Source organism: Opisthocomus hoazin, chromosome 14 (assembly GCF_030867145.1).
Source record: "Opisthocomus hoazin isolate bOpiHoa1 chromosome 14, bOpiHoa1.hap1, whole genome shotgun sequence".
In the NCBI taxonomy this organism is placed as follows: domain Eukaryota; kingdom Metazoa; phylum Chordata; class Aves; order Opisthocomiformes; family Opisthocomidae; genus Opisthocomus; species Opisthocomus hoazin.
Genome location: NC_134427.1, coordinates 10,310,893 through 10,381,106, shown reverse-complemented (window position 1 = coordinate 10,381,106; position 70,214 = coordinate 10,310,893). Strand labels below are relative to the sequence as shown.

The 70,214-nt window shown below is 47.5% G+C and overlaps 1 protein-coding gene across 4 annotated transcripts; it reads left to right on the top strand.

Annotated features, from left to right (window-relative positions):
• Positions 1–10,921: 10,921 nt before the first annotated feature.
• Positions 10,922–67,793, top strand: PLS3 (plastin 3). 4 transcript variants are annotated; one of them, XM_075435580.1, is made up of 17 exons: positions 10,922–10,975; positions 45,623–45,709; positions 53,176–53,339; positions 55,699–55,828; positions 56,286–56,418; positions 57,736–57,817; positions 58,459–58,624; positions 59,777–59,919; positions 61,268–61,294; positions 61,407–61,502; positions 61,995–62,190; positions 62,849–62,927; positions 63,583–63,697; positions 63,814–63,947; positions 64,836–64,959; positions 65,549–65,673; positions 66,473–67,793. In XM_075435580.1, exons 2-17 carry the CDS (start codon positions 45,643–45,645, stop codon positions 66,603–66,605), a joined length of 1,914 nt encoding a protein of 637 aa, XP_075291695.1. In that variant the 5' UTR covers positions 10,922–10,975; positions 45,623–45,642; the 3' UTR covers positions 66,606–67,793. The 4 variants fall into 4 exon arrangements, with proteins under 4 accessions (XP_075291695.1, XP_075291698.1, XP_075291697.1 ...); XM_075435582.1 differs by lacking the exon at positions 10,922–10,975 and adding an exon at positions 17,581–17,731; XM_075435581.1 differs by lacking the exon at positions 10,922–10,975 and adding an exon at positions 30,921–31,002.
• Positions 67,794–70,214: the final 2,421 nt, after the last annotated feature.

The window sequence follows — 70,214 nt, the reverse complement described above, 5'->3', positions numbered from 1 at the left end:
GTGACCCTGGGGGGAGCCCACAATGGAGCAGGCTCCTGCCAGGACCTGTAGACCCGTGGAGAGAGAAGCCCACAACAGAGCAGGTTTGCTGGCAGAGCTTGTGACCCCATGGGGGACCCACGATGGAGCAGTCTGTTCCTGAAGGACTGCACCCCTTGGGAAGGGACCCAGGCTGGGGTAGTTCATAAAGAGCTGCAGCACGTGGGAAGGGTTCGTGCTGGAGAGGCTCATTGGGGACTGCCTCCCGTGGGATGGACCCCATGCTGGAGCAGGGGCAGAGGGTGAGGAGTCCTTCTCCTGAGGAGCAAGGAGTGGCAGAGACAACATGGGATGAACTGACTGCAACCCCCATTCCCCTGTGCCTCCTGGGGGGAAGAGGGAGAGAATTCAGGAGTGAAGTTGAGCCCGGGAAGAGGGAAGGGGTGGGGGGAAGGTGTTCTAAGATTTAGTATTTATATCTCATTATCCTACTTTGATTTGATAACAAATTAGATTGATTTTCCCCAAGTACAGTCTGTTTCACCTGTGATTTTAACTGGTGAATGATCTCTCCCTGTCCTTATCTCAACCCATGAGCCTTTTGTTGTATTTTCTCTCCCCTGTGCAGCTGAGGTGGGGAGCGACAGAAGGGCTCTGGTGGGCATGTGGTGTCCAGCCAGGGCCAACCCACCACCCCTCAGCTCAGGGAGTCAGCATCCCTTTTTGCAGCAACTCAGTAAGTATGAGCAGGACCTCTGGGCTAGCAGCAGCCACCCTCAGCGTGGGACCTCAGTGGTGAAAAAAGAAATCAGGAAGGTATAGCTGCAGCCCCGGGGAAGGAGAGCGGGGGTGCATCTGCCAGCACTGGGTGTCACGTCCCTGTTGACAGAGCGTATCTGGATCAGCGGGATGGTGGGGAGCCAACCTCACCAGCGAGCTCATCAGGAACTTTCACACTGTGTGATTTCCAACTCTTTGTAAAACAGCTCTTTCAATATAATCTTAAAATAATTTCATTAATAAAGAAATGAAACCCACAGTCAACATAGACCTTTAAAATCATCTGTAAACAAGGCTAGATTTTCCAAGCTACTTTCATGGCTAGCTGGCCTGGCAAATCCATCAAACAATATTATGGTTCTCACCACTGCAGAAAGTGTGTGTCAAAAGATAAAGCAAGTATTAGCTACTTAGCAGCTACAGAGAAAGCTATCTCAGATTTTCTTCCAGTACCAATTAGATGGACCACAAACGTATAATGTTTGGAAAAGCCTCTTTTCACAGATGAGATGGGGATATTTAGTGGCTGAAAAATATTTTTATGTGTTAATGCCTTTGGCAGTGCTTCATTCACAAATCTCTTATGAGATATATGTGTGAACACAAAACTAAGTCAATTGTAAAAATATTTGGGGCAAAATCAAATCTAAGGCCATATGTTGCTCACCCTGCTTTTAGAAGAAGTGCCTTTTATTCACGGCTTTCACACCAGTTGATGCTGGTCTGGATAGGGACACTAAAAATATGAAAAGTGAGGACAGATAATGCTAAAACAGCAACAAAAAGTGTAGGAAGAGATCAAAACTCTTCACACTGCCGAGTTCAAAAGTGAGATTAGATCTCTGTGGGCCAGATATGTGTTACTCTGTCCATCACAGGAGCTTCTTGTTCCATCTGGGGCACTTGATGCTGGTAGCTCTTAACACTGTGTTTTGTCTCCATCTGGAGCACAGGAGATGCTGAAGTCAGGCGAGCTGTAATTGCAGACACCACCCACCCCAGCCCACTCCAGTGCCTGGAGGCAGGCAGTTGGGTGCACGCTGGTGAGCACATGGCTACTTCTCCTGCAAGTGTCACACTTGGAAATGTCTCAGACCATCCACCCCTTGTCAAAAAAAATGGATCTCTGAAAAAATGCAGTTTTGGGCTCATCCATTGGAGTGGCTGCTGGGACAGGGACTCCAAAGAGGTGCAGAGACCCAGACCTTGGAGTAATAAAACAACAGGGGTAGCTGCTTTGGGAAATATCTTTGACTTGGCAAGGCTGGGAGCAGGAGCCCATAGCACCCTTCTGAGAACCAGTTTGCCCTTTCTGTACAGGTCAGTATAGCCAGGGCCTGGTTATCTCAGGTATCCTCCACATGTGGGAGCTGAGGACCTCTCACTGGTGTAATCTGCCATCCTTAAAAGACCTTCAGCGCCTGCTGCAGAAGCAGGAGGACATGGAGTGCCCTTGCCTGAGGACAACACAGCCTGTTTTCTAATTCTGCCTGTGCCCAGCCCATGAGAGAACCTTTTTTTTTTTTCCACAAGAGTATTATTTTCTTCTGTTTTTAAGCCACGGTGCAGCTATGAATACCCTTCCATCCTGCATGTCCCTATCAGCTCTAAAAAAGAGCAAGATGGGCTTCTGGGAGGAATTCCTTTCTGGAGCTGATGCTGAGAAACACTTTTTATGAGCTGTTTACTGTTCTTTTCCAGTAAATGATGTTTTTTATAGAGCATGTTGGTCAAAACCTGTAGACTGTTGTCAGGCTGGAATGTGAAATGCCAGGACAGCAGCCAGTTAAAAGTTGCTGTGACAGAAGTTACGTGAGTGCAGAAGATGAGGTTTCTGCTCACCCATCTTAATTGGCACAAATGCTCTTCAGTGTCGGTGAAAGCAAATATCCATGCAAACCAAGTTTTGTTATGAATTCATAAAGAATAGCCTGAGCAAATGAATTTTTAAGTTTATGCATTTTCTTCATTACAGAGCACCCTCCCCTCTGCCAGGACAAGGTACAATCCTGCTCTGGTTGAAGATGGTTTTTTGAGACATAGGAGCTTCCCGTGAAGTCCTCGCACAGACTGTCCCAAGGCTGCACACTCCTCGGAGGCATTGTTGAAGTACTGACTGCAGGACTGGGTTTGCTCCCAAACCTGGCAACTGCTGTTAGAGAAAGGTTTTATGTTTTCTAAGGTGGTAGTCATCACAGCAGTGCTGTTGGTTTGTCCTCATCTCCTTCTGCCTAGGAAACATTAAGTATGAGCTACAGACTGCTGGCTGAAGAGGAGGCATGTGGAAAAGTCTTTCTGCACTGCTGGAAATAAGTATGGTAACGATTCCAGAATGCAGACCAGAGGGGAAATGAGCTGGGCTCTTGCCACATGAAGGCCAATCATTTTACAACACGGAAATGCAGCTTTCTTGTTCTTCTTGAAGAAAACATTCCTTGTTTTTAAAATGAAGCTTGCTGGAGTTTTGATGCTGATTAGTCATCCTTCCAAACGCAGTCTTTAGTGGGTTACCAACCCACAGCCCGATGCAAATTATTTCAGCAGCTGACAGTCACATACTGCAATGACCCAGCTACCTAATAACCTTGCCTAGAGTCAGGCACCAAGAGAAAAATTAATTTTAACATGTCTAGATCAGCAAAAACTAGAACAGCAAGAGCTAAGCACAGGGAGTACAGTGGTGGGGTCAGGAAGGAGAAAGCATTGCTGCCAGCTGGATCCAGCACTCCGCATGCTGCTGCCCTGAGGACTGATCCATGCCCTTGTGCCAGGGGGATGGAGCTGAGCACCACTTATGACACTGGGGATGAGGCTAACCCCATCGCACCTACACCCTGCTGCTGCTCCGTGCGCTGTAGCTGCACCCTGTGTGCTGCTGGGGGTCCTGCACAGATGGGAAAGGAGAGAAATCCCAGCATGAATGGCACTAAGAGGTGCTTTCCTGCAACAGACAGGAACTGCAATAGCAGCAGATAAGGCTGGAAGGGCCTTGGAGAGGGTAGCTTGTCTGTCCCATGCCCCACAGCAGGATGACCTGAACCTGAACCACCCTAGAATGATTTTTGTTTGCCCTGTCTCTCCAGTTCCTCATGTTCTTCTCGTCTATCACAAGCAGTTGCTCTGCCCTTTGCCCCATCCTGCACACCAATTACCACAAAAGTCACATTATTTTCAGCCAGCTATCTCTTTCTTGCTGTTATCATAGCAATAAAGCTTAGGGAATACAAAGCACTGATATGTAAATGTTGGCTAATATGTCAGCACCAGTCGATGCACCCCACCTGTGCTGGGGAGGCTGGCACCCACCAGAGCATCCCCGTTTTGACGTAGCAGGATCAGCCCTACCCCAGCAGCACTCAGCTACCTGCAGATGCAATTCATGCCAGGAGGGTGAAGGAGCTTCCTCGGATCTGCAGATCTGCCTTGCTGCAATGCAAGCCTGTAAGATCAGGGCACCCGGCCTGATCTCTGCTCTGCAGGACACAGGAGGAGTCAATGAAACCTTGTGGTTACTAGACCTGTAAGCAAAACTGCTCCTCTCGGTTTGTCCCAGCCACTGCACTGGATTTTGTGCATGCTGGGCCCGGTTGGAGCTAGACTGGGTGTTTAGTTTGGCAGGCATGGTGCAGCCTGGCCTCAGAGCTGGGAACGGTCCCCCACAACCGTAGCCTGGCTGCAAAACTGCAAAGCAACTTCTGGACTGGGCAGGGTGCAAAGGAGTTGAGCGTGTGTCACAGATACACTTCAACACATGATCCTGCTGCCTTTTATACACAGCGTAGTGCCTGTGCAAACGTGCATATGGCTGGATAGAGAGATATGCACTTAAGGATAACCTATTTTTTTCCCCTTGGTAAATATCCTTATCCAAAATCAGCTTATAGGAATTCTGTGAGTCTTATCTTGTTCTGCAATTTTCCTGCTTTACACAGTCACTAATAGTTCCCTATTTATTAGCACTGGCACATATCCATGCAGTCTCCCAAGCCCTGGGCTTCCAGGAATGTAGACAGCCCTGCTTTGCTTCCGCTCACCATGGATTTTGGAGGCTGTGGGATGGCTGAGTTTTGCAGGATCTGGGGGAACTTTGTGCCAGTATGGGTAAAATCGAGGGGGAGGCAAAAGGTGGAGAGGCAAAAAATAAGAAAAGCAAGAAGAAGGTTCAGAGAAAATGAGAACAAAATATTCACAAATTCATTATGGACTAGAAAGATTAAAAAGTCCAAATTAGTTACTAGCAAATGGGAAAATATTAGGAACACTAGAAATAGTGTCCTTCAGCAGCAAGAACACTTCCTCAGTTACCGAGCACAGCCTCCCACTCTCATGCTGTAGCAGATGAATGTTATTCATTACAGAATCACAGAATCACAGAATGGTCAGGGTTGGAAGGGACCTCTGTGGGTCATCTAGTCCAACCCCCCTGCTGAAGCAGGGCCACCTAGAGCAGGCTGCACAGGACCTTGTCCAGGCGGGTCTTGAATATCTCCAGAGAAGGAGCTAGCTGCCATACAGTCTCTGCGTACCTCATTTTGACTTGAGTTGAGCCAAAGGAAGGCAGTGTAGAGAGAAAGAGGAAAGCAAGGCCATCGCTCCCAAGCCTGACTGGCATGAAGGCAAGCACTGTGCTGACCAGAGTCCTCCTTGGAGGCCCTGTACGCTGTCCAGTTCATCCCATCCCATCCCAAGCTCTCTATACCATGCAGCATCGCCTGCGTCAGCAGCTTGTTTTGTTTCCTGTCTCCAGTCTTGTCCCAACGCAGAACGAACTCCATGAAATATTGACCCGGTCCTAGCTTGCCAAACCACCAGGCTTTTCCCCCTTCAAACCCTTCCTAAAAACTCATTCCAGGGTGACGTTGTCCAGCTCTGAGCGGATTGCCAGGATTTAATAATAAGAAGCTGCATGCAGAACTTCAAGCCGCAGTAATAACCAGGTTACTTCATGCCAAATTGTCAACCTAGATAAATGACCAAAATGACCGACTGTCAGCTGCATGGGCAGTGACTGTATTTCCCACAGTTTGCAGCTGACTCTGCTTGGTTCTTCTCTCTGAAACCACCTATGTCCGACCTTCTGCATCTCATGTTCTCTGGAAACATGATTTTCTTTGGAGACAGTTGTTTGTACCTTAGCTAGGAGAAAGGGCGTGTGGATTCAGTAGCTTTTGAAAGTCTGGTCTTGATGGGTTGATAAATTAAGTAAAGAGAAGAGACAAAACACCTAAACACCTTCTACACCTTCTCATTGCCATGCTGCTTTTTTTTTTTTTTTTTGGTCCACAACGATGAAGGAGGGAAGTTCATCCTGTTGATATGAACTGCAAATAAGGTCTCAAGTCACCCACTCTCCTGCATGCTTCAAAGGTCAAGGAGTCCTCTGGACGCTTGGCCCATACAAAACCCTGCAGTTAAGGGTTGTACAAAGGCGTAACGTGAATAACTCTGGCTTGCCACTGCTGGGTTGGAAGTGCAGAGCTCTGCTTATGTTGCATGGACAATCACTGAAAAACCCCACTTGACAGGATTGAGCACGATTTTGAACAAATAAAACCTATACTGCAGAATAGAGGCAGCACGAAAACTCTGAGCAACCCCTTTGCCAAAGCATGAGCTTGTCTTACAGCAGGATAAACAGGAGGCACTAGTGGTTTCACAACACAGTCCAGAGTCCCACAACGTGATCTGTTATCTGGCAGTCAGGACAGTGAGAGGGAAGGCAGCTGGCAGGGAGCTTGCCTCCAGCCTGCCAGGCTGATAACTTTGGTGGGTAATCTACATTCACGTGAGGAGTCTCACGGGTTCTTTAGACTTTGAATATAGATTCCTTGCATGGGCCAGCCTTGCTGGATAAACTTTACTGATACTTATTTGCCAAAAGTTGTCGTTAAGTAAAGAAGTACCCAGAATTGTTTGAGTAAATATTACTAGCAGGAGGTAAATTCAATTTACTGTAGTTCAAAATACTGTGCAGATTTCCATCTGCTTTCTTGCAATGGTAAAAAAAATAGTTCCAGCTTATTAATCTATTTGCAGCACCACTCAGTTGTTCTCCTTGGTTGACGACAAGTGGTTTTGACGTTGATATCCTGGTTCTTAGATTCCGTTAATGTTGTGGGTAACTATTTGCAGAAAACAAAACAAAAGTCTAGTTGAGAACAGATGCCCTAATTCTAATGGAAGAACTTCACACTAGCTCCTTTAAAGCTCCTTTTTTTAAAGGTCGTTACTGAACCCGGATGCTTACCACTCCTCAAGTCCGTTTTGTAGTTTCTCTGTCTCTTTGGCGTACTGCGCATCAGAGACACAAGTTTTTAATTACCCCGTCAGGCTTCCTCCCCTTCTTCCTGACTGGCACCACGCCTCACTTATGGTCTACGATGATCTGGATCTTAAAGCAGCTAGCTTATACGTGGGAAATCAGGCATACCTTGCAAAGGTGCACGCCACATGATGTGTCACGGCTTCTCTTAGGACCATATGATTTCTTGCGTACCCTTTCCAAAAGGCACCACCTCCTCTTTAACAGACAACCGGCCTTTTTCCTGTTAGTGATGATGGCAGGAGCTCTCAATCAGAAATTATTTAGATTTGCCACTAAGAAGACAAACATTATTTATCCTCCTAGCCCCTCTAGGTTTATTGCTTCAGTAAGAGACTCCCACAGGTAAGTGATCAGAATTATGTGCTAACAACACATAGTATTCAATAACCCATTCAAGACCAATGATGTAATTTATATACAATGGAAAAGCAGTGCGGGAAATGTATTGCTAAACTGGCAGATAAGAAGCTTACATTTAAACAGACACAACTAAAATTCATTTTACTTCTGTAGGCACAGAGTTACACTAACATCAGTCTGGCAGTGGCAAAGTCTGTTAAGGGCTGATCTAGCTTCCACAGAGGTGAAGTCGTACTGGAGGCAGGGTCAGCCCTTCATCAGCCTGGTGATGATTATTACAATAAACCTCATTTATGGAAATTCATAACCTTACAGTTAAACATGTTCAACACAGAAATCCAGCAGGCAGTCCTTCCATTGTGGCTCTATAGCCAGGGCATTTTCTGATGCCTATTAAATTCACCGTACTCTGCTGAAGGAGAGAATTAATGAAGTACTGTTTAAACTCATCTTCAAAAAAATATGGCCTATATTCTTCCTCCTAAGTTCCTACATGCTAGTACTTCATGAAGTCAGCATTTTACAAGTACATATTTTCTACAAAATATGTATTTCATTACAACTTTATTGAAAAGACATATTAAATAAACTACCTGTGGTATAAATCAGGTTGGAAATACCTGTTACCTTTCTGGTGCTAACCTCTCTGTTCATGCGTGCCATTATGCGGAAAGTCCCTCTGTGCAAACAGTGCTCTTCATCATTTTCTTAATAGCACTCTTTTTGAAAGGGCTTTAAAAATGCCCCAAACATAATTTCAAAGCTGGCCAACACTGATATTCCAGATCCACCCTGTGCTTCAGTCTCTGTTTAAAATCTCCACGGGGCTTTCTATAAGGGCACTGGTTTTCCCCTGTGACCTTTGCCAAAATTTCACCTTTCCTCCCCCAGCTACATCACCTGGGGATGCAGTGAAATAAGAGTTCAACTGCGTGCTGTCCGGTGCTCTGGAACAAGTTTGTTCACTGTTTCACAAAGCAGTAATTGCTGAGCCTTGTGTCTATTTTTCGCGAGAAAGGGAAGCTAGTATCTCGGTTAATGAGTGTTTTTAATCATAAATAATCACCCAAGAATGTGCAGTTTTGGTGTTTTTACCAGAAAGGCATTTGCTAGTTATGTGTAAATGAATCTCCACATTAGACATCTCACTCATAATAAAGTAATTACACTGAGTAGGCAATAAAAATCTTAAATTGAGCTTGATGACTACATCAGGATACAAAGCAGTGGTTGTAGCTGAATTAATGGATTTGTCTACTATAGCTTGACTTTCTTTGTGCACGAAGACAGGGGGAAATCCTAATAAAAAGGCAACTGGTAAATGTTCAATATATTTAATACTTCGCTCCCTCATTTGGAGAACAAAGAATTGCCTGTTTCATACCAGTGGTTTGGACACAAGCAGGGCACGGAAACGTGTAATCTGCATTTTCTGAATAATCAAGATCTACAAAGATGATTTCATGTCTCTGGCTCTTTTATGTTTGTACGCTAGCAATATCTAACAAAAAATTTTTGCTAAAATTTGCAACCAGAACCAGAAATATTCATGGTTCTATTGTGTTTGTAATGCAGCGTGGAGCGTTGGCCTAACCTGAACACAGGCTACCACCACAGAGCGTAAAATTCAACTAATCCTTTAAATCAGTATAAAATTACTACCCCTATTTCCTGAGACCTGATCTAATAAACTGATGAATATGTAGGAGTTTCTGATGTCCAATGGGAAATCCAACTGTACAAAAAGACCAGAAGGACGAAGGGAAGACAGTCTAATTCTTCTCAGGAAGCTGCTCCTGCTAATGTGATGAGGAAACTCCCACGGTGACCCGTGTCGCTGCCATCATACGGGACCACTCTGTGAGTCCCTGTCAGTTTGTAGCTTCGGAAAATTAACCGCAAAATTATTTTTCCTGACGGTTTTGACAATGAAATGTATTTTGTTTTATTCTGTAATGATCAGACTGACAGTCTTTCTGTAAATAATTCATACAAAGACTCATAATGTGTGACTATGCAATTCAGATCCAGAAATGTTCACCTGTAATGATAGTAACATAGAGAAATAAATACTCATTATACTGGATTTTACTGGGCAGTTCTAGCCAAATATGCTGTACATTTATTTAATTTTTAAAGAGAAGAGAGGGAATGATCTAATGTTGGTGTGCACCTTATCTATTAGGAGTTTGTCAGGTTACCACCACCTTTCTGCGAGTTTAATTTTTCTAACAGTGGTGGAAAATATTTAAACACAAAAAAAAAGGACATGTGCTGTTACTTTATACAAGAGCTAGCACCTTGCATTAATGTTCCTGTTTTATGTCTGAATTTATTACTTCGTGCTATTCTCACCTCCAGGCATGGGAACAGCTCATCTTTCTGACCTGGAAAGGGTCTTGTGTGCCTGAAAATACATCTCCTTTTCTCCTAAAACCAGAAGAAGCTATTAATACCTGAGTCGATGTTTTCTCCTGGGTCTGGTGGAGATTGCAGTGTCGGGCTGCTGGGTAGTGTAAGGTCCCTCATTTGAGGGGTCCCCCTCTTCTGGCCCAGCTCCGCCATGCAGCTCTGGCCCCTGGCTGCTTCTCTTCATTCACCTCCTGCTTGCCAGAGCAGGTTTTTGCTTTTTCATTCTCAGTTCGAGGTCTCTTTTAAATTAACTTCTGTTCACAGAATCGTAGAATCATAGACTGCTTTGGACTGTAAGAGACCTTTAGACGTCATTTATCCCAATGGCCCTGCAGTGAGCAGGGACATCTTTAGACCACGTTGCTCAGAGCCCCGTCCAGCCTGGCCTCGAATGTTTCCAGGGATGGGGCCTCCACTGCCTCTCTGGGCAACCTCTAGTGTTTCACCACCCTTATGGTAAAAAATTTCTTTGTTATATCTGGTCTAAATCTATCCTCCCTTAGTTTAAAGCCATTACTCCTTGTCCCTTGCCCTGCGTGCCCACCAGCAGCAGCTCCAACCTGGGCATCCTGGGCACCACCCAGCGGGGTTGCTCCTGGGGACACAAAGGGGTATTGCGAGGGGAGCCCAGAGCTCCTCTGTCTGCTTGACAGGGCTGAGGCGGCCAGGGCTGCCCACGAGTGGGAGAAAGGATGCAGTGAGGAGGGATGCAGGCACAAGAGGGGGCAGGGATGCTCGTAGGGAAGAAGGGACGCCTGCTTGGAGGAGAGTTGCTTGCGGGGGAAGAAGAAGGGGTGCTTGCAGGACAGGAGGAGTGCGTGCACGGGCGGCGGGATGCACACCGGGCGGGAGGTGCGGGACGTGCCGCCCGCGGGGGATGCGGGCAGGGGAAGGCAGGGCAGAGCAGCGCGGCGGCGGCGGGGACGGGGGCGCGCCCCGGCTGGGCCCGCCCCTCCTCCCCGCCCTGAGTGACTCCGGGTCCGCCGAATCGCCGCGCCGGGACGCCCTGATGAGCAGGCGTACGGCCCAATCCGGCCGGGGCAGCGGGGCTGGGGCGCGCCGAGCGCGGGCAGCGGGGCTGGGGCAGGGCTCGGCAGGACGGCGCGGCACGGCACGGCGGTGAGTGCTACCGGGAGCCCTTCCAGCGCGGCTCCAACTCGGGGGAAGTTGCCAGCGCTCGCTCCGCCGCCCAGAGTCGTGCCGGCCCGGGCGGAGCATCCCGCGGGCGGCGGCGGGGCGGGGGGCGCCGACCGGCTCCGCGGGGCCCGGCACGGCCCTCGCTGCCTCCCGGCTCCGCTCCCGGCCGGGCGGGGGGGTGGTGGTGTCCCGGGACAGTGGGGCGGCGGGCGGGCGCGGAGCGGGGCAGCGGGCGCGGAGCCCAGCGCGCACCAGCGCCCGCCAGACCGCGGGGTGCGCGGCCGCGCTCCCGCCGCCCCCTCCAGCCTCCCCGCCGCGATGGCAGGGCGCCTGTCCGCTCGTTCCCCTGGAGAGTTTCACCCCCCGGGGCCGGGGGTCCGCTCGTTCCCCTGGAAAACTTCACCCCTCCCCTCCCCCCCTACCCCGGCGCGGGGATGGAGCGGGGCGCGCAGCCACGGCCCCGGCCGCGGAGAAACTTCGGGCTTTGTGCGGGCGGCGGGAGCGGATCCCGGCTGCAGGGGAGGGGGTGCCGCCTCCCGGTGAGCGTTCTCGGAGAGCGGCGCGGAGAAGGGGGTTCGGTTTGCCGTTGACTTTTACCTTTGGCGCAGGATAGCGCTCCCAAAAGCAGAAAAGTGAGGAAATTGGAGCCGACTGCTCATCGGACTGAAGCGGGGTGGAATAAAGGGACGTAGTGGGACAGCTGTGCGGGTTTATTTTTATACATCTCTAATTTGGACTGGGAGAGGAAGTGTCACCCCGCTCCCCCGAACAATGGCTTCTTGTTGGAAGCCTGCGAAGGGAAGGGGAAGAGCAGGGAACTTTTCAGGAGGTGAAGCTTTCGACTTTCCTTTGCATAGGAAAGGCTGGGGCAGCCTGGCTGGAAGTATTCTAGCGGAGAAGTATCCTAATGGATAGCGTCAAGTCCCGATGCTCGCAGAGGTAACGAACTCTGCAGGCGTGACTCTGCTCCAGTTGCGAGTTTTTATCTGAGTGGAAATAGCGGCGAGGCATGTGGATGGGAATCTGACCTCCAGTTAATGCTTCCTGGGGACAGGCTGCATGTGTCTGCTCTGTAATAGCATCCATAGCTTCAAGCGGGGCATCACTTGAACTCATTTATTACTTTTCAGGAGAGCTGTCGGTATAGCTCCGAGCAAATGCCATTGAACCAGCCTCGGAGGTTGTTATTGCTGTTACACAATCCCGGTGGAATGTGTGTGCACACGAGAGCTAGGCTTCCTGTTTTTGGTCAGTCTGTAGAAGAGACTGTAAAAGATAATAGGTATCTCAGATAAATTGCTTTTGCATGAGAACTTGGAGCCATTGTTCAACCAGTAACACTTGCGACTTCTCCAGTGAGCCTGGTAACCTGAGAAGAAAAACTTCTTAGTGCTGGCAGACTTGCTCAGAGTAACTTTAAAGACAACAGCTGGAACCTGGGTATGAAGAGGGAATAGTTACAGAGATCAACATGTGTTAGTGCTGTGCATAACGATGTACAGAAATTCGATCTGTTTTGAAAAGAAATCTTGTGCAAAGAGGAGCTGCTGGTAGTTTGTCAGTGGAGAGCAGTGTTTCGGGGGGGGGGGGGGGGGGGGGGGGGGGATTAGTGGCCACAAGGCGAGTCCCCTGGGTGCAATATTCCACAACTGATTTCTGCCCTGGGGGTGTTTAATGGCCTTCTGTGGGGTATGTGCACGCACAGAACTGAAATTCCAGATCTGCTGGTTGGCATCTGAATAACTCACATTTTTTTTTAAGAAAAAAAAGTTATGAAATAATTTGCTAAGAGAAATCTTTTCGAAACACTGCTGTTATCACAGCCAGTTAATCTTGCCAGAAGTTTAACAATTTGAGGATGTTGCTTGGTTGTAACCAAGCTCCTTTGAAGGAATTCTCTGCTTGTGAAAGACGAATTACTCATTCTTTGTCTGGGCTAAAGAGATCATAATGTGATTATTAAACTCGGTTATCCAGTGATAGATATAAAGAATTGTGCTTAACCAGGGTCTTTGTTCTTTTAGCAAAACTAATCTGACCAAGTTTCGCCTCCTCAAACATCACCCCAGATTAAAGAACGCCCCAAACTCCAGAAACCTGTTTACTAGTTTTGGCTAGATTAGCTTCTCAGTGGGGAGGGCCCTGGGGCCTGACGACTTCGTTAGGTATTCGGCTGATGGGTGCTCGGATTTGGGATAAATGCAGAGGAACTCCTTCCCCTGGGGCTCCCGTACTGACTGCTCTGCTCCGGGTTTCAGCTGTTGTGAGATTAAGACGGTGAGTGAAGGAATTGCAGCCTTGTTAAATGGGTTTGCTGCTGACCCCACTCATGCGGGATCTTCTAGTAACTCTTTCCTGTGTTTACATGGCTGTCTAGTGCAGCAACTTTACTGGCTTTGGAGAAGTGGAAATACAACAGTTCTGGCTTGAAGGACACAAATGAGAGTGCTACTCAATGATTGACTGAAAAGGAAGTTAGGGACAGTATTTCAGTAATTTTGCTTAAGCAGCTGCCAGCGCTCTTAGTGATCCAAGTGTCTTGTGAATAGCATTCTATGTAAACTTCGTTATGGAAGTACTGTCTCTCTTTTGTGTAGTAAAACTGCAAGGTCTCCGCTTCTTGCAGCATCAGTGCAGGAGTTGCGTTTCTGCTAGTGTCTGTAGTGTAGCGCATCGGGAGAAGAGAAATGCTCTTCTGTTTGTGACTGGCAGTGGGTTTAGGGAGGGTGTGCCCATTATCTTTCTATATAGATATTTTAATCCACTTCCTTATCAAAGTGGTTGGTAATGATCAGTGGTAAGTACACTTAATCACTCAAGAGAACCTCATTTAGCACTTGAGGTTGTCTTGGTGGTGATGTTTCAGGTGGTAGTAGTTTATTCGGTGACGTTGCCCAAATACACCCTGTGTTCTTAGTAACCTATTTTACATATCATTAAATGATAGGTGGTGAAACACAAGGCACCTGTGTTTTCAGCGAAACCAAAGACCGAGAGAGTTCTGCTTTATAGCAAATTTTTCAGGCTTGGGTTTGATTTGGGTTTTGTTTATTTTTTTAATTACAATTTTTTGCATCTCGTTCTTAAAACGCTGAGTGCTGTGGACCAGAACCCTCCAGGGATATTTGTCCCTCTTTAGATACCAGCCTGTTAGCTTGATTTTCTTGCAGGTGAACTGCCTGTGGCAGAGGAGGTGATGGTAAAGCAGCATCTGGCCTGTTTGCATTGTTCCAGCACGTGTTTCGTGTCGCTCCCGTGGTGCCCTGCGCAGTCCCAGCTCGCTAACGGTGTTCCAGGGCGGCTCTTGACCTGCTGTGTTGGGAGGCCGGTTGACCCCGTGCAGGGACGTGGTCATGCTTCTGACCAAGAAGAGTGTTAGAAAGCACGTGTGGAGAAGGAAGGACAGAGATGTCAACCGCTACAGTGTTGCTTTGCAATCGGCAGAGAGTTGGACAGGTGAAATTCATATGGCTACAAATTGGTTTTTATTTGTCTGCCACAGAATAGCCATAAACAGCGAAAGAAGCATGGTTTAAGTTGGTGTTTTGTTCAGGCTTTGAGTATTACTTTTGCCTCCATGTATCTTACAGCGGTAATTCAGCATAGAAAAGCAGATTCTCCCCTCTCAGTGCCAGCTGTTTAAACATGTGACTGACAAGCTATCAACCTGCATGGTGCAATAACGGAGATTAATTTTTAACTTATTATTTACTAGTGAGAAGTTCCGTGTCATATTAGGAATAGCCACAATACGATGTGTTAATATTTATTATCTAATTACTGGCCTTTGCATACTCAGCACTTTTTGAACTAAGTACTATTGTGTATTAAGTATTTTTTGGACATTGAGCTCATGGAATAATTAAAGTTGCTAATTACATCAAAAAAGCCAAACATGAATCCAGAAACTTCTACCACCAGATCTGTGTGAAAGATAGAGTTAAATACTAAGTTTAAAAAGTTTACCAAATGACCTTAATGCAACTGCAGAGCAAAACATTCCTGAGTATCTTTTCAAGTATGTTGCAAAATGTGAGACCAACTCTTGTAACGAGATTGATGCAAGGTTGTATTAAATCAGTCTTTGTTGGATTACTCTAATGACTGTCACAGTATCACCTTGCTCTTTCCCGTCCCTGGTCTCTGAATCCTTCAGGGGGCATCTGTTGACATCTTTGCAGATACATTCCTGTTGGCACTTTGGGAATTGGATCATCGCACAAGCAGCAGTGGCCGTGTTTGTGGTGAGCAGGTCTTGGCTGAGCTCTACCTGCAGCGCTGCTGGTGGGGGAGTGTGTGGAAGGACTGTTTCCCCTCTGACCATCCTGAGAGTCACCGGGGCTCTAACACAGAACCAGCTTTCCCTGCCCTTTTCCAGCCAGGAGGTACCTACTACCCTTGCTGCTGGTAGAGGAGTGGGTGGGAAGGGCAAGAGGTGTGATTTTATGACTGAAGGCAGTCGGGTGATGGTGTAACATCTGGGCTCTGGGTGGTGTGGCTGGGAGAAGTGATGCTAACCAGCCATCCTGGAGGTCCTCTGAGCAGTGGCAGCTCAGCTGACAGTGACTGGGCAGCTGGAATCGCTTTCAGCCATGTGACTGCTGGCCATGAATGCACTACTGTTGTGTCCTCTGCTCCACATGCTTGGGTTTGGGTGTTCATATGGGTGTACTCTCGGACTTATTGGATGGCAGGGAATTAAAATTAGGTATCCCTGGCATGGTCTGCGCTGGGAGCGGGTATGGGGTGGGTGGTTCTTAGACACAGCAGCACTTAGTACAGCTTCAGCCTTAGCAGCTGCCTACTTCATGCTCTTCAGTGCTGAAGTTGTAGGTGATGGGTCAGGCTTGTCCTGTCTATCCTCCCTAGTGTTTCCTGTCCTGATGTTCTTCCTGCCTCTAGGTCAGGTTTTTCTGAAGTGGAGACTTTGATAATGCCTCTCTGTCATGTTCTGTGCAGTGAGATTCACTTGGAGCGCTGCAGCGTGGCCTGTGAGAAGTCTTCTGGTTTGTGTAGATCCCTTCTCCAAATGAAGGGCTGTTAGGTGCAGATTTCCTCCACTTTACCAGCAAGCAGCATGAGCCTGGCTGGGTGGCATTGCCACACTGTGCCATCAGCATGGGGTCAGGGAATCCCAGCCCCGCCTCGCTGTGCTGCAGCCCCCAGCCCACCCAGTCCCCCTTTGCACGTTGCACCAGCATGCCTCGTGGGCTGGGTGTGCTGCGGCACTGGGTACGTGCTGCCTGTGGAGGGTGATGGATGCCCAGCCTTTTAATTGGTGATCAAAGAGATGATTTGATTACAGCCAAAAGATGAGACTTGGGAGTGTTTGTGGCTGCAGAGCCCAACCCTGGGCAGCAGGCATGTCTCTGAGACTTCAGGTATTTGGTGTGACCCCATATAATATGATGCTGATGTACCCTGTGTGATCTGCCAGCCACGTGAAGAGCAACCTGTCGTCTTGTACCGGCTGAGCAAGAAAACGTAATGAATTGGTGGAGCTGGAAGACAGAATTCTCCACTTAAAAGGGCTGGAGAGTGAGGTGGGAGGAGAGGACATGCCCATCTGTCCTCTGCTAATACCACACTGTTTGATCTGGAGGTGGTGGCATTGGAAATAATTGAGCTCTTCCCTGCGGTGGGCACGTCTGATGTCAGTGTTACTGACGGGCAGCTGCCCTGACAGCAGGACTGCCTGCTTGGCCCGGTCTTCCTTCTCCTAGCAGGTCTGTTCCCATCAGAGGGGTGTGGACCTCCCCGCACAGGGTGCTGAGCTGTGGTGGCCAGCGCTGTTCATGGCCAGTGCACTCAGTCGCTGTGGCATCCGCCAGTCTCCTGGGAATCTGTAATGTGTTGGCTTCTTTGGTAATAGATTACAAATGCCAAGAATGACAAGCAAGTCCTGTCTGGCCCACTTGGAAGAATTGTATCGCGTGTGCTCCTCTAACAGCTAGTGTTTCATGTGTGGGTTTTGTGGGTTAATGCTTGGGCTACTCAAAGCTAGTTGTGTCACTGGCTTTGTGAGTGGCCTGATGATGAAGTAGCAGCCTGCATGTCCCCAGGAGAGTTGCTATTAGCAAAGACGGAGTGATCGAGAGCCATCCTTTCCCTTTTGCTTGTTTTGCTGGTTGATTTCTGTTTATTTCCACCTTTTGGCAGCCATGAGGGTGACCGCTGCTTGTGGAGATGCAGCAACCCTGGCAGGTGGGCTGCTTGCCTTGGGTCCCTTTCCTTGTGTTCCCTTGCGCTGGCTCGTCCGTGCTCTCCAGCGCCCTGGGCTGCAGGGTGATGTGCACGTTCCTGGGGACAAATTGGCTCCTCCTGCAACATCCAGACTGTCCCTGCCAGGCATGGCAGCCTGTGCACTACTGACACTTGGGAATCAGTATGGAAGAAATAAAATAATTATTGGTTTGACAAGCATCTGAGGATGTGGGGAGGAGGACAACTGTCTGAGATGGGAAGCTCTGGTTAAAACTGCTGTCGATTTGCTCATGTCAATCCATATGGGCCATATGCTTCTAACCAGTCTCCTTGTCTCATTTCCTTCTCTGAAATGCTTACAGCTGTTTTTCCTGCCTCTTCAGTAGGTTTTTTGTTCCTGTAAAAAGAGTGACAGCTCACAGATGCTGCTGGGACTCCCCACTGCATAGCTGGGAAGAGAGACTGTTACTGTGGTCTTCAAGAGAAGATACGGTGTTATGTCTCTGCAGGAGGCCTAATTTCTGATATTTTGAAGTAAGCTTTTTCTGTTTGTTTATTTTAAAAGCTGAAAATAGAGTTTGTGCTCTCATTCACTGTTTCCCCATCACATACTGTCCTCAGTGATGGAAGTGAGAGAGTAGGTCATTGGTGCTGTCACAGGTGGAAGAAGGAAGGAGAAAGTGATGTTGGCCAGGAGTATATCATCTAGTTTTGCGAGGCGTTCAGCATCCAGTCTTGCTGCTGTGCTTATAAAATCTGGGTTGAACTTCACAATGTTGCTTAGCTGTTGGCTTTTCTTCTTTGAAGTCCATGACTGAAATGATAGCAGTGCTTGAGGTTCATCGTTACTGGTCCTCCACTTAGCCCAATGTACCGTCTCTTCTGTTCTGCCCTTTTTGCATTCTGCCAAGAGAATTAAGTGCAGACTGCTGTAGCAGGGTTAATAACCCAGCCCTGGTCAGGTGAAGAAGGAGCTCTAGAGATGCTGATGCCTGTGTGAGTGTTTCACAGTTTATGGATGGATGGATAGATGTTAAAGGGGCATCTGAAGACGGTGAGAGAAGCTATATGTACCCTCTTTTAGACCAGTGACCTGTGTACTGCAAGGAAGGTGGGGTTAATATGGCAAAGTAAATGGCTGTGTTGAGTTGGCTTGAATGCCAAGTTGAGGCAGTGCCTGTAACAAATAAAACATAATGGTATGTTTATGTAGGAAGTCTGTGTTGTCTTGGGTTCATTTGGGTGCTGAGAGCATACAAAATATTTCTACTCTTAGTGGAGTGCTTGTCTGTTGGCCATAAAAAAGCAAAACTTCTCTTATTTTCCAATTCTCAGGTCACTTTGGTGGCTCTGCTTTGCCTTTTTTGCAGTCCCAACATCACAAAAGAACGAGGTGTCCCAACAGCTGTTGTACTGGTGTCTGAGATAGGAAACCCTCTTGTATCGGATCCTGGTGGTACGTCCATGGCTGGTGACCATTTTCCTGCCTTGTCCTCCCAAGGGCCTCACTGCTGTGCAAGGAGCCACAGGTTGGCCCTTCCTCCTATACAAAATACACTGGGGCTGTACTCTCCTCAGCCCATATTATAAATCATACTTTATGAGCTGCTGTAGAAAATGGAAAATAAAGTAATTCTGATTTGTGTTCTTTTAGAGCCTTGTTCTTTAGACCAAAATACACAGGATAAGTCTGGCCCTTCCCTCTATTCACTTTTCATAGCCTCCTTTGTTTTTAATTTATATATCTTTTTATTCTAAATTCCTCCCATCCCCAAAATAGAACAGACATCAGCCTGCAAGCAAAGTTTGCCAGACGTTGGTCTTGTGGATTATAGTGGCTTTTTGGCCTGGTTGGAGACTGAGCCCCACCCTACGTAGGCTTGGATTAAAAATAGCCTTTCTTTTCGGCAGGCTGAAAACTGTACACAACACATTCATGTCTTGGTTTCTGGGGCACTGGCAGCCATGGGGAGCCCTTCAGCTGTAAAATATCTCAGAAAGTCTGTTTGCTGCTAATTCATCCAGAAGTGCTAAGGTGACTGGTGTCGTGGAGGTCTACAGCCAAGTGTCTGACTGCCAGCCATGTAGTTATTGTAGATATTGAGTAAAGTTTTAGCTGTACTTCTTGCAGGACCTGAAAGAGTTGAAAACTGCGGACCACATGCTCTGTAGACCAGCGGCCTGGAAAGAGCCCCTGGTCCCTCCTTGTTAGTGGAGAGAGTTGGGTGGATGAAGAGATGAATGGATGCCATGTCACTCGGCCTCGGGGCAGGAAGCAGTCGAGGCTTTTTTTGATTCCTGAAATGCCTATCTTGGCTTAGGCAGTTGTTAAGAAAATATTGGCAGAAGCTCTTATGCTTCACTACCCGTGATGGAAACATCTTGGAGCGCCAACAAGGTGTCTCAAGGGTGGCAGGGGGACCCCCAGGCTCCACACTCTGAGGGGAGTGTCTGGGGATAGAAACGGTTCCTGGATGGGGAAGTGCTTGCACAGAGGAAGGTCCAGCACACTCGCAGGTCACTAGCTCTCTGAAGGAAGGACAGAGCTCTGGCCAGCTGAAAATGAAGGCGAGTGCTTCCCACAACTGCTTTGCTATCTGGTTGTATGTGCTTGGCAGGGAGTTGGTGAGAAGGGGCATGTGTGCTGCTCCGATGGCTGGATGCTGTGCATTCAAGGAGAGATAGCACTCTTGGCCTAAGCCCACAGCCTTTTATCTTCTTGCCTTCATCTTGGCCAGTGTTTTGATGCCTGGCAAAAAGAACAGCAACGTTTTGGGGCTGCACTAGGCATTAGGCTGCCAGTTAAAGTATGTCCCAGCTCAGATGCTGTGGGGAGAAGTACAAGAGTCAGGAGACTGCTCCTGCCCTGCAGCCTCCGGCTTGGTCCTGTCTGTCCAGACCTTAGCTGCACACTCTTCCCTCTTCCTATAAAACAGGAAAAACATTAAGGGCAAGAGGTTGACCGGTGTCTGGTGTCGTGATCTCATTACCCCACTGCCTCTTGGAAAACCCAAGCCTCAATACCAAGACTTCTCAGGCAAGTTGGAGTGGTTGGCCATGGGATGGCAGAAGGGAAGAGTCGAGCATCCCCTTGCTCTGGGCATCTGTTCTCTGCCTCGTGAACCTCAACTGCTGACTTCTTGCATTGTTTGATTTGTTTTCAGCTCTCTGTGGCCATGCTCGTGTGAGGCAGCAAGTTGTTTGACAGGGTGGTAGCAAATGCCGGCTCCGAGCAGGCTCCTGCCTGCTCCGGAGGGGAAGGCAGCGTGCGGCTCGGCTGGGACGCGGGAGCAGGCAGTGCTGCCTATCCATTGCAGCCTCCAGCTTAGCCGTAAGCCTCTGTGGCTGCTTAGAGCTGGGCTGGGAATAACTGAGCAGGGGAGTGCGATGGGAGGAGGGCAGGGAGGCTCTGCCAGTTGCCTGTTCCGTGACTGTTTATCACTAGCATGCTCTCTGGGCCTGGAATGGTTTAGGTGAGCTTGTTGATCTAATGTCTCTCTGAAATGCCTTTTTCTCTTCAATTTTGTAGACTCCACCTTGACCTGTTCTGTTTCTTCTATTCTAGACTAGACAGTAAAAAAACTTAAAAATGTGAAATATTGTCTCTTTTAGAAAACCTTTGTAAACAGTCATGACGCTGGCTGTAGAAGGACCCTAGAAGGATTTTGTTTCTCCCAAAGCTGAGGGACAGAGCCTTCAGCCTTTGTCTAACTCAGATGCATGTTTTTACTTCAGCAGCGAGTCAAGGGGCTATTTGTTCATCTCAAATTCTTAAAGTGGAAAAACTGACTCCTGCAGTTATGTCTTTATTACAGACATTTTTTTTGCTAGAGGAAACGGATTTTTTTTTTTTTTTAATGCTAGCTAGGCTGCTTTTTAAAATTGTACGAATACAGAAACTTAAACCAGGCAATATGAACTGTTGCCCACTGCAGGGTCAGGTCAAGCCAAGGAAAAACCTGCAAAACACCAATTTAGGAAAAAGCATAAAGAAGAAAATCTGATGCTCTGGGAGATGAGACAGACTGAACACCATCAGAAGTGCCACCGTCCTGTATCAGTGTTTCCAGTATCAGGTGCTGAACGAGGCCGTGGTTTGGGGAGATGCTGTGTCTTGCAGGAGGGGTCAGGGACCGCTGGTGCAGTAGCCAGAGAGGGCTCGCCTCTGGCGTGCGGTAGGTAATCCTGCCCCTGACCTGGCTCCTGTTAGTGCAGCTTCTGCCAGAGTTTTGTCTGCTAAAACTGCTTCTGTTGCCTTGGCTCCAGATGATGGGGAGACTGTCTTGCTAGGGGAAAAAAAAAATGGATTAATTGCAGACCTCTAGGGACATCCTCTTGGATTCCTACTGAAATTGAGTACCACTGAGGTGGTGGGATGTGAAGCTTAAGAAAAATCCCCTTTGTTCTTCCTTGCTTTTTTAAAAGATCGACATACGAGAAGTATTTTGATACCAGAAGGAAAATAGGAAGGCATGCAATTCTGCAGTCAGTGTATATACATGGGACTGACTTCTGGCAGTATGTTAGGGATTAAATCAGGGCTCTCCAGAGCTGAATGCGCAAGATGTTTAAAATGCAGGTTGAAGACCTTGGATAACAGAGGCTTGTACCCTCTCTGGATTAGATGGAAGGTGATGTGCAGTGGGTTGTTACTAAAGCAAGGTTGCATGGTCACCTGTGTGCCACTTACATGTTCTTCCCTTCCTGTTGCGTTGGAATCTGAAAACTATAGCTCAAGTTCTGCTTTTCTATATGCTCTTTCCCTCAAAGTATTTCTGCAGCTTGGCATCACAGGAGCTGACTGGGCAAGCGAGGATCACTCCTGCTTCTGCATGCTGGAAGTGCCACATAACACTCTGCATTGTTAGTGCCAGAAATCGTGGCTATGAGTGATGCAGTTTGTGTCAACATAGAGTGCTGAGATGAGTGTTTTTGCTTCACAAGAGCATCCCACCTCTGATGTACTCATTAGTTTCCAGTGGGAACTGGAGACTGGAGCACTTTGGGTTACCATATGCATAGCAATATGTCTGTCTCTTCCTAAATTTCATCAGGTTTGGGATTTTTTTAATGTTTATATTGGTCTTTGCCCCAGAGATGTTGTTAGTGTACATGGTACTGTACCAGCCCCAGCTGCAGAAGCCCGCAGAGCAAGAACTTCTGCTGGATGGGCTGCGCTTAAAACAACAGCGGAGGGAGACTGCTGCTCTGCTGCTCACGCTGTCTCTCCAGTGCTACAAGGTAGAAGAGTGCCTTGCTCTAATTTCACAAACAGTAGGACTGAACTCTCTGCCTTTGGCTCTGTTCTGCTGAGAAGGACGGGGATGGTGGATGAGGTCCCATTTCACAGTTGCTGTCCCCATTTTGCTGGGAGAGCTCAGCGCAGCCCCTCCCGGCAGGCGAAACTCCTGGGTGAGCACCAAAGTTCTCAGTGTGCCCAGAAGAGTGCTAACCAAGTGGAAACTTGAACTCAAGCTACCCATCCCTGTAATTGGCGTTCATATTTTGTGAAGCAGTGCTTCAGCTGGGTCACGTGCTAAACGTCTGAAAGATCATAAATCCTAGGTCCTTGTTTACGCTGCCATTGCAATCTTGTGCTCCTTCCTGCTAATCAGCCAGGAAGGGACTGTGGAGCGTTGTTTGGGTTTGGAGCAAGGCTGTGGTTTTGAGATTCCAGGTTTCTGAGTCTTGTCCCAGGGACAGGCTTGGGTGCTCTCCTGCCTTGGAGCCTCTGCAGCAGGACGCTAACGAGCAGGCTGATGCTCCAGCCTGCCGCTGTTTTCCTTTGCCTTCTGCTGTAAGTGCTGAGCAGCTGCAGTGCTGCTGTGGCGTATACATATATATATTCCTCTATAAATCCTGTAGTTAAACGTTTCCTTGACCCAGCATAGAATAAGTTGCTTGTCTCCAGCTGGTCACAGAAATAAAGGAAGTGAGTTCCAAAGCAATGTTGCAATTAAGCTTTTTTCTTCCTGAATTCTGCACACAAAATGTTTTGCCTCCAAGAATGGATTGTGAGGACTTTATTTTAGGGAGTACATAGGGTGTTTGTAGGTGTATGTACAGCTATCCTGTTATGATTGGCATTGTGCAGACAAGCAGGGAGAAGGTTGGCCCCTGCTTTTGAGAACTGTTTCTGAGATAGCAACACTCTGAAGGAGGTTAATAGAGAATAAATGGAAAGATGTTTACAAATGCGTTCATGTTTCTCAGTGCTCCTGGAGGTAATAAGCATGTTCTGAATCCTCACTTGGGTAGAATTCACCTTTCCGTAAGGAGAGAGGGAAAACTGGGCCTTCCAAAAACTGAAAAAATTTTGAAGAAGTGGCCCTAATGTCTGACCTAAACTTTAGCCTGTTCCTTTCTGCACTGTTTGGCCGAGGTTGGGACTGAGCTCTCCTTGGGGACACAGATGGGAGGTTCCAGTGCAATCCTGCCCTTCTGCTGCCCACCCCTTTGAAATGTTCTTGTTGATCTGATTTCCAGCTGGGCTCTTGCCGCTGTTTTATATAAACCAAATGCTCAAGCAAAGGCAGCATAGTCAAACTTCTCGTTGAAAACTTGGAAAACTTACATTGCTTCTGCCCAGCTAAGAAGCTCCTGGAGGCTACCATAGCTCTCCTGGACAGATGGGTATGGCAGCGCCCAGCCTATTTCAGTTAGATCCATTGCTAATGGCAAGACCATTTACGCCTCCCTCCCTGCCTCTCCCTTCTTTAAGGGGCAGATATACTTTTTGTGGGTTATGTAGGGTTGTTCTGGTCCCCTTTGCTCCCTGTCTTCTGATGGTCTATATAAAGAGGTCTTAGAAAGTTATGGAGTAAGATTGTGCCCTGTACTAATGGCCTTGAAACCCTCTGTTATGCAAGAGCCTTTACAACTAGTAGCAGTCAATAATTCACTTTAGCAATTAAGGCTTTGTGCATTGGGTTGATATCGGCTTGGCACATAGCAGAAGTATTGCATTTTCTTTTAGTGCGTTGCCCTTTCACGTGTAACAGTCACAGCTAATATTCTCGATCAGCATGTGGACCTCTGGCATAATCCATGTTGTACCTTGTGGTGTTACTGCTCCCAGCTATAGATCTTCCCTTCCTACCTGAGCTGCAAAGTTGCTTTGTGCCTTCTATCAAATAGCATGCGCTGCTTAGTCCTGGCCTTATGTAGGATCTGTAGACGTATTATCATTATTTTTTTTAATTTGGAAGGATGAGGGGTGTTTTCTTTACTATTCATAAAGCATTAAACTCGGCAGCAGCAACAGACTAGAGAGTACGAGAAATCTGCAGTCAAAGCAGAGACTGGCTTCACAGCATAAAGATCAGTGTGCTACTGGTAGCTGGTTTTTATGGACCTGAAAATGTGACAGCTTACTAATTAACAGTGTAATAAGCTGTATGGTAAAGATGGTGCTCTAGGGACCTGAAGGCTATGGGTGACAACTTGCAGTTTCTGTGTAAGTGGTAATCCAGCTCTACCTGACCTTTCTACATGTCTGAATAAGTGCAGTAGTCGTGGGAGCCCCTGAAGTTAACCTCTCCAGCAAGTCCGTCCTGCAGAAGATTTTCTGCTGGGGTCTGAGACAAAAGTTAGCGGGGAAGCTGACAAATGCAGGCATGAGCTAAATACCAGGAAAAGCTTCAAGGTCCCTTGAGATGAGATTCTGGACTAGTTAGACACAGCTGAATTTGTAGGCCACTCTCACACTGTGTTGAGCTGCATGTTAAAATCTTCTACCTCCAGCATCTGTCAGGACATCCAGATGAGATACCAGTGACTTCTAAAGATCCTCTTAGGCTGGGCTGGGTGCATGGGCTGCTGCCCAGGTTGGTCTGTGATTGTACCAGCTTTGCCTTGAATCCCCAGCACCAAGACCTTTCTGATAGTGGGAGGTGACCCACGGATGAGTTGTGTGGGACTGAAGAGCCACCCAGTGGCAGTGTCCCACAGCCTCCCCACTCGTGGTTTGCAGCAGACTGGTTTGGACAGTGGTCAACAGTTTGCTAAAAGTCTATTTGCTGGTTGGAGCATGCTGTGACTGCAGTGGTGTAACCTCTTCTTGTGTATAGGTGGAAGATATTAGCAGTTCCTGACCTCTGGTTCTGCATAATTGCCAGTCTTGCTACAGTCCATGGATTTATTTTTCCAGCCACATCCTTTTTGCTGCTGTAATCTCATTTTGAAAATCACACCAATTTTGTTAATAATCTAATAGGCTGCTTCTGTAGGCAAGTCACTGGTGGTGCTTGGCATTAGATATAGCTCGTTTGCTGTTGACTTTTTAAATCAAAATGAGGTGCAGTGGTTGTCTTTAAAGATTATTTATGTTTTAGTATTTGGAAAATGAGTCTTCTCAGGGGAAAAGTCTGGTTCAAGTAGCTGAAAACTTTGCAGAGCTGTTGTTGCTGCTCAGGCTGCAGAATTTTTATCATTGACAAAGTGAAAAGGCTTATGATGGACTTGTATGAAAATACGAACCTCTTGTGAACAAGTCTGTACTCCTGTCATTTGTACTGTGGTACAATCTGCAGTGACGACTGTTTTTCGGTCTCTCTTAAAACTTTCTTTTTTCTGCAAGTCAGAAGATCTTAGTACAAAGAACTATATTCCTATTAAGTTACAGCTTTTGCTAATTAATCTGAAGTTTATTCCATGAGGATGCAGTCTGTGTGAATGCTTTATACTTCTCAACTGTAAATGTGCCCAAGCTGGTTGTTGTCAGAAGATGGATCAGAAAAGCTTCCCTGTTCAGAAATCTTGGGCAGTCACTTGTGTTCCACAATAGTGCAATTCTAGTATAAAGCACTGTTTCCTTGAGTAGTGACTTAAGGTGGATAGTCATCTAGAGTATCTTCTCCAGTTGAGCAGAGGATTGCCTAAGCTGTGTCAATGACTAGCTTGGGTGATGGACAGAAGTGACAGCTGAGGTGAAAGATGGAAAAGTACGTTTGTGCCTGCAAGAGCCTCCTACCAGACCTAGTTCTACCCTTCCTTCAGTGGCCTGGTCTGTGGTGTGGCTGAGCTGGTCTAACTGGGGTGCTGTGCAAGGGTGGTCCCTCTCTGCTCTGCCCCTCCTTCCCTGTGCTGATGTCCATTTAACCCCACAGCAAGCTGGGATGGGAGGACTGGAACGCTGAGGAGGAGGAGAGGGACAGGGTGGCCTTTGGATGGCAACCTGCAGAGATGTCTGCCCTACTTGGGTGCAGTTTTACTGTATATTCAGATTGGCTTCTTTTTGCATGCTTCAGTCTTCGTCAGCCTTCACTTCACACCACTGCAATCGCCCAAAGAGAAGTGTTTTCTCTGGGGCATGACAGGTGCAAGGTGCACTTCTTGGTGGGTTAGGTGGAGCTGCAAAACTGGCTTAAAAATATTCTCTGCTCCAAGTACCTTCCAGTGGCCTCTGTTTTGGGTCAAAGACGTAGCAGAAAGGATGGGCAAGTGCCTCCGAACTGGTGGTGCCCTGCCCTGGCCGGTGACTGCCTGCGGGACTGACCAGAGCAAGCCTCAATGGTACCACAAACCCCTGCAGCACTTCTGGTGCTGGCTGCTTCTACCCTGGGAAGTGCAGCAGGTCTGGCAACCGCTTTTCCAGTGAGAGTGCGGAAGGGGTTCCCAAGTCATCTTTAGTTTCTCTCTCCCTTTACAAAACCCACCCAACCCTAGATTCCCCATTGCCCATGATCTAAAGGGAATAACTTGTTCATTTTTTTTATCTGCTTATCCCCTCTCCACACCCACCTTTTGTGTCTTTTGAATTTAATAAAGTGGGTGACTCAGTACTGAATATAAAGCCTGCTTCCGGCATCATCTGCTTGTGGCTCATTTCCTGGCTGACATCAGTGGAGCCTCCGATTTCCTTATGAAATAGTGAGACATGAGATATCGTTTGCACAGTGTTCTGGGCATGCTTGCTGACTTCTCTGGTGACTGCGTGGCTCCCTGTACTAAGCTGTGAAGAACTAGTCAGTTAATTACTAAGCTGAGTGCTGTTGGACCACAGGCTAAATCGAGCGAGTCCTCAGATCTGTTTTGTACTGCAAAATCGTACTCTGATTTGCAAGGTTTTTAAAATAAAGACTAACTTTCAGCCCCTACTGCATATGCAAGTTTTTATTTAATAAAGCATGAGCCTGACTAACGTCTTGCTTTCTTCCTGGTGACAGGCTTGCTGAAAGAGCAGCTCAGGAAGCTTTTAGGGGGGAAATCTAGCAAAGATGGATCTTTTTTTTTCTTTAAAAAGACTGATAAACTGAGGAGTTAAGGTCAAATTCTTGCTCCTCCGTTGTCAAATCCTTCCATAGCTGTTTACATTGATGGAATGTACTCTGCAGTTGGTTGCAGCTGAAGGTGAAGGCATGAAGAGCATAAAACCTTGGTTTGTGTTAAAAAGCACAGGGAGAGTGCTTCTATCCATCTGTGCATAATTTCATTAAAAACCTTATCTTTGCAAGAGAATGTGGACTGAACTGGAGGAGGGGAGCGTCTGGCATATGGTAGATGGTCACTGATCCCAGTCCAAAATGGGATGTTGGCTGGCTACTCAGCTTTGACCTCTAAAGCTCTGGCTCATAAAGTGTGGTGTTTCGTTTCTGATGGAGTAGACTTTTTTTTTTTGAGGGGGGATGCTTCTGAAAATGCTTGATACGCAGCACCTGAGCAGGCAGAAGCAGAAGGTTGAACTGATGCTCCTGGGATCTCCTGGGGCTGCTGTGGCCCAGTTCTCTAGTGTGGAGGTGCTGGAGGTGGCCAGCATGCCCTACACCTCCTTGGCTGGATGACGGTGGACTGAAGCTGACTGTATCTCAGCAGCTTTATTAGGCCTGCAGGCAAAACCCTTCCCAAAAATCACTAGGGCTTCTGTAGCGTGCCCAGGGACTTAGGCATCACCATGGGTTTCATTAGTTGTCTTGCACACCTTCCAATATTAGCATGGCATCTCTTGGTCATGCTAGCCAGGGGTGGAAAAGACTGCTTCTGGAGTGGGCAGGGAAGCCTGGTGTCCAGGAGCAGGTGGTTGTCCTCTCCTGGGTGGTGGGACTCGCTGGGGAGATCAATGGGGCTACATAGCCTACTGTAGCCGAAGGCCAGTGCATTGGGCATGCTCCCATCCTGCCCCAGAGCTTTGCCAGAAGGTCTGTTCTTGAGGGTTAGTGGTGAGAGGAGAGGGACAAGGTGACTCCTGGATTTACATTCTTTGCTCCCTCGTCACCTGGAAGGCAGTGGCTGCCACTCCCACAGCCATCACTGAGTAACCTCTGGAGGGCAAATACATATTTAGTGACCTCCCAGAGAAACTTGGCAGATGGAGGTGGGGAGATGAGTGCGTGCACAACGATGGGCTGGAGGATTCTGTCAGAGCTGCAAGTCCTCCTTGTATGTAAACATTGGTCCTGATGCTCCACACAGGGGAGCAGACATGTCACCTGAGCAGAAGAACTCCTGAGCACCTTGGGCATTTTGTGCTTCCCTAACAGGCTTTCTTAAAGAGGGAGGAAGAGGAAAATACAGTGGTGTACTGGCTTGGCTGTAAAATTTCCTATTTTGGAAGATCGTGGGGAGCAGCGTGTGACCAGCCGTGCTCGAGGAAGCGGGCTGGGAGTGCCCGGGGAGCTGCGTCGGCTGCCTGCCATCACCACACCCCGGCGTGGCGAGGCTCGGGGCATGACGCGGAGATGAGTGGTGCTGGCACTGCCGAAGCGCTATTTTTGGTTTGAGTGTAATTGCAGGTTGGACTGACGGGACTGGATTTGGAGTATTTGGAGAGCAGAGTGCTCTTAAAGCTGTGGAAAAACTGGCTATCGCTGATCCTTTGCAAATGTGGAGGATAGGTATTTCACATGCACTGTGTGTGCATCAGTTAAACTTCTCCTGATGGCAGAGCCCCTGAGGAAGGATCTATGCTGACCGAGGACAGTGGGTAGCAATGCCCTGGGAATGGTAAATAGCTGTTAGCCCTGTAGGATGCATTACACTTACCTGGAAAAACAAAAGTGAGTAAGCAGAGGTTTGAAGACCTGGTGGCTTTTAGCTGTCTGTCTCTGCAGCGTGAATCTGCCATGTGCATACCTGCAGGTGCTGCTTTTCTATCCCAGCAACGTGGATGCCAGAGACAAGGGGAGGAGGTTTTTCTTTTCCCTCCCCAAAGCAGACATTGCTCCTGCAATGGCTGTGCCGTTGATAGAAGTCACAGCCTAGCTCGGGAGCTGGACTTTGGCACACACTCCCCAGGACCTGTCAAGCCCCAAACCTGCAGCACTTCCTAAAGCTTACAGGATGAATTTATACTGCTCACACACAGAGCGAAAAGCAGAGGGACTAAACTTCCTGAAAGAAGTTTCTTCAGTTTTGTTCCAAGTTTGCCCCAAGACTTCGTGGGCTGGACACGGTCACTGGTTTGGATCAGAGCAGCCAATGGGCTCCTTGCACCCCGGGGCTGATGCGGTGCTGAAGCCGGTTGCGGATGCAAGTCGGAGCAGAGGCAAAGTTGCTTTCCCCGAAACCCCATCTGATGCTCAGGCGACCTGATCTCAGTGGAGTGCAGAAGTGTTTTTCAAGCCAACTTCTTTCCTTTTAAGTTGCAGCTGCAATTCTGGGCATAAAACCCTCTATTCTGGTTTCCGTTATATTTACCATCCTGAGGAAGCTGGCAGGTTGTGGGTTTGGGGTGGTTGGTTTTTTTTTTTTATACCTCTTTTGAAACTTTACAGCTGGAAGCTAAATTTTCAGGTGATACCCAAGAAATGGGAACAGGCGATGACTCACTTTCCTGGCTGATGTAATTTTTAAAAAGAAACAAAAAAACCTAATGACCCTATTTGTCAAGCATTTTTAATTTTTAGAACAGTCACGGGTTCTTCGAATTCTTCCCTAGTTCAAGCACTGTGTTTGTTAGTAAGTGACATCCTTTCCTCTTAGCTATGGGAAAGCTCAAACATTACAGACTCAACAGGAATAGAAATTTGTGAAGTACACGATTACAGTTTGGAAATCCCACTTGAGCTTTTCGGTGGTCGATTCTGCTCCTGTGCATTGTGTCGGCAGCAGCATAGTACATAGCGTTTCTCTTGCCTGTGCCTTGCTGGTTGGTAGCAGATGTCTGTCCGCGTGTTCTCTAGAGCAGACAGGGATTCGTTGTTGAGGTAATGCAATAGATTATAATATCTGCCAGCTCTGAACTGGTGCATATTGTAATGTATTGCATTGCCTGGTGGTAATGGTGGTATTTACCACCCTTTCAGACCACTTTTTTTTTTTTTGACCTGTGGGGTGAAATAGCAGGCAGCATGTTCCTTCAGGCTGAACAGGTCTGGATCCTCATTGCTGTTCGGGAGCTTCTGGCGCTTTTAAAGAGATCCATAAAGTAAGTACGTAAAACAAAATATAAGCTCCATGTGGCTGTTTGGCTGTGCAAGCTGAGAGCTAGCAACGCCAAATGTGTTTAATGTAAAACATTAAATGTAAAAGAGTTCCTTTTTCTTTTTTTTTTTTAATAACAAAAATTTGCTTACCTAACAACTTTATATCCCAAGTGCCAAGCAATAGCAGAACAAACGCTAGCTGCTGGGGAGGGATCCCCCCATCCCTGCTCCCCAGGTACGAGGGGCTTGGAGCCGCCTGTCCCCTGGCCTGTCCGACGCGTCCCGCCCGCGGCGCTGGGGAAGCCACCTCCCCTTCGCGGGGCGGGACGGGGAGGGCCGGGGCTGCCCGGGGTGGGGACGGACGGAGACGGGGCCGGGGAGGGACGGGGCTGCCCAGCTCCGCGCTGCCGCCCGGGCGAGGGAGCGGTGCCTTCGCCGGGAGAGGTAAGGGCGGCGGCGGCGGCGGCTGCTGGGGTTGGGGCTGGCGGCGGGGGTGCGAGCGCACGCCGGAGATCGCCCTGCGAGGACTTGTCCTGCTTTTATTTTCGCTGCAAAACGTCTGGCGATTCCTGAGGCTGTAGCGGGTAAAGGAGAACAGCTCTAGGCGGAAAGAAAAGGTTAATTTCAGGTTTTAATGCGTTTTAAATTTGGAATTTATCTGTGCACCTGCCCGAGGAGCGCATGCAAACAGAGCAGCAGCAAGTGCTGCGACGGACTTTGCATCACCGAGTATTTAATTTTTCGAGTGAGGAGTGAGGGCGTGCCTTCCCAGGAATCGCAGTCTGGGGCCATCTGTCCTCATCCGAGTCTGCAGCAGGTTTTTAAAAAGCAGAACTGCTTACACTTGCACGTTAGAAGTGTTAAATATTTAAACGTTTTCTTTGCAGAAAGCGTGAGGGGCTCCGAGTACTTTTGGGAAGTGGCTATAGGCTGCTGACTGCAGCGGCTACCGAATTTTTGGGGTCTTTTGCCTGGAGAGGCTGGGGTCTGACGGCTGCTTTGCTGTTAACGGTGGGAATGGCACATGGCATCACAGCCTGGCAGGAGTTTATTTCCAAACTGAGGAGTTTATCTTGCTTGTTGTGTTTTTTGGTGAAGGCTGGCCGTGCTTGATGCTGGAAGCCAGCATAGACCCTCTCCAAAGGCTTCAGCAGTCGCTACTGGCTAAAACACTTGTATGCCAAGTACTTTTAAGTATTGGACCGAAATGCTGAATTCTTTGTGCTGAAAAACTTATACTTAACATGTTTGAAAACCTGTAAAACACATCTAGTGTAGCGTCTTCATGTCTTCGTTTTGTTTATACTGAACATGTTGCTCTGAGGTTTTGCTTTGGTGTATCTTACTCTTATCCTGCATTTATTCTGCAAAACATCTGGCTGTAAAGAGTGATTTCCGCAGCTGGAGAACTCTCACACCTTCCTGAAATTTGGAGGAGCAATGAGGTTGCCTGCTGTTTGCAGTGCACACATCTCTAACCATTGCATCTGTCCTAGGGGTATTGGGCACTGGCTGAACTGCTAAACCAAGGGCAGAGGAGGAGGCAAAGCGAATTGAAGGAACCCAAGGAAGAGTTAGTGCTTGGTTCTAGGAGTGCAGGATGCATCTTGGAGATCTTGCCTGACTTTGAAACCTGCTAATTAGGCTTCATTTTGCAGAGATTATTAATGCTTGTCAAAATCCAAGAGTCACAGAGTAGAGCTTGCCTGATGGTGGACTGGTTACTGCTACCTTTTGCTCCCTATTGCTCCTCCCCATAATAAGTTAAATTGTAGATAAATGCGGGGAACACCCTGCTGTCATAGTAAACGTGATTTCACTCTCATGGCAGCCTCCTGGGAGGCAAAGACAGCAGCTCTCCTACTCTTCTGGCCATTTCACGTTAATCTTTGAGATTAATGTTTCTGCTTTTGTTAAGGGTAGATAGGATCTGTACCATCTTCTCTAGAGAAAATAAGTGTTGAATTTACAGGGTGTTTTCTACTTCCAAACATCGCTGGAACAGGTATGCAGTAGCACTGATTTATTGTGGTCTAGTGTTGCTTTCTTGCTCTGAATCAAATGATATTGACTTCTTTCCCTTTTTCCCAAGCGATTTCTAAACAAGATTACAAGCAGCAGGGGAGGATGGAAAAAGGTTTTTCTTTTATCAGTAGCTCTTTATAGTAAGAGATCAGTTACTGAAATTCCTGGGTTTTAAGAGACTTTTGAAACATAATTCCAATGTTAGAGCATGGTTTGTAGTTTCTAATGTTTTGTTTCTTATTTAAGAAAACATTCATTAGCACAGTTCTCTGAATGTTTATCATCTGGGCTGCAGGGATTGCTGCCCTGGCTGTGCCATTTCAGGACAGCTCTGTTTACCTTCAAACTGATAAAACCGTCTGCAAAATCGCTTCACCACAGCTGTACCTTCTAAAAGGTTGCATGAAAAAATTCAATTGCTGAAACTCCCTATCGTCCAGCTCGCCAGGGATTGGCACCGTCACGTTGGGTGTTTGGCTTGCAGGAGCTTGTTTGCTGGCATTGAGTAAGCAGTGACGGTACTGTGATTTAATTTAGGGACTGGGTTGATTCCCCTGCCTGGGCGGGAGGGAAGTTTAACAGACTGAGTAACGCTTCTTGGTTTATCGTGGCGTACGGAGTATCAGTCGCTTTTCCTGCCAAGGAAAGGCGCTGCCCGAGAGCGGAGGCTGGAGGTGCTGGAGGGAAAGGAGACACGCCTGGGCTGTGCGGCCTCGACCCCCTCCAGCCTTTGAGGGCCTTTGTCCAGCTGCGAGGGGCCAGGGCACAGCCTGAGGTCTGCAGCTCACCCTCGTAAGGAACTGGGCTCCTTTTGGACTGAATATTGGGAAATTGAGAGTCACGTGCTTAAACATGTTGAGAGTAATCTGCAGGTCTCAGCCAGCAGGTCCTAGCTGCTTCTGGGGAACGAAATCAGCGCTGGTTCAGCCTTGCGATCCTCATCCCTCCTCGCTTATGCAGGCATGGAGCCCCTTGGCTTTCCCACCATCCCTCTGAGAGTCCTGTCGTAAAATGAGGGATGCCCTATGCCAAGTTTTGCAATGGGTGGTAAGAGGAGGGTCCTTTCTTGTAGTCATTTATGGTTAAGACACAGAATAAGCAGAAGAAAGTGCTTAATGCTGCTCTTTATTTGGGGGACTATGCAAGAATGAGAATTACTATCAGCATAAGAATTTCCTGAGAGGCTGGTACGGTTTTTCTGTGCCTGAGCCTGCTGAGACTCAGTCCATTAGCTGACATCTCACCCCCACCCCCTCTCTCTTTTACCTTCTTGCACTTAGGTTTAAATTCTCTCTGAATGCTGTTTGCTTTTGCAGGTTCCAGGCAACCTGCAAAACCTCCTTTCCTGAGAGGTCTTGAAAGGATCACCTCTTTCATGTTGTACTAATTCGTTAGTGGGGAATATTGCTGTTCTGTTTCCACTGATGTGAACAAACTATTGGAATTCAGAAGTGAGTTAAATCCATCTAGTTGGTTATGATCTCAAATGTGCTCTAATCCTGGAGCAGCTGCTCTGCTAAAACCAGAGGTGTGCCAAAATGCAACATTTAGGAGAAGTATTTGGCAAAGAGGCTTTTAAGGACTGATTAATTGGTGCCTCGAGCAGTATTTTATCTGATTTCTGCTGTGCCCTGCAAATTAGAAGTACTCTGTAGATACATGTAATAGAGTTCGAGCAGCGAGGCAGTGGTGTGCTGTAGCTGTGAGTATGTAGCATGATGGGTGTGTGCAAGTGCAGCTGTAAACTCTAGCAGGGAGCTGCTCTCCTCCTTGAGAGTCAGCCCTGCCCCTGCCTTCACCATCCATCCAGTCCACTTGGCCCTGGTCTTCCGTGTCAGGAGCCTTCAGAGGAGAGTGTGGGTCTGCAGAAAGCCTTCTGTGCTTCTCCCTTCTGTTTGAGTCCTAAACCAGTTTTACATTTCTTTTGATTCAGCCTCCTTGTAATAAATGCTGGGTCACGGGAGTAAGCAAACATCCATCTACTCTCCTCCAGGACTGCATGTTACTCCTTAATGTGCATCAGAGGCAGCTCTGGCTCATAGTCCTTCAGGGCTGGATGGAGATGTGTTGGGGGGGACTGCATTGAGAACTGGGGAAGCTTTTTTTCCCCTCCCACGTGCAGCTGCAGTGGAGATGGGATCAGGCCCAGCCAGCATGGGTTCATGGCAGGTCCTGCTTGACCAACATGATCTTCTTCTATGACCAGGTGGCCCACCTAGTGGATGAGGGAAAGGCTGCGGTTGTTTTCTAGCTGGACTTTGGTAAGGCCTTTGACACTGTTCCCCACAGCATCCTCCTGGAGAAACTGGCTGGCCATGGTTTGGATGGGTGTACTCATTCCCCGACGGAATGCACCCACGAGTGCTGAGGGAGCTGGCGGATGTCATTGCTGAGCCACTCTCCATCATCTTTGAGAGGTCCTGGAGGACTGGAGAGGTGCCCGAGGACTGGAGAAAGGCCAATGTCACTCCAATCTTCAAAAAGGGCAAGAAGGAGGACCCAGGGAACTACAGGCCGGTCAGCCTCACCTCCATCCCGGGAAAGGTGATGGAGCAGCTTATCCTGGAGGCCATCATCAAGCAAGTGGAAGAAAAGAAGGTTATCAGGAGTAGTCAGCATGGATTCACCAAGGGGAAATCATGCCTGACCAATCTGATAGCTTTCTATGATGACATGACTGGCTGGGTAGACGAAGGGAGAGCTGTGGATGTTATCTACCTTGACTTCAGCAAGGCTTTCGACACAGTCTCCCATGATATCCTCCTGGGGAAGCTGAGGAAGTGTGGGCTGGATGAGTGGTCGGTGAAGTGGATAGAGAACTGGCTGAATGGCAGAACTCAGAGGGTTGTCATCAGGGGCGCTGAGTCTAGTTGGAGGCTGGTGACAAGTGGTGTCCCTCAGGGGTCAGTACTGGGCCCAGTCTTGTTTAACTTCTTCATCAACGACCTGGATGAAGAGTTAGAATGTACCCTCAGCAAGTTTGCTGACGACACCAAACTGGGAGGTGTGGTAGATACACCGGAAGGCTGTGCTGCCATTCAGCGTGACCTGGATAGGCTGGAGAGCTGGGCAGAGAGGAACCTGATGAGGTTCAACAAGGGCAAGTGCAGGGTCCTGCACCTGGGGAGGAACAACCTCATGCACCAGTACAGGCTTGGGGTGGAGCTGCTGGAGAGCAGCTCTGCGGAGAGGGACCTGGGTGTCCTGGTGGACGACAGGTTAACTATGAGCCAGCAGTGTGCCCTGGCTGCCAAGAAGGCCAATGGGATCCTGGGGTGCATCAAGAAGAGTGTGGCCAGCAGGACAAGGGAGGTTCTCCTTCCCCTCTACACTACCCTGGTGAGGCCTCATCTGGAGTACTGTGTCCAGTTCTGGGCTCCCCAGTTCAAGAAGGATGAAGAGCTACTGGAGAGAGTCCAGCGGAGGGCTACAAGGATGGTGAGGGGACTGGAGCATCTCCACTACGAGGAGAGGTTGAGGGAACTGGGCTTGTTCAGCCTGAAGAAGAGAAGGCTGCGAGGGGACCTTATAAATGCCTACAAATATCTGAAGGGTGGGTGTCAGGAGGATGGGGCCAAGCTCTTTTCAGTGGTGCCCAGTGACAGGACAAGGGGTAATGGGCACAAACTGAGGCACAGGAAGTTCCGTCTGAACATGAGGAGGAACTTCTTCTCTCTGAGGGTGACGGAGCACTGGAACAGGCTGCCCAGGGAGGTTGTGGAGTCTCCTTCTCTGGAGATATTCAAGACCCGACTGGACAAGGTCCTGTGCAGCCTGCTGTAGGTGACCCTGCTTCGGCGGGGGGGTTGGACTAGATGACCCACAGAGGTCCCTTCCAACCCCTACTATTCTGTGATTCTGTGATTCTGTGATACTCTTCGCTGGATAAAGAACTGGCTGAATGGTCAAGCGCGGAGGGTGGTGGTGAATGGAATTAAATTCAGCTGGCGGCCAGTCACGAGTGGTATTCCCCAGGGCTCAGTTTTGGGTCTGGTCGTGTTTAACATCTGTATCAATGATCTGGATGAGGGGATTGAGTGCTCCCTCAGGAAGCTTGCAGATGACACCAAGTTGGGCGGGAGTGTCAATCTGCTTGAGGGTAGGAAGGCTCTGCAGAGGGATTGGGACAGGCTGGATCAATGGGCCAAGGCCAATTGTATGAGGTTCAACAAGGCCAAGTGCCGGGTCCTGCACTTTGGTCACAACAACCCCATGCAACGCTACAGGCTTGGGGAGGAGTGGCTGGAAAGCTGCCTGTCGGAAAAGGACCTTGGGGTGCTGGTCGACAGCCGGCTGAACATGAGTCAGCAGTGTGCCCAGGTGGCCAAGAAGGCCAACGGCATCCTAGCTTGTATCAGGAATAGTGTGGCCAACAGGAGTAGGGAGGTGATCGTGCCCCTGTACTTGGCACTGGTAAGGCTGTATCTGGAGTACTGTGTTCAGTTTTGGGCCCCTCACTACAAGAAGGACATTGAGGGGCTGGAGGGTGTCCAGAGAAGGGCAGCAAGGCTGGTGGGGGGTCTGGAGAACAAGTCTAGTGAGGAGTGGCTGAGGGAGCTGGGGCTGTTTCGTCTGGAGAAGAGGAGAATGAGGGGAGACCTTATTGCTCTCTACAACTACCGGACAGGAGGTTGTAGTGAGGCAGGTGTTGGTCTCTTCTACCAGGTAACTAGCGATAGGAGGAGAGGCAATGGCCTCAAGTTGCGTCAGGGGAGGTTTAGATCAGACATTAGGAAAAATTTCTTTACTGAAAGAGTGGTCAGACGTTGGAATAGGCTGCCCGGGGAGGTGGTTGAGTCACCATCCCTGGAGGTGTTCAAAAAGCATGTAGATGTGGCACTTCAGGATATGGTTTAGTAGGCATGATGGTGTTGGGCAGATGGTTGGACTTGATGATCTTAGAGGTCTTTTCCAACCTATGATTCTATAATTACTATTCTGCTCCCCTCCAGCCTTTGGGCAATTGGATGTCAAGTGGCTGAGCATCCTCAGCTGCTTGCTATCTTTGTTTTCTGCGTCTGCGAGACAGAGGGATTTGTGTACTCAAAATCCCTACAAATTTCTGTGTTATAGCCCCAGCTTTCACTATTCTAGAAGTGCCCTGAAGGACGTGGCTTTTCTGGGCTTTTAGCAAGGGACTGATCTCTACTTAATGCTGTGCATGGGTTTGATGCTGATTTGGGGTTTTCTGTAGGTATTGGCTACAGCTTTGTTCTGGGTCAGGATGCTGAATGTGCTGTCCATTATCTGGGCCTGGCTACACCCCAAAGAACCTCCTTGGCTGTGCAGGGGAGTCAGAGGCATGGGAACTGGCTGATGGGTCAGAAGTTGTTTTTAATAAGGATTTACGATAATCAAAGCTAGTTAAAACAACAGTGTGCCCTTGTTGCCAAGAAAGCCAGTGGTATCCTGGGGTGCATTAAGAAGAGTGAGGCCAGCAGATCGAGGGAGGTTCTCCTTCCCCTCTACACTGCCCTAGTGAGGCCCCATCTGGAGTACTCTGTCCAGTTCTGGGCTCCCCAGTTCAAGAAAGATGAGGAGCTACTGGAGAGAGTCCAGCGGAGGGCTGTGAGGATGATGAGGGGACTGGAGCATCTCTCCTATAAGGACAGGCTGAGGGAGCTGGGCTTGTTCAGCCTGAAGAAGAGAAGGCTGAGAGGGTATCTTATAAATGCTTACAAATATCTTAGGGGCGGGTGTCAGGAGAATGGGGCCAGACTCTTTTCAGTGGTGCCCAGTGACAGGACAAGGGGCAATGAGCACAAACTCAAGCATAAGAAGTTCCATCTGAAGCTGAAGAAGAACTTCTTTACTCTGAGGGTGACAGAGCGCTGGAACAGGCTGCCCAGGGAGGTTGTGGAGTCTCCTTCTCTGGAGATATTCAAACCCCTCCTGGATGTGGTCCTGTGCAGCCTGCTGTAGGTGACCCTGCTTCGGCAGGGGGTTGGACCAGATGATCCCCAGAGGTCCCTTCCAGCCCCTAACATTCTGTGATTCTGTGAATCTGGTTCTGTTTTGAAGGGAGAGAGAACAGTTTGACCAGCATGCAAAAACTGAAGGATCAGGTTGTCCAGGCTGTCTATGGATGTTTGGGCAGCGGCTAAAGTCTAAGCAGAAGGCGTAGGAAAACTGGTTTGCCGCCGTCGATCCCATACCGCTGGAGTGACCCTGCCTCTGTGCAGCCCAGATCCCTGTTGGGCATCTACCAAAACACTGCTCAGAAAAATCTCTGGCATTGTTCCACCCATGTCTAGCTAGCAGAAATTGGGTTTTTAACCTGGACCTGCTGGAGGAGAGTGCATGTCCAGAGGTGGATACCAAACAGAGACATGCCTCCAAATCCGGAGAAAGCCACAGGCCAAGTGCAGTGACTAACTCCAGCATATGTCTCTGCTTCTGATGGGTTTGACAGATATTTCCCCCGCAACAGCGGTGAGTTGTGTAACAACAGGAGCAAAGTCTCACAGTCTGCTCCCAGGTGAAAATAACCGTAGCAGAGAGCCTGTCTGTCCCAGCATGACAGCTGCAGGGATTTGAAAGAACAGAAAACAAAATCCACTAATGACACATTACTGATTTAAAGATACTTCAACAACAGCAGCTGGAGGTAACCTCTATATGGGATTGGGAAGAAGTGAGCTGTAAGGTGCCTGTACAGTGGGAATCGCTCTCTGTCGTCCCATGTCTTTTCCCTGTGATGCAGCAAGGGGCTTTGTAACAGCTGGTGGGCTACATGGGCAAGTTACTGTCTACTCTGTGTGTGCTGGATATACTGTGTGTAAAGGCGGTAGCTTGAGGAAACGAGAGAACTGGGAGGTGGGAGGTAGTCAATTCAAACAGCAAGACAAGCTTAAAGAAATTCAGTATTAAAACTGAATTTCTGTGTAGGTGGTCCTTGGCCTGTTGAGGTGAGTTGTTTGGTGCTGTGCATGGATGAGGAAAGCTGGACTAAAAGTGAAATAAAGCTGGGTTTGGTGATCGATTTGCAGGCGTCAGAGCCCAGTGCTGTTCCATAGCTAAAGCACTGCACACCTTGAGAGCAGAGCTTTAGTTTCATAGGTGTTGAGCCCCGTGTGCCTGGGGCTGGGAAAGCCTGGTTGAAGGGAAGAGCCGCAGATGAGAGATGCAGCTACTCGGCCAAGTCTGGCACTGTGAAGAAATACCTGCTTGCAGCTTTGCATGCCCCTTTCCTCCTGGGGCAGGGGAGACAGCTAACTGAGTTGGTAGGAACACCTCCATGCTTTGCGTGCAGGAGTACCGTGTTCATGCAAAGAGCAGCAGCAAAGCCATTTCTGTGGGACAGTGGTTTGTAGCAGCGTCACGCTGTTGGCAAGGTGTTAGACACCGCAGTGGTGCAGTCTGTGCGGATGGAGCGGCATCTCCTAATCGCTGCTCTTATCAGGATGACACCTACCGCCATGTGGAAATACGAAAACGTGGCGAAGGTCTGGTTTCAGCCTGTGCCTCTGACTGGTGACTGTCTGGAAGGTGACTGCCAAATAAAAGTTTACGTGCTCCAGCAGCCTGGTGTTTGCTAATAATCACACGTAATGAGCGGGTGCTGTCATGGAGGAATTTGATGAATACACAAAGTGATTATGAGCAGGAGAGGATGGAGTGCGTGGTAGGTTTTCATTTACAGGCCATGAATCCGTAAGCTTCCCTGTCTCCCCCCAAAGCGACAGTAAGTATTTATCTTACAGGACTCATCAGACCGACTCTGTGCACCGCAAGCTTTCACTTCCTCCTGTTGCCATCAAGTTTGAAGATGTTGCGTGTAAAACCGCAAAGGCTTTGCTTGGACTGGACCAGAAAAAGGAGGCAGCTGAGCTCCTGGGTGCGCCCGATGATGGGGACGGGGGGTGTGTGTGTGTGCCCTCTCCTGCCTGCAAGCATTTCCCAATGCAGTATGAGCCTGGGGCTGGCCACTGCCCATGGACGAGGTTGCTGCGGTGTCAGATCCTGGCAGCATCCTCGGCAGCATCCCAGTCGCCTGGGAAGGGGTGCAAAGAAAACTCAGGCTTTCAGCCCTCGCTGCTGACTGGCTTCACTCACTGCGTTGTCCTGAGCAGAGTGGCTGCCCTGGGCTGGCCCAGCAGCTCTGGAGCTTGCACAGCCATGCTAGGATGGGCACGACGCTGCTGGGCCCACGGAGAGGGGTCTGTGTGGCAGCAGGGGGAGGCCCTTGCAGCAGAAGGCTGGAAAGGACTTGGCGGTGGCAGTGATTCACACATTTTGCAAAAGGAGCCGGAGGGGTGGGAACGGGGCAAGGGAAGCAGGGGAATGTGGACAGCCACCCTGTTCTCTGATGCAGCTCTTGGCAGGGCCCAGCCCTACCTGCAGAACAGGGAGGAAGAGGAGGATGGGGTGAGCCACAGGAAGCCTGGGGGCTGGATCCTAAGTCACCTGAATCACCAGGATTCCCTCCAAATTAGCTCCAAATTAGTGAGGCGGCTGCGTCAGTGCTGCAAGCCTGGGGGCTCTGGCACTTGCTGTGGGCTGCAGGGGACCGAGTGCCTGCTTGTCCGGCTCGTTATTCCTAAAGCAAGGTGGAATGTGCTGGGTTAGTGGTCAGAGACTTGCGGGTTTTGAAGTATTTTTAATTAGCTAATGCTGACTGACTTGCCTTTTCATGTCTGGAGCCTTTGTCATGAAAAAGCAGCAAAACCACAGGTTCCTCCGAAAAGGGGAATACGTATGGGGTGAGTCACGGCTCCAGACTAGGCCTAGCATGCTGTTTTTTTTTTTTTAATTGGGTGGAAAAAGGACATATTAATACGTTTTTGTTGATGCTTTAATGTGTCTCTGCATTTGCCTGTTTGAGTAAACATTGATACTGTTAATCAGTCAGTTGCAGAGATATTAGAACAGGGTGGGTCTGGGAGGGATGGAGCGGCTTGGTTTTCAAACTAATGTGGAGCTGCTAAGAAAGCAAATTCTTCCATTTGGATCAGCAGCAAATTCCAGCTCTGTTTCTGTTGGAAGTGTTCAGGTGGCTGTTGGGAAATATTTGGTTGCCATGTGCTTTCAAAACTGAATTAATCCTCTAGCTTTCAAGGAGATGTGCAAATGCCTGAGTGCTCTTTTCCTCCTCCCCCCTCCATTTTCCATGGATCACAGAATCACATCCTCTGTGCAGGATGCATCTCTCAGGGCTTCCCCTCTCGGGGAAGAGTCTCCGGGACTTTGTCTCTGGGTTGAGTGTTTTAAGTTGCTGTCTGAGCAGCTGATCCACCCAAGTGTCCCGATTAGCTTCTGGCACTTGTGCTGGAAGCGCTGGGGGCCGCGCGGAGGCATCCCTCTGGTGACAGTCCCCGCTGCAGCGGCGTGTCTCCAGCTGCCTTACAGCTGCTAAAACACCCGGGCTGTGGCAGCTTTATGTGACCTGGCCGTGTCGCAGTTCTGTCTGGAGAGCAAGTGAACTAACCCCGATTCAGTGACTGCAGTGTGCTTAGAAGCTATAAAAAGCTTGTTTGCGCAGAAACTGTGTACAGCCCCTCTCTGGGAAGGGAGTTGGTCTTTGAAAACCGGAGATGCGCTTAGAACCGCTCTGATCTGCAGCGCCAGGTGAAGTCTTCAGAGGACGGGAATGGGCTGCTCCGCCTGCCAGCCGCTCGTCTGCGAAGCTGCCGGCGTGCGTCTGTGCGGCAGAGCTGCCCTTGCTTTTCTTCTGTGGGGCGAGGGGTGAAGGCAGGAGCAGAAGGGATCTGGAGCAGGAGTTGCTTCCTTACACGCTCAGTTTATGTGTGCGTTGACCGATGGACCGTCTGTCACCAGGGTGTGAAGTGGGTGTGGGATCACGAGCTGGCTTGTCTCCTCTTTTCCCCTCGTTCTCTCTTCCTCCCTCTGAAATGGGTCTCTAAGTGTGAGTTTGGCTGTCGTCACACGCCCTGGCAGAGCCTTTGCTCGCCGTAGCAGTGCAAGTGAGGTGCTGAGGCGTGAGCAGTGCGGTGCCACGTCCCCACGGGGCTTCCAGTGAGGCAGCTGGGGTGGGATCCCTGTGCCACTGGGATAAAAGGGCTTTTTATGTCCGTGAAGACAAAGCCTCTTGTTTAAAAATGCAACTGAATGAAAAACACGATTCTGAATGCCCTAGACTCAGCTATTAAAAGCAAACAAACAAAAAAGCCCCACACAAGAGAAAACTGAAGAGCTCCCCTGCCCCCCAGCCCAGTGTGCCAATGTTGGTGTAATGCCTCCCCACTGCAAAACCCTCTGTGATTGCTTTGGGCGCTTAGCAGTCCCTGTCTGCTTGCAACTTTGTGGCCCACTAACCTTGTTATATACTGTTTTGGTATAACGTACTTTCCTCTTCCCAGACAACTATAACAAGGTCAGGTGCCTCCTTTTTCTCTCTTGGTTCAAATTTTCCCTCTCTCCTTTCAAGCAGAGAAGGAAGAAGTGATGTGAAAACTGAGAGGTAAACCTGTTTTATGAGGCTTACTGCCTGAGCTGAACAGCAATAGGGGCTGGAAGGGAAAGTATTTTAAGTGAAGACCCACACAAACAACGGCAGGGCATATCCAGAGCATGACATTTCCCTGATTGAAGTCAAAAAGGCAGCACCACAGTAAATTTTTTATATTGTTTCACAGATTACAAGTTAGGCTAGGTGACCAAGGCAACGCTACCATGCAGGTCCTTGCAAGATGCAGGAATGCTGCATGCAGCGCTGCCCGTCTTGCTGGATGCCCAGCCTGGGACCTACCCTGGTTCCCGGAGCAGCCCCTTCCCTGCCACGCTCCCAGGGGTGCCCCAGCCGCCCCACCCTTGGTGCCACCAAAACCTGGCTGCTAAAGGAGTTGCTCAGCAAGAAAGTCAGCTCTGAGCAAGCCTGGTGCGTGCTATGCGAGGTGGATTTCACAACTGGCAGAAACACTTGGGGAACACTATGGAGAACAGAGACAGTTTTGGCTATGCAGGCAGGTGCCATGAACTGCCAGGCAGCAGAAGCCAAGCTAAGAGACTTAAAAATCAGCCAACTCTCCTTTGTAAGTTCTGCTTTCTTCCTAATCCTCATTAGCACTGATTCATTTGAAACCATGAGGATTTCCCTTAAAAAGGGATTTCCAGAAGCATCATTATTTTTTTCAAAGCTCTTGGCTTATGGTGGTATTAAAGATGTTACAGATAGTCAGCACTAAATTAAATTCTGGTGAAGTGGTTAGATAATGATGCTTCTGCGGGCAGCGCTGCATGCGGCATTCCTGCATCTTGCAAGGACCTGCATGGTAGCGTTTCCTGGGTCACCTAGCCTAACTTGTAATCTGTGAAACAATATAAAAAATTTACTGTGGTGCTGCCTTTTTTTTTGTCTGTCAGTCTGATGCAGCTTTGCTGCAGTTCCTCCCCCTGCCCCATTCATGCAGGACAAGCCCAATGATGGAGTTGGCTGTCTTGCCATTGGTGGCTTTTGCTGACTGTTAACCATTGTGTCTTGTCTGCTGGCAGCTCTGCAGGTGCTGGGAGGTGGGGTCTGATGTGCTTTACTTCATCTCTCTGCAGTGATGCAACTTCTTGTTGACTTTCTGTGCTGCTAGCACCTGTCTGAGCTGCTTTCCCAGGCTGCCACACCTGCCCATCACTCTCATCTCCAACGACTTCGTTCTTTCCAGACTAAGTGTTAAAGAAAATGCGTATTTATGGCTACAGGAAAACTTGTGTTCTTAAGCTAGCAAGTGCTTGTGAAGGCAGCTGGGAGCCTCAGACAAAAAAGGCTTGCTAGTCAGAGCACAGACGTTGGTGAAGCTGAGCCTGTTGTCCCTTGAGCAGCGAGCCAGCCTGCTCAGGATCCTGCCTACCAACAGTCTGTAAACCTGAATTCACCCCTCATCCAGAGGAGGAGACAGCCATGTCTGTTCCCGTGGGCAGAGGAGGAACCTTATATTTCTTGACTTACAGCGATTGTGGCCAACAAAGCAGGAGCTGGAAAATCTTGGGATGCAAATCTTGTTTGAAGTTGCACTGAGCCTAGCCAGATCCCCATTTTTAAAGACCCTGAGCTACAGCTAGCATGCGTGCTAGAATGTGCTTGTCAGTGCCTCCCTCTTTGTTCATGCACAGGGATTGCGCTGTTTGCACTGTTGCATCAATCGCTGATCTTGCTTGGTCACATTGGTCAAAGTGCCAACAGGGCGTCGGATGCTCCTGTCACAAATGTCGTGGGAAGGGGCCATGGGCAGGTCACTGGCCTTTTCCCATCCTCATGGTGATATCTCCTGTCCAGGCACCTCATCAGTGCTTGGAAAGGGGGATTATAGCAGATGGGTGTAGGAACTGTGTGCTTCATTCTCTCTGGTTCTTAAACACCAAGCAGATCTGATCAAAGCCGAGTTTCTGCGTACTCGGGGTTTGAGCATGGCTGATGCCTGCCGTTCCATGCTTTTTGCGGTGTTCCTGCTGCGCCTAGCTCAGTCAGGTCAAGGGGGTCAGTGGCAGTGCAAACAGCCTGTTGCTTACATGGTTTATTGAGAGGCTGACTCTGGGGAAGTAGGGCAGGTGGTTATTCAAGCAGTTTTCTTGTAGAAAAGCAGACTGTTTCCTTTTTTGCAAACAATATCAGGTATACTACTTTGTGCAAAAATACCTTTTCCAGGTACTGTTCAGAATCTTTATTATTTGGGTTTGGTAGCTGTGTGCTCTTGGGGGACAGACAGGCAGGCAGAGCGTTCAGTGTCTCTTGCATTAATACTTTAACTCTGGATTCTGTTTATGTTCAAAGTTGTGGAAAATCCCTGGAGATGTGAGCTTTTCTAACCTACAGAACACACTGGTAGCAGGTACCTTAATGTGTGCAGAACAGCATAGCCTGTAAAATAAATATACAGAGCTAAGTATTAACAAGGCTAATGGGGTTTTTGACTTGTTAAGGAGTGCATTTCCCATATTCTGAGTTTCACACATCTTTTTTCTTTGTGGAAAGATAAATGTGGCTTCAGGAACTGTAGTGACCTTGGTACTGATTGTTGCTATACTGCTGTTCAAAACTGCATGCATTTGAATGCAGCCTGGTTTCACAGTGTCCCTTTTCTCTCTTTAGATACTCCCTAAATTCATGAGATGGCCAACACCATGCAGATCTCCAAAGATGAGCTGGAGGAACTCAAGGAGGCCTTTGCCAAAGTTGGTAAGTCACAGTGAGGAGGGCACCTTGCTCCCATCTGCTACACATTTGAAATGGATTTATCCCACCTCTGTGAGCAGCCATGCCAGCAGGACGAGAGCAGTCTGCTGCTCCTGTGATCTTCTACATGCCTAGATGTCCCTTTGCAGCCTTGTTGCTTCTAGCCAAGGAGTGCAGAGGAAGGTATGTAAGCAGTCTGGCTGTTGGTGAGCACTGGCAGACAGCCTTGCCCCGTTGCTCCAGAGTGGGCTTAGTTGGTTCCTGATGATGGCAGAAGAACTATCCAAGCAGGTATTGCATTACTTTGGCCCAGGCAGCACTTCAGGGCTTGCACAGTGCATGGTTCTGATGATGTTGGTTTTGGCAGATTGGCTGAGCTGTGCGGATGGTAAGTGTAGGTGCTATGTTTCTGGTTTGTGCAGGTGCATTTGAGGCACCGCGTTTGGTGAGCTTGTAGGCAAAACCTAATTAGTGGCTGTTTACCTGGCCATTATGGAGCAACTTGCGGTGATAATAAAACGCTTTGCGGCTGCAGTGCATGTGCATTGCCCTCTGGTGGCTTTATTTCTTGTCTGGCTCTCGCCTCCTGACAGCCTGTGATGCTCGAGGGGTTGCGCAGCCCAAGCTGCTCTGCCTGCCTTCCAGCTTTCCCCCGGCGCAGGCATTGCAGAAGCCTCTGGCAGGCTGCTTCGGGAAGTTGAAATGAGCAGAAAACTGACATCATGGAGAAAATTGTTTTCTCCTGGTTTAGTTTCCTGGTACAGCTTGCTGGAGGATCAGAGAAACACCAGGGAGGAGCGGGACAGGGGCTGGACCACAGCAGCATGGGCTGAGGTCAGTGTATGCAGCTGGGGCACCGCACCCGGGGCTGGCACTGGCTGGGAACAAGTTGCACAAGTGATTGGAGCCAGTGTTTCATTCTCCTAACTGGACATCGGCATCACTTGAGCACTGGTTATAAATACAAACTGGTAGCTGACGTGCATCTGTGTTGGGTAAACTGCGCTCTAGAGTAGGTCGGGTCTGGAAACTCTCACTTGCTCAAAATTTGCCATCTGCAGAGAGAAGTAAATATTTCAAAGACTACTGATTCTCTTGGAGCAGTATTCCCTGTTGGGACTTGAAGCAAGTTGTATTTTAGGCAGTTGCCTCTCCTGTCTTCCTCTTCTGAAACTTTTCCAGCAGGTAGAAGTGAGCTGCTGCAGAGGGAGACAAGTGACCATCATGTTGCTCGCTGCCTAACGTGCTGCTGAGTGCAAACCTTAATAAGGCTGGGGTGCAGGCAGCCTGTTCTGTCCTTGGATAAACTTAAAATGATTAACTTGACTGGAATGTGGTGGCTTTTTGTCATTAACGTGGGGGAAAATTATTGAGATGAGGTTGGCTGGCTGCCTTTGCACTGGAAACACAGAGAAACTGAAGTCAAGTCCTGGTCTGTTTTAGGAAACCACCTCAGTCTGCTCAGGAGGCGGGTCCTGTTTGGTTTTAAATTAGAAAAGCACTGTCAAGACTTGGGTATTGTTGAGAAACATGATCATTAGCGTGGACATACCTACAAGTGAGATGGGATCTGCCAGTCCTTTGCAGCTGCCTTCTATTTTGTGTGCTTTAGGCATGGTACAGCCTGCAAGCATTGCTGTGGGACACACCTGACAGGAGTGCCTTTAAGGCTCTCATTCCTTTTATTCTTGCCTAAAGGAGCCATATTTGTCCTGGGATATAGAACTGGTTGCTAACTGAATGACTGACTTTCATTGGAAACTTCTAATGCCATCTCCAGTGAATGTGAAGAGAAGTTGGACTAAGGCTGTAAATTAAAATGAAAGCCATTCTTTCATGTCCAAGCTACCTGGAAGACTTGGAACGCGGCTGAGAAGCAAGGTTATAGCAAAGCTCAGCTGGTTGGCTTCTAGGATGTCGTAAAGGCCATGTGGGGAAGAAGAGGCATCTCACGGGGTGGTTTCTGCTCACCAAGGTGTCCCCCGCTCCAATGCGTGGCTATAGGGGCTTCCTGGAGACCTGCTTTAACTCCAAGATGGGGCAAGTTGCTGCTGTGGATGTGTAGGTTGATGGGACTTCAAAGGTGTATGTTTGAGCTTTTCTGTATGCAGCTGGAATAGATCAAGACATCTGGTGTTGCTGGAAGGCAGTGAGGTGTGTTACTGTATTCTCTGTCACCAGTTGCCTTCCATGCTGCTTGAAGTTGTTCCTTCTCTTCCATGCAGCTGATGTACTAGAAGCAGTCCATGGGTGAGAAACCATGGTTTAAGGTTAGCGCTAAAATCAGCTGCAGCTCAGGCAAGCAGCTCCCAGCATCCTACCAGATATTTGTATTGGAAGTGATCCAACTGGTAAACAGCAGCGGGGAAAAAAGCATTTTAACATCTGAAAAATATAATTAAGTGGGGCATAAGAACTGTCTAGGTTTTGAATGACCCGCAAATGAGTGGGAGAAGAGCAGGTTGCTCCAAATCTCAGCTGATGTCTGAATTTATTCTGTAGAACGGGTGTGTATATGTATGTACTTGGTCAAACAGTGGCACTTCTTAGGGGAGGCACAGCAGAACAAAATCTGCAAACTTGCTTTGTTTATTTGCCTTCCTTCTCCCTGCTTCTGATAGCAGAGATAAGCATCTTTTCTGGAAACGACGAAGTACTTAAAAATGCAACCCAGCTGAACAGTTTGTTCGCTGCTGCAAGGTGGTAAAACAATGCTCTGAAATGTTAGCTTAGGGCAAATAGGGATCTGTGATCCTGCGAGAGTGTGTCCTGCTAAGCGTATATCCTTAAAAGGCAATGTGCTGGTTACTTTCCCCTCTTGCATCCTGTTATTTAAGCTATTTTAAGTACTTGTCTGGAGGAAGCTGAGCCAGCGCTTGAAGCAGCTTTTGGGTTTTGTTTATCGTGGCTTTGCTGCGCCACCTGCGTCTGGGCAGAAGATGGTGCCGTACATCGCTGCGGTGACCTTTCCCGGCTTTCGGACGCTGGCGTGCATGCATCTTTCAGTAGAAATCGGAAACTTCAGATGTGCTGTAGTTTCCTTTCCATCAGGCAGATTATAATGAATCCAGGCTGTAGCTTGTCTGTTAAAATAATTTCGCTTTCTTCCATTAGTAATTCTGGGCTGTACGCCGAAGGATTTTGATGGGGGTAGCTTCTATTTTGACAGCCTCTTAGCTGTTGAATACCATTTCAGATTTTGTTAGAGAGGGATTTTAGACCACCTTCCGTCTGAAGTCTGGCCCTGTTGCAGGACATCCAGCAAGGCACCATATGGTGAGCCTGCAGTAATGCTGGAAATAACTATGGAACTTGCTGGTGTCGCAAAGGTGACTACCTTTTTTTTAATGCTGCTACTTCGTATGTTTGAGTGTGATGCCAGAGGGGGAACAGAGACAGTGGGAAGGGAAGCAGCTGCCCTGTGGGACAGAGGTCTCAGGCCTATTTGTCATGTTTACAGGGCTAAAGGCTTTTAGACATGTTAAGAGAAGAACGGGTCCGTATTCCACCACATAGTCAATCACTAGTTAAGGTTGCGCGATTCTGCTACCAAGCCAAAACCACAGGCTAGCACATCCACCAGGCTTTAACACTTAAATCCACCCTTCTGTGACGAAGAAGCTAAAACTTGAAATGAGAGCATTTTTACTGCAAAATCAATAACTTGGTGTCTTGCAGCTGAACCAACAGACCTGACTTGCTTGTAAATCCCGCTCCCAAAGTGCCTGGTACATAGATGCCCTTTTAGTCTATGGAGTAAATCGGTGATTAATTTTTATCCCAGGACACTATGAGAGAGTAACTCTTACGGGTGGGTATCGTTACGACTCGGAAGAACTTAGGTCCTGAGCTCCAAGGGTTTTGAGTGAATTAAGGTGCATCACTCAACGGAGTGTGTCCTTCACACTCGATTACGTGCTGTCTGTCTGAGCCCTGTGCAGGTGCTGAGAGCCACTGGAGAGCAGCATCTTTCCTGGTGCCGTGCTTCTGAGTCGCGTGCGCTCACATGTGAGTGTGCATTTCAGGTGGCTCTTAGTGCTGCAGAGCTGCTAATTTTTAATTTTTTTTTCAGTGAGCAGAGGTAAATCTTTGAACTAGATACACCCAGAGGACTGTGAAGATGCTGCTTTGCAGGGGTGAACGAAACCCTCAAAATGGGCAAATGTTGACCCAGGGTGCAGTAAATTCCTTATCTCTGCCCTGCAGCCAGGTTTGATGCTTGCAAGCTGAGACTGAGGTCTGCTGAGCAAGCGTGGATGGACCAGACGATGGCGTGGGTTAACTACTCAATTGCACTGCAATCAGTGTTTTTAAGTTACGGTTTCTGTTCTGCAAGCAAACCAATAGAAATGCAAGGCCGGGGATCAGTTCCTTGAACTAGATTGTACCCTTAAGACGTGCAGGGCTTCATATGTAGAACTGAGCTCTAAACAGGTTTAAGAATCCTTTTTTACCTGTGCATCTCTTCAGTGTATTAGAGATGGGAACTTAGGAGCTTGGTTCCCTGCCATCTCACCCAACAGGCTTCTGCCTCATGTAATACCATATATTGTGTTTTTGCTTTTCACTTCTGAGTAGGCTCAGACATGGCACACACAAGCCCGGTTCAGAAACACTTCTGATTGCTTAAGCTAGACATGTCAAGAAGAAAACCTCTGTTAAATCCAAATCGAAATCACACTTGTAATCCTATCAAGGATACAGTATGTATTCTGAAGTCTTGTTTTTCTCTGTCCTTTGCCTGCTAGCATTTGGGTAGATGTAAAAGTTCTTTAGGTGGTAGATTGATTGGAAGAAGTGCTGAACAGATGTTTCTGGATTTACCTGCTTAATTTGGCAGCATGGCAAAGGATTGTGGTTGATCCAGTCAAGCACAAGCTAAAGCAACGGGTCTTGGCTGTAGGCATGGTGAGGGTGGAAGCAAGGTTTTGTTTCAGGTCCATAGGCTCTGGAGATTAGCAAATCCTTTTTTGTCTGATTTTCTTTACTGGCTGTGAGGCAGGGAAAGATGTATATTGTGGAGTTAGATTTAGGAATAAGAAAGCTGTAACAAAAGAAGCTGCGATTTAGCTAGAGGGGAAATAGTTTGCTGATGACATATCAGGCTGGACTGTTTAGTAAAGCTTGCCTTTGTAAGCTTATATTTTTTTGGAATAGAATTCTAAGATTGAAGGCCAGACAGCAGCCTGTTGCTATCATTAATCATTGGCCCAAACCACTTTATTTCATCAGCATTATTGTAAACACTGACTTTTCATAAAGTAGTTTAATGTATTTATTAATCCACTGGAACTGCTGCTCTTCTTTAGTTTGAGAACCTGGGCTGTAGGAGGGAGTATAGGTTTGCTCTATGTTGGTTTGGATGCTTGCCACTAAACATTTTAATTTCCCTTTCTTGCTAACTTACAAAACCAGTTTTAAAATCCCATATGGATCTGGAAGAAGAGGAAAATTGGAGTGGTGGTGAGGACATGCTGCTTGCTAGAATATTGCTGTGAAATAAAACCTAAAAGCCACCACTGACACCTCATTAAAAGTGAATTGACTTTCAACATTTGCTAAAAAAAAAAAGGGGGACTTTAGAGCTATCCTGATTGTTTTATTTTCTTGAAAGTGTTTCCCTTTAAGCATAAATGCTGACCCCAGTGACTGTGGTGTGGGATTCCCTCTTGACTAAAATCAAATACTGGGGCTGGTGCAGCTCTTCCATCACACAGCCTGGGGAGCTGGCAGCAGCCTCCAGTCTGCGAGGGTGTTGGAGCAGCAGAAGCTGTTGCTTGAGTGGCATTTAACTCTACGGCCTTAGGGAGAGGCTGTTGCCTTATAAATAGCAGAAGAATCCTCCCGTGGAGGATATGGGCAGAGTGGTGGCATGGCGAAGCCGGGCGCCTTGTAGTGTGGCGTGGTTTTGGCAGCGGCTCCTGGCAGCGCACCAGCACAGTGCCAGGGGCTGCGGAGGTCGGGGAGAAGGTACCGCGGCTGCTGAGATGCAGAGACTGCTCTCGTTTAGCCTGAAAGGGCCTGGCTGATGTCTTCAGTACAGACACGGTGTTGACTTTGCAGAGCCTGTGGGTTGAATGACAGTCGTAGGAGACTGCCAGATCTCCACCTTCTCAGAAAAGCCCATCCAGGTATTCCCCACCAGCAGCACTAATCCAGGGTGGGTATCTCCCCATGGCCCCAGCCCTGGGGAGGAGGTGGCAGCTCAAGCACTGAATTAATTTCCTTGGGCTGTCTGTACCACTTACCTACAGCAATGGGATTTTAACATCACTACTGAGCCGGTAACAGCACAACATGCCCTGAATCTCTGTCTCTCCAAACATGCTGGAAGGTCGTGCTTACGTCTTGGGATGCGAACCTGGACTGTCTGACTGCTTCAAATGCTCTGGCTGCTCGTGGACCCAACTCTGCTGAAGCCTGGGTTCCAGCCGTGTGGTGACCCACGCTGTCTGCTCGTCCTGGTTAGCGTGAGGAAGGAGGCACCCAGCCCACACCTGTCCACGCCACCAGTGAAACCTCACTTGCCTGAAGAAAGGCTGGGGCTGCTGGATTTGCCCTGCCCAGTCAGCAGACCTGATGATGTCCCCGAAGGGGTTGGGATACGCTGATGTGGAAAGCTTCAGATTCACACTAGATTCTTGCTTCCTTTCTTCCCAAATCTAGTAGGTGATAACGTCTTGCTGAGCATGCAGTGCTACTCTGGTTTGGTGGTTGACTGTCAAAGCAAATGTCCTTGCAGAGAATTCTTGGGCAGCATTAAAAGATCTGGCTGCAATTTTCTGTCAGCGATAAATGGATAACATCATTATCAACATGACAGAAAAATGTAAATGTGGAGCTGACTTAGTGTTTTCCATTCAGAAAGTAAGAAGTGCTGTGTTTCATTAGTGTCTATTTTTAACATGCAAACCCAGCTACAGCTAGATGTAAAAAGAAATGCTCTGCAGATCATTTGTGAAAGTGCAGATGCTCTTTTGTGAAACTTTTACACTAGACTTAGTCATGTGTGCTGAGAGCCATCCAGCTCTACTTGGAAGCTGCTGTTGCCCAAAGCCAGAGGAATCTCGTGGCTTGTGGTGGGACCCTCTCTGAGGATGCGCTGTGTGTATTTACCACGTGCCGCTGATTCCTGGTGTGTTCTTGGTAGTGTCCCTTGAATAGTATACTACTAGGGCTTGGTATTTTTGGTGTGGGCACCCTGCTATGTGTTTGTGTCTTGCATGGATCTTGCTTTCAGCAAAGATGAATGCTCTGAGCAGTGTGGCCCCAAAACAGGTATGGTGTGACGGGCCACGCTAGAAGATTCCTCCTCACCTCCATGTCTTGTAGACGTCCCCCATGTGCAGGTTGTTCTCCGTAAAGAACTTCTGAGCATAATGGCTGTGTTTCTGCCCCCTGTCTGGGGTTGGTCCTGTCAGGGTACTGGCATGTTTCTAAAACCTTCTCCTGCCCCTTCTCTTTCTCAGATCTCAACAGCAACGGGTTCATCTGCGACTATGAGTTGCACGAGCTCTTCAAGGAAGCCAACCTGCCTCTCCCCGGGTACAAAGTGAGAGAGATCATCCAGAAGCTCATGATCGACAGTGACAAGAATAAAGATGGGAAGATTAGCTTTGAAGAATTTGTCTATGTAAGTGCTATTTCTGAATTTCTGAATTTCCAGCAGCCTCAGGGGACCCATTTAGACTAAACTAAGGAAGGGGGTAGAAGAGGTTGAACCTGGCTTCTCGGCCACTTACCCTACTCCTAGTTTTCTTTCCACAAACTGATCACTTTTGAGGACTTGCCATGTAAAAATCAGTTCTTTGTACAGATCTCTGCATACAACCAGTCTTTTGTGCTGTCACTGCCAGCCTTTAGATTTGGACAGAGGGGAAATATGTTGGTTTTTAAGCAAAACCCAAAAAGAATCCACATGCTTTTCCTATATGAAAACTTTGTTGGAGGCTGAAAGACCATTTCCACATGAGGTGACAACTAGAAAAAAGACTTCCAGTTCTCCAAGCTTATGGTATTGACTGGAAACTACTCAGTTTTCCAGGCACATAGATGAAAACTTGTTTTCCCAGTGAAACAGTATGATTTCCTTTCTCAATTTAATGGGGTTACAAGTATTTGCTGAAGATTTGAGAGGGCGTTTCACAACACACTTGGAGACTAGTCCTAGATGCTGATCTAGGAAAATTCAGATCTATTTGTTGCCTTAAAAGGGAAGAGGAGAAGTAAGGAGATAGGAGAAGCTGTAGGATGGGTCTAAACTTCAGCATTTTTCTGTAGTAATAGGTCAGAATTTTAAAAAAAGTTTTAGTTTTACAAAAGCACAGCACTTCTTCTGAGATACTGGTTCAATATCCATCCCTTCATCCATGAAAGTATGTGCAGTACATTGAGGAAGCTGTTTTCATGTCAACTATTTATCCTGATGTTTCTTAATTTATCTTCACCTTCTGTTCCTTAATTGTTTTCAGACCCTCTGAACTTTTGAGTTCGGAGTCAACTAGTAAGTTGGTGTTTGTTTGCAGTTTGTGAACACTTGCATGCTGGGTGCATGTTTCAGCTGTTGGTTTGAGCTGGTCCATAATTCTAACTTTGCACTAGGAAGGGAGAAATAAATCTCTTCCATCACATTTGAATGGTACCAATGATCGAGTAAACATGAAATGTCTGACAGGCAACTAAGCTATACAGTAGAAGCAAAGGTTAGTTCTAGGATATTTACAAGGAGAACTGTTGCTGTTTTCTAACTCTGAGCACTTTTGCTGGGGTTTACGGTACAACAGATGACGAGAACTGACTTGAGGTTGGGGCCAAGTGACTTAGGGGTAACTGAGCACTAAAGCATGTATTTTCAAAGAAGGTGTGCAATACCAGTAATTAGTCCAGCAAATTTTAAAATAAGTAAATCTGTATCAAAATCAGATTTTTATTTAAAACCAACCAACCAGAAACCCCAAAACTTTTGGGCTCTTGGGTGTTCACTCAGCTCTACCTGGTCATCCGGGTGAGCAAAACCTCTGCATGCCAGCAGGAGATGGTTTAACTGCACTGCATCATCATCTTGACTTGCCACCTTCCCTGCGTTTAAGGGACCGGCAGGGTAAGGGGTGACAGCCAGTGAGTGGGCAAGTCCCCACTCCTCTCTTTTTAGCAGAAGCAGTTTGTTGTTCTGCTTTACAGTGCTGTTCCATTGCCTTTTTCTGGGTAGTGTTTAGAGAACCTGCATACGTTTCGTTTGTGTTTTCAATGTGGTTGAAACTAATTGGTTACGTTTTAAGGGAGTTACAGTAGGCTTTCAAGCCATTGAAAGTATTTTTTTCTAATAGTTGCTCAGTTCTGTAGGACCTCAGGGCCACTAATAGTAACATACAAGCGGCATGTGTAATTTTTCTGCACTAAAGCATCTCTTCTGCCCTCAAATGTGAGGGTGTTTTGTCGGTTAGCCTAAGCCTGCGGTTGAGGGAGGGGGAATCCTTACCTGGAGCACTCGTTGTTACACATTATTGCAGTTTTGACTGTTACACACTTAGAATTGTTTCTTGGGTTGTGGACAAAGTGTTTTGTGTGAACTAAAGTCACGGTCACACAAGCATCTGGCTTACACAGAAAGGTTAAAATCACACAACAGCTTTCTCCACTTTGGTTCTGCAGAAACTGCTGCATGTGTACTGCTCTCAGACTGCAAAGGTTTCACGGGTGTTTTTTCTCATGGTCTCTTGACATCTACTTGAAAAGGTAAATGTATGTGGGGTAATTCATACCTAATGCTGCTTTTTCAATAGGCACTTGTAATACGTGTCTGAGAGCGTGGGACAACTCTCTGCCCACTATCCATGTTGAATTTAATACCACTGCACCCTTGCTGGGCCCTTCACGTTTGCTGATTTTACTACAAAGTTTGTCTTGAAGCTGAGAAGAAATGGCTTCTTCTGTGGTCCTTTCACTTTATGAAGACAAGTTTCTCTTGTCTAACAGAGCACTTTAAATTATAGATTTTCCAAGAGGTGAAAAGCAGCGATATCGCTAAAACGTTCCGAAAAGCAATTAACAGGAAGGAAGGAATCTGCGCGATCGGGGGGACCTCGGAGCTCTCCAGCGAGGGGACGCAGCACTCCTACTCAGGTACCGCTCTGCCTTCCAGCCGCGCTCCGGGGTGAGGGGAGGAGGCCACGTGCCCAAAATAGCAGATTTCTGCTGTCCTGCCATGTGCTGTGCTTTTGTCCTCCGGTAGCTGAATGATCTCACATCAAGGTGAGAACCGGACAGAATTAGAGGGTAAAGAAAGATTAGCAGCGTGTAAATTAAATGTGTGCTTATTTTTGTTAACTGTGCTTGCTGATGAGGTCCTTGTGTCACACTTGAATATAATGAAGTTGTTGAGCAACAAGTGAGGAACAGGAATATTCTAGTAATTGGAAGTGAAAGTCGTACTCCTTTAAACTTTGTGTGACTAATAAAATAGTGTGGAAATGATAGTGGGGCTTTTATTTCCCTGGGCTATTGCACACTTGATTCTTTTGGGAAAATCTTTGCTATGTTATGGAAAAGCCTGTATTAAATTTACAATTGGTTATCTTAGAGGAAGAAAAATATGCCTTTGTAAACTGGATAAACAAAGCCCTGGAAAATGATCCCGACTGTAGACACGTTATTCCAATGAACCCAAATACAGATGACCTGTTCAAAGCTGTGGGAGATGGGATTGTGCTATGGTAAGTCGTGACAACTCCTGAATTTTAAAAAAACAAACCAAACAAACAACAAACCACACCAAAATAACTTCCCGAAACTGTAGTTAGGGAAGTTTTCAACCTGTTCTAAGCTGTTTTTGTGGCTAGTGTATATGCATAATGTTTTTAATGTATAAAAATGGTCTCGGTCACCCAGGCTTTCACTGTCATGGCGTGATGCTTCGGCTTTGATGCCGGCTTCAGAAGCTGGTATTTTTGTCTAGTGCTTTTGTTTGGGCTTGAGGCTGAATTTGCTGAAGGGGAGAAGGTGCCTTGCGGGAGCAGAAGTTGTCTTGGTGCAAACTTGGCCTGATGCTAGGTAGCGTGGGGCAGAGCAGATGTGTCAAACAGCCCATTTTCCTGGATGTTTAGACAGACGGTAACCTCTGTGGGAATGTTAGTGACCTGATGAATTAATCCAAAAACAGATTTTCTGGGAATCCTCTTGTTGCTTTTGATAGTAGCTGCACAAAGTTAGTAAAGCAACTTGTTTTGGTGCGTACTGGAAACAGAAGGTATCCAGGGCTGCTAAACACCATCCGCCTTCTGTGTATGGGGTTTCTTTTGTTTTGGTATTTTTGGTTTGTTTTTGAAGTATGGCTGAATTAATATAGTGGAGAACTGGATCAGCCTGGAATTCCAGTAACTCTATATCAATACGCAGAAGTATGTTTAGTGGGCTGCCTGTTGCCTCTCATTTCTTTTCTTTGTTTTTTTTCTTTAGCTTACGATTTTTTTTTTAATTTCCCCAATTTCAAGTAATTCAGCTCTTCAGGTGAAGACTGAACTGAGCAGGAAGTAATTCATAATATAAAGTAAAAACTTGCCATGTTTTCTGTTCCCTAAAAATCCATTGTGCTCGCATGCTCCCTACTGAGCTCTCAAAGTGTTTGCGCTTTTTTTGAGGCAGTTTTCTTGTCAGCAGTAGTACACCTTTACAACAGGAGGACGTGTGTTGTCTTACTAGAATCCACAGTGGGTGTCAATGGAGCAATGAGTCTTCACTAGTTCAGTGACTGTGCTGTGAATAATTCATGTGCTCTTTTTGCTCCAGCAGCTGAGATCAGTAGTGGCTAGTAAGGTGTTTAAGGTTTCAGGCTTAGCTATTAGTTACAAATACATTCTTGATAACGTAAATATTAACTTCTGATTTACACAACCTTGATTTAAAAAAAAAAATACACAAAACTAAACGGGCAAAAAGAAATGTACTGTGGTGAGTATTGTAATAGTGCATTGAGTTTTGATGAGATTAAATACTAAATGTTGTTCAAATATTACTGGTTTTCCTCCTAACAGCAAAATGATCAATCTTTCTGTTCCGGACACGATCGACGAAAGAGCAATTAACAAGAAGAAACTCACACCATTCATAATTCAGGTATAATACATTTCTGTATTTTTGCCGAAATTCATATTCAGATAGAATTAGTGAAAACAGCATGGTGGCTCAAGGCATTATTGTGGAACTCTGGAAAAGAGCAAGTTTTATAACTTGCATTTAATTATTAAAGGCGTTTTTATACTGCACATAATTGACAGTGCTATGGGTACAGTTCAAAAGACAAAAGTGCTAACTTAATGACAAAATAGGTAAAATGACTGAAATGCTGTGCTCACCTGATATTGCTGCAGTGTCTTTTTTAAACAATATGGTTATTGGTGTTGGCTGTCTGTGAATCATTTCATAGTATGACAGGTTGTTTTGCGAGGATTCCTGTGCGTGTGTATAACTTCTCCAGCCTTATTCTTGTTGACGCCACTAGATGTGACTAACTCAGAGGCTGAAACCAAATACCAGAGGCTGAAATTAAACCCTGGTTCCTGGTTCAGTTCTTATTGATTCAGCCTGCTGCCACCACAGCTCCGTTAAAACTTCAGCCGGAGAGCAGCCGGGAGCATTGCTCCGAGCTGCTGCTGTTGGAGCGAGGACGAGGGGGAAATCTCTGATCTGCTGGCGCTGGATGGTATGCAAAGCAGCATCTCCCCAGGCTGTCTCTCACTCGGCTGTGCTGTTCGCAGGAGAACCTGAACCTGGCGTTGAATTCTGCGTCCGCCATTGGGTGTCATGTTGTCAATATTGGCGCAGAGGACTTGAGGGAAGGCAAACCCCACCTAGTCCTTGGGCTTCTCTGGCAGATCATAAAGATCGGCTTGTTCGCCGACATCGAGCTCAGCAGAAATGAAGGTAAATGAAACTATAAGTGATTACTTCTGAAGCATGATCACCGCATTGCTTGCATTGTCACCTCCAGCCCTGTTCGCTGCCTCTCCCCTCCCCTCCTCTCTGCTGAGCGGAAGGTACTCGCCTTCGGGCATGTGCCAAGCAGAGTGCTCTCCAACCTGTTTATAGCTGTGAAGCAGGTTCAGGTGGATGGGTTGTGCCATCCTTGGAGAAAGGGCTGAACACAAGTCTGTAAGTCAAGATGCATCTTGGCTCAAGCCTTGCAGGGCAAATGAGCACATTGCTTTGTGATGCCTCAGGCTGGGCGAGCTCTCCTGGTGTTCTTTGACAATAGGTACCTAACGCTGTTGGCAGGTGGCCAAAGCTGCTTACATTCTTTTAGGATTATAGATAACCGCACATCTTCCTCAAAAAAATAAAAGAAAAAAGGAGGGCTTCAGCTCTTTAAGAATGTGTTGTGAATGACTTGGATTTCCTAAAATCCTCCTTGCTACTGTCAGGGATGCCACTGAGCTCTCGGTTCGTTCTTGGCAGTGGAAGAGCAGCCCTGCAGCTCTCCCCCTGTGCTTGCTTGGTCCTGCACAGCAGCCTCCAAAATATAAACTTTTCAAATCATTCAAAGAGCTCTGTTATTCCTGCATGGTCTATCAGAGCACCCAGATGGATGCGGGGGCTTCAATGTCTTTTGTTTAAACTTTGCAATCATGAAGTGGTAATGTTGTTTGGCTTAGATTGAAAATTCATGGCAAGGGAAGCACCGTCCGGCTGAAAGGGTGCTTGTCTTGGCTTCTCTGGCTTTTTTTAACAGTGCATATGATACTGCTTAGAAGCACTTTTTCACTGAGACGGAAGTAAATTTACATTTAGCTTGCTGTCATCAGCTTAAAAGACTGCACGTGAAATCCAGAGAATTTTGTTATACAAGAAAATTGAAAATTTTTTTTACACACAATTTTCTAGATCATTCATACTCTTCTCTGTGTAATAGCCAACTCGGGAAAACTCCACTAATACCTACCCAGATTATTTTGACTTAATCAGTGTTTGGTGTTGTCACCCCTGCTCCCCCTGAAATGTTGCTGTAGCTCTAATTCTGGCATGCAGGTTTGCCTCTTGAAAACTCCTTCCTTCCCCTCACAAGTATTTTTCTTCTAGCACTGGCTGCCTTACTTCGTGATGGTGAAAATCTGGAGGATCTTATGAAACTATCCCCAGAAGAGCTCCTCCTAAGATGGGCCAACTTCCACTTGGAAAACGCAGGCTGGCACAAAATCAATAACTTCAGCTCAGATATCAAGGTACTGAGAGCTCTCCTGGCCTGCACGTGCCTGGGAAAAGGCTGGGAGCCAGCCAGGGCCGTGTTTGCATGCGTAGTTGAGGCCCTTCATCCACAGATAGGACCTTTCTTCGCCTTAATACATTGACTGGTCTTAACGGGTTTTATGGATGGTGTATTTAAGGTATTGCAGTGCTGTTCTCTCTTACCATGAGGTTGAGCCCAGTGTTGAACTGTTTGAGTGTTTCCTCCAGTGCTAGTGGGATCCTGCTGCAAAGCTGTTGCATGTTTTAATTGACTAGAAACTGGTACTACTCATTGTGTTTTCAAATGTTCTTAATCCATCTTTTTGATGGAAATAATTTTTCAAGAGTATGCAGCTTGCTCAGGCAGAATGAAATGCTGAACTGCATCCCTGGAGAGTGTGACTTCCACAGACTCGTGGCAGGTGATGGCATTTCATCCAAATTGTCATGGGCTGGGGAGAGGAAGGGGAATGAGAGCTCTTATTCTCTGCACTGGGCTGAGTAAAAGTGGGAGCAGGGAGTCTTACAGCTGTTTTTCAGATGTGAGGGGGTGGCTCTTTTCTCTCAGCACTGGTGAGAAATGAAGGGTGGTGACTCCTGGTCAGTGTAGGGTTTTTGGACAGTGATGTCAGCAGGTTTCTGGAGGTTATTCATATGGCCAGCAGTTCTGAGGAGGAGAAAGAGGACTGAAGTGGATTCCAGGTTACAGGACTGTTGAGGTGGAAAAAAAAAAATTGATAATTGAGGTGCATGGGAAGCCCAGAGCTTCCCTTTGTGTGCATGCATGCGCACACACGTGGTGACTCTTACTTCCAACTTCAAAATTACTTACAGCTTTGCTGATGGCTGTTGGTTTGTCTGGTGTAACCCATAGGCTGCCAGGATATGCTGAGGTCCTTCCTAGCAGTGAGGACTAACAGTTGATAAATAATTACTGCAGTTCTTTGCTCCTCCTAGTATGCGACCATCCCTGTCCTCTCTCTTTTAAGCTATCTAGGTAAAGCGCATGCACAGGAGAAAACATTCAGACTTCTTATAGTCAGCTTTTTGCCTGGGCTTTGTCTTTGCTGAGCCATTTTCATGGTTGCTGTACCAGTAGGAATGGCTGCCTTATTTAGGGGTTAGGGCCACCTTGGGCCATCTGGCTGGGAGCCATGAGAGTGCACAGCATGGGCTCACTGCCTCCTCCAGCCGTTGGACGGGAGGCTGTGACACCAGATCTGGCAGCAAAGGCAGCTTTCAGAGAGTTAAATCCCATAATTTTAATCTTGAATATTTCTAACCTTTTCCCTTTCTGTTTCCTTTTCTGCTGCCTGGATTTCTGCCATCATGCTCTCTTTTAAGCTTGCAGATTTTGGTAATTCAGTAAAGGTACATAAGCCAATTATGCACAGTGACTTTTTAATGATGAGCCTGAAATGAATTTTTATGGTGCATTCACTGCTGTGCGGGAGACCGGAATTTTCTTTTTCATCCGTTTCAGGATTCCAGAGCTTATTTCCACCTTCTCAATCAAATTGCACCTAAAGGGCAGAAAGAAGGAGAGCCTCAGATCGATATTAACATGTCAGGTTTCAATGTAAGTATTCAGGCTGTCGTGTCCTCATGCTGTACAGTGGAGAACTACCTGTACCCTATAATTGCCCCATGACATCTAGTAACCTGGTATCTTAATTTCTAGAGTGTCAGCGGGCATGTGCGCAACTTGGGTATGTGCTAAATGAGTGATTGTTGCAGGCGTGATTGCTACCCACCAATTAACATATATGATTGAGAAGTCATTTGTGTTTTTTGCTCCATTTGGGAGCATGCTGACTTCTGCCTTTGAACCACGAAGTTCAAAAAGCATATAAGTTGGAAAGCACCGTGCTAGGAAAAATACAAAGACAAACCCAGACAATCCACAGCAGGGATTAGCGTGCATTGTTCATCCCTTTGTTTGATTAGCGACTGACGCCTAACGAAGGCAGGTGGAGTTGTGACATTGCCCCAGGCAGCAGTCGGGAGCTTCCCATCTGCTTTGTAGCCCAATCTCGTCTGTGATATCTCTTCTCCATCGCATTCCTGGCAGGAAAAGGACGACTTGCGGAGAGCAGAGTACATGCTTCAGCAGGCAGATCGGCTTGGCTGCCGGCAGTTTGTCACACCAGCTGATGTGGTCAGTGGCAATCCCAAACTGAACCTGGCGTTCGTTGCCAACCTGTTCAACAAGTACCCAGCACTTACCAAGCCTGAAAACCAGGACATCGACTGGACGCTACTGGAAGGTGATGGCCATATCAGTCACAAAATTAGCAGGAGGGAAATATCTAAAGTAAACACTTGTGTCACAAGAGGCCATGCCCAGCGGAGGTATCTCCATTGAAGTAATACCTATGATTTGAGGTTCAGTGGTTTACTCAGTTGGGGCAGAGGAGAAGGGTGCTTGACAGCCTGTTCCGCTGCTCTGACCCTGCTGTGGAGCCTGAACCTGTAGGAGCACTGCCAGCAGTCCGTTGGTCTCCATGCCAGGGCTGGGAAGTTGGCTTTGCCAGTTTCTGTGGTGGGCAGCAGCACCTTGGGAAAGCAGCAAGACAGTCAGGGGAGCACTAATTGTTGGCAGAACTGGGGTTAGGGCTTTGGCTGCCTGGCTCCCACACAGCAGTTAGCTAACACCCGTGTGAAAGACCTTCCTGCTGCTTTTTCTTGCAGTAAATGCAAAAGGCACACTCCTCTGAGGCCTGAAGAAATCAAACTGATATCCAAAACTAGATATCAGGGCAACCCTCTTCTGCTGAAGAAATTATAGTAGAAAAAATTCCCTTTTTCTGCTTGAAAACCTAATTGATGAGCTTTGCTGCTCAAAGCTCCCTGCCTTGCAGAGTGGAAAACCCTGCGCAACTTTGAGCTTGCAGAAGTAGCATGAACCTGTTTTCTGTCATCTAGGAGAAACACGTGAGGAACGGACCTTCCGCAACTGGATGAACTCCCTTGGTGTGAGCCCCCATGTAAATCACCTCTACGGGTAAGTGTTAGGCTCTTGAGAATGACCCAGGTAGATCAGACTAGAGATGAACCCACACCAGTGTCTTGTTGCCTATAGTGAAGAGCAAAGAGCTTGAGAAAGGGTGATGGTAGGGAGTGGGAGATGCTCACCGTACCCTCCCTGCAGTCCATAGGGATTTCTGAGCCAGCACCTGGCACACCAGCAGTTGGCTTCAAGTGGTGAAGGCATTTTGTTTATTTTCCCCTATTTTGTGTAAATTGGTACCTTGAGATCCCAATACGTTTAGATCTGTTTGAGCAACTGCGTTAGAGCAACTGCAACTAAATTCCCTGTCACCTAATTTTAGAGCTTAACCAAGGCATCGTAGTTGGGAGGCAAGATACTCTGGACCCCTGTAGCCAGTTGAGAGAGGTTGGATTTTATGTCGCAAAATTCTTCTCTGGATCTGTTGCTGGTTACCATGCTAAAACGTGGTTTAGCTCAGCACCTGGCTGATGTTAAGCATGGAGCATTTCTCCTGCCCTGAAAACTACAAAATATTTTGAATTTTCTGCTTTTTAGGGTTGTCGAAATTGCAACAACCTGTAGGCAGTAGTTATTATTCATAATGTGACAAAGTCAGAGTGCATTTAGACCTTGAAACATTAGGCTTAATCAATGTTTTCCACTTCAGTGACCTCCAGGATGCACTGGTAATACTACAATTATATGAAAAGATCAAAGTTCCTGTTGACTGGAATAAGGTTAACAAGCCTCCATACCCTAAGCTTGGAGCAAATATGAAAAAGGTAAGCATTTCAGAAGGCTTTACAAGAAACCACAGACACTAAAAATTCCTATATGAAGCTTCCAGTCAAGTGAGTGTATTTGAGTGATTTGCTGTTTAAACTCTTTTCCTGTGTAGCTAGAAAACTGTAACTACGCTGTAGACTTGGGAAAGCATCCAGCTAAATTCTCCCTGGTTGGCATCGGAGGACAGGATCTGAATGACGGAAACCCAACGCTGACACTAGCCTTAGTCTGGCAGTTGATGAGAAGGTAGGATCCGTCTCAGACATGTAAAACTTGTGAATGGAGTACGCAGTTTGGGAAGTTTTTTGCCATAAGAGCACTTCAACACTGGAACAGGTCACCCAGAAAGATTGTAAAACCTCTGTCCTTGGGAGGTTTCTGAGACACAGCTGGGCAAAACTGTGGTGGAGCTGATCCTGCTGCACATGGGAGGCTGGAGTGGAAACCTCCAGAGAACCTGCTGGTGGATCTGTGAACATCCTGCTGACCAGCATCACCTCTTTTGCCTGCTGAAGTCCAGTCCACATGCAGAAACCCTAAGCAGGAACATGTGCACAACTTTTCCAGTTAAGGAATAGAACATAAATTGAGAGAGAAACTTTCCAGGGCTGCTTTATAACCCCCCTTCTGCGTTAGACTGGAGGGACAGGGAAACTTAATAACAGATGAAGTCGATCATCCTTTTTCTTATCTATTTCTGAAGAATTCTAAGATGACGCACATATGTAATATATGTGTGCAAAATAGCTGCATGGTAGCTGCTTTTTTGTCATTAGAGGTCAGAATGCTAACTTGTGAGTTGATCCACACCTTTCAGGTAATACGTTAACCCTATGGAGCAAATGGTCAATGGTGAAACAGTTTAACAGGTGTCCTGAGCCCAGGCAATGTTGTGATCTCATGATGAAGGACTTGAGAGGCTAGAAAGACTAAGTGCTTTAACAGAAATCACACTTGAGATAAGGTAGATGATTCTTCCTTTTCACTAAGGGATTTAAAAAAAAAAAAGCACAGAGCTGAGACTGTGTGAAGCCTTTCCAAGTTGCCATGGGCTCACATGGCAACCTGGCTGCATGCTCACCACGGCTTTGCCCAGGCTCTGTGCATAACCTTGTTCTCTTTGCTGGTTCTCAGGTACACGCTGAATGTCCTCGAGGACCTGGGTGATGGTCAGAAAGCTAATGATGACATTATAGTCAGCTGGGTAAACCAGACCCTGAAAGAAGCTGGCAAGTCCACCTCCATCCAGAACTTCAAGGTGCAGGTTCCTCTCTTTCATCCAAAAGGAGAGGGGTGCCCAGAAAGTACTTCCTTGGCTGGTAGAACACCAGGGGCATCTTAGAAAGGGGTTTAAACAGGACAGGATTCAGTCTGTGTGGGGAACAAAGTGGCTTCAAGCTACCGGAAAGGATACTTTTTCGGACTGCCCATGGTGGGGAATAGCAGTGGGGCAAGAGAGCTGATGAAGTGGCAGAGGTGGGGAGGGTGGTTGGGCTGTGGGGCGGAGATGGGGGCTGAGGTGCTGGCAAGCATAGGGGCTGGAGCTGACAAGCATTTGTGGGAGAGTGTTGTCCCTTGGGGGACCAGACCTGCTGCCTGCACATTGGTTAATGCTTCATATTTTCAGAGCACTTCCAGTAAATTGGAGTAATGATCTTGTGCTGTTACCAAAGAAGAAACAGGGTTTTCCCTGTGGTCCAGTTGGGAATAATCACTCGTACTGCTGCTTTGAAATGGCTTGTTCAAAGCTTATTCTGTTGCACCTCATGGAGCAGCTGAATTGAGGTGAGAAGTATGCTTTAAGGATTAGACATTCATCTTTATTTGTCTGTTCCTATGTTCTCTAGGACAAGACTATCAGCACAAGCTTGGCGGTTGTGGATTTAATTGATGCTATACAGCCTGGTTGTATCAACTATGACCTTGTAAAGACTGGTCATCTATCGGAAGATGACAAACAAAATAACGCTAAGTAAGTTTGCTCTCTCAAAAGCTGGCCTTAAGCTGCAAGTGTTTTTATCACAGTTTATTGCTGTGGGTTTCAATCTCTTTCAACACCGTACCTTTTAGACAGGCAGCACTTCTTCAAATCTAATTGCTGTCCTTGCCTGTAACGCTGGAGGGAGCAGTCAGCTGGATTATCTTGCTTGATGAGAGAAATGGAGAACAGCCCAAGTAGTTCTTAGCAGTGATATTCTGCTTCTCACCTGTTTGTTCAGGCATATGAAGTGCTCAGCCGGTGGCGCTCAGGGGTTGGAAGTTGAGCCCTTGTATGTCTCGTGTCTCACTGAATTGTCATAGGTTGTCAAGTTTAAAGCATGCCTATTAAAACATGCCTTTGAAATGTGTGTTCTGCGACTGTTCTGCGGTGGCAGAATGACAGCAAAGTTTCTGGCAGATAATAGTCTCGCTTGGTTATTCCAGAACAGCAAGCAGAAGGGGAAATGTAGTTGTTAGCTGATTAATCCATGGTTGTGCATGCTATCTGTTAGCCCTAACAAATATTAATGACTTTTTTTTTTATTGTTGGTAAAGTGACCTTGAAATTCAAAGGTCAATTTGCTCATTAAAGACACTTTACTGTGGAAAAGGAATACAGCAAAAGATCAAAAATATTTATAAAACAGATGTGGTGTGATTCGACTGTTGCACATCTTGAATCTTAATAAAGAGGATAATAGGCAAAATTGTGTTGGATAGGGCAGGAGCTGACTTGTCATTTATTGCTGGCAGTCTCGGTACTGACCCACTCATCTTTCCACGGTGAATAGGTATGCTGTGTCCATGGCGAGAAGAATTGGTGCCAGAGTTTATGCTCTTCCAGAAGATCTTGTGGAGGTGAAACCGAAGATGGTCATGACCGTGTTTGCCTGCTTGATGGGCAGAGGAATGAAGCGAGTATAAAAGGGTTGATCCACCTAAAGAAAAAAAACCAAAAACCAAAACACAACAAAAACCCAACCTGCCACCCTGGGTGCATGAGTAGCAGATCAGCTGTGACCACATTGAAATGCTGTTGGCCTAGGAACTGCTGAAGTTCAAAGGACTTTGTTTTGCTTTGCAAGACAAACTTTTATCAAAATTCTCAGGGAGAGGAGTTTTAACCAACAGACGTGCTCTTTTCCCAAAGGAAAGTTTAATTTATCAAGAGCTCACAGAAATGCATTCATAACAGACCTGCATCTTGCAATACTGCTCTGGAGCTGTTTTCACTCCGTTATTTCTCAGATAGATGGTGTGTGGTTATTTTGATGCCCGAGGGCTATAAGGTGGTTGGTATGAGTTGCAATGGAAACAAACCTAATTTCTATCTGCAATCCACTTTAATTTCTGTCACATGGTCCAAGCATATTCTAGGTTTGACAACTTCCTTAATTGCAAATAAAGCCACAGTACAAGTTGGGACCTGCAGGCCAGCTCGCAATGCTGAATGAGAAATGGGTAATTAGGAAGATGGATCTTCCTTTGGTGTTCTCTGTACATGGTGCTTTTTTATACATCTAACTATTTTGATTACTTTACAAATAAAGCATGGCAGTTTTCTCTCTTGCCGCTTATAGAAAGGGGTTTTTTTATTATTTTGTTTTAGTTTTTTTAAAATTATACTACATATGAGAATACCACCATCCTTGGACCTCTTGCAGTAACATATGGTATCACGTTGCTGATGGTGCGGTTACACCTGAGAATGGAAGTGAATGCATTTTTGTATGCATCTTGGTTCAGTTCTGTGCACCTAGAAAATAATTTTTACAGAAATCTGCATGAAAACTATAACTTTTTTATTTAAAATGCTGTTGGATATAAAACCATACTACATTGTGGGGAGGTTTTGTGCAGGGAAGAGGCAAATGTTATAAGCAGCAGGGTTCAATAAACTGAACAGCAAATGTGCTGGAACATAAAACTATTTTTACAGATAAAAGGAAGCATTGTCGCCAAAGAAGGAAGATGCTGTATCCGTAGGATTTAATATTATCTTGCTTTGGCAAGCTGTTTGCTATATTTTGAGATCATATTGCTATTCCAAGCTATTCAAAGTGATGTGATATGGTGGCAAATTATTAGTTGAAATAAAAACATTTAAATACAGCCATCTCTCCTTCTTTACACTGACCCAGCATGGCAGCCTGTCATCAGTTGCCTTCAGCTTTGCTTTTGTTGATCTTCTTGTTTTGCGCCAGCTTCATTGACCTGTAAGATATCCTAGAATCAGAGTGTGCTGGAGGAGCTCTTGTTTTTCAAAATGGGCACTGACAGTGCAGTTATTCTCAGCCTGTGTTTCAGCGAGGCTTTGCCTTTATGGTAGCTTCTGTAAAACCTTGCTCTTGAAGTCTTACTGTGTGCCCAAAGATGATGTCTGCAGGTGTAGGGGGAGAGCCCTGTTAGGGCAAAACTCAGAAGGTGGAAGAAGAGGTGTTCCCCATGTCAGGGATGTGCCACCTGAGCTCATTTTCAGAAACCACAGGTTTGGGGATGTAGTGGGAGCTGGCACAAGTCTGGCACAAGTCTTGGGGTGCCGTGGTGGGAGAGGGGATGCCCAGCAGCCACTGGCTGTTGGTGGGGATTCGCCTATTTGCTGTGTCCGGCAAGGCTGGCACAGGACTGTAGGTGCTGGAGGGAAGTGGTGATGCTAATGCACCAATTCCTTCAGTCGTGCAGCCTGTGGGTGAGAGCCTGGGCATCTGGTGAACTTTGCCAAAACAGTGGCATAACAGCGCAGAAGTCCCCAGAACCACCAGTGGCTTTGATGAAAATCTAGACCAATTTGTGTGAGACTGCTGTCATGTAAACAAACTTCTGTGACCTGCACTACATTAACCTGGTCCGGGCTGTCCCCCTCCTGACCTGTCTGGAATGATATCTTTTTTTCAGTGGTGAGAACAGGTAGGTGTGTTATGTGCAAGAGGCGTGTGGCAGCATGTCTGCTGATGGGATGGGGATGAGCTCGTGGATTAACCCAGATTACAGGTTGGTGCCCCAGCCTTCTCTTTGGGCATCACCTTGGGCAAAGAAGGTGGCACAGCTGTGGGCTTAAGCCACTTCAAAACTCCCACAAGGCAAATGCTTGGAGTAGTGTGGGAACACAACTACCAAATATGTCATTCCCCATCCTGTGCTCCAAACCGTCCTATGGTGTGAAGATGCTGGTGAGACGCGCTCTGTTCCACTGCTATGCCGTCAGTGCTCCCGAACTGTGTACGTGGTTGTGTCCTCACTTTTCTTTTTAAAGCAAAGAGGAAAAAAAGATGGAGAAAAACAAGCCTTTCTTAATGTCACCTTGTCCTTCATGAGAGACTGCTGCAGAAGCGGATCCTGCTGGAAAGTGGTTTCTGTTGAAGCTGATGTTACATAGATCATCTGGAGCCCCACAGTAAGAGTCGCACGGCTTCCCTTTGCTGCCCTCTTCGGGTTTTTCAGGTAATTAAGAATAATCTTATTAGCAAGATTATATGGGACCCGCAAGGTGCTGTCATGGCAGTGCGGTGGGTGACATGAGTGTCTGTGGGCGCTGGCTGAGTCCCCGGTGATGCACGGCGAGCATGCAGGTTGTGCAGCAGAAGCTCCCACCCCATAAGAGCTGTTCTCAGGGGCTGGACGCCTGGGTCCCCGTGTGGCAGTGGGTGGGGGCTGTGCCCCCGCGACACAGTGTGGGGTGTGGGGTGACCTGCTCGGGGCCGGGAGGGCACGGGGCCAGCTGGTAGCGTGGAGGCTGGGGAATCATTGACCCCTGAAAACGTGGAGGGCTGTGATGCTTTGGGAATCACCAGTTTGGGACAGGAGAGCATGGAGGTGCATCTTGTTAGAGAAACTTTGGGGTTTAGCACGTGAAAGATTATCTATTTATCTATTGCTTAGTTTGAAAACAGTGGTTGGAGTGAGATGCTGCCTCCTTCTCAGCCCCCATTCTCCGGTTGGAAATCGTCCTGTGCCCTTCCTGCAGCTGTTGTTTCTGGGCTGCAATGCCATGTGCCATCTTTCCTTGTCTTTAATGGGCAGATGCAAACCCGCTGGTCGGTGCTGGTCCTTCAAAGCGTCTTGAGAGGTCGATGCTGCTGGGAGCACAGCAGGGAACGCTCCATTAAAAGCAAAGGAGGAACATGTTTGTTTGAAGCAGCAGCTTCTTCTGTATCGTTATGCCTTACGTGGGCTTCAGAGATGAAAGTATGTAGGAGGGCTACTTGAGTGGTAGAGACTGAATTCTTCTATGTGTAGGAGATGAAAACAGGGCAGGTGAAAGGGAGGAATTTGGCAGGGAGTTGGAAAGGGGCACCTGAGAGGAGACAGGTACGGGTCAGGGCATGGGATGCCATAGCACCGCCTGGAAGTGCTCAGTGCTCGGGGAGCGCCGGGAGTGCCAGCAGATCCGCTCAGTGTTGTGTTGCACGAAGCTTCACGTACAGCCAGCTGGGAACTTTCCACTGGTAAATTTTTTTTTGTAAGAAAATATGTAAACAAAGCTTCCCACAGGAAATGGCATATGTTTTTACTGAAAACAGAGCGATATACCAT

What these genes read in the sequence shown, in the direction of transcription:
- PLS3 (XM_075435580.1), top strand. Translation starts at nt 45,643, where the DNA reads ATGGCCAACACCATGCAGATCTCCAAAGATGAGCTGGAGGAACTCAAG. An exon ending in CGACTGGACGCTACTGGAAG is followed by an intron (nt 62,191 to 62,848) that starts GTGATGGCCATA and finishes TCTGTCATCTAG; the next exon opens with GAGAAACACGTGAGGAACGG. An exon ending in GACAAACAAAATAACGCTAA is followed by an intron (nt 65,674 to 66,472) that starts GTAAGTTTGCTC and finishes CACGGTGAATAG; the next exon opens with GTATGCTGTGTCCATGGCGA.